Source organism: Cryptomeria japonica, chromosome 4, assembly GCF_030272615.1.
Source record: "Cryptomeria japonica chromosome 4, Sugi_1.0, whole genome shotgun sequence".
NCBI lineage: Eukaryota > Viridiplantae > Streptophyta > Pinopsida > Cupressales > Cupressaceae > Cryptomeria > Cryptomeria japonica.
In genome coordinates this window covers 600,710,588-600,782,676 of record NC_081408.1, presented here as the reverse complement: position 1 = coordinate 600,782,676, position 72,089 = coordinate 600,710,588, and the positions used below count along the sequence as shown (strand labels likewise).

The 72,089-nt window shown below is 36.5% G+C and overlaps 1 protein-coding gene across 1 annotated transcript; it reads right to left on the bottom strand.

Moving 5' to 3' along the window:
• Positions 1-51,686: 51,686 nt before the first annotated feature.
• On the bottom strand, positions 51,687-63,808 carry LOC131061135 (cysteine-rich receptor-like protein kinase 44). The gene is made up of 7 exons (XM_059219304.1): positions 63,076-63,808; positions 53,202-53,345; positions 52,994-53,112; positions 52,702-52,912; positions 52,371-52,605; positions 52,082-52,238; positions 51,687-51,992 (listed from the first exon to the last, which is right to left on the bottom strand). The coding sequence occupies exons 1-7, from the start codon at positions 63,806-63,808 to the stop codon at positions 51,687-51,689; spliced, it is 1,905 nt and encodes a 634-aa protein (XP_059075287.1).
• Between the last annotated feature and the right edge of the window lie 8,281 nt (positions 63,809-72,089).

The following is a 72,089-nucleotide window of genomic DNA, read 5'->3' as shown; positions in this document are numbered from 1 at the left end:
CTCACCTTCCCTCCTTATCTCCATATCTATCCTTCCCTCCCTCCATCTCTCCTCTTCTTATTGTTTCTCTCCACTCTCTCTATGTTCTCTTAATGAATATCTCTCCCTCCTAACCTCTCTTTCCATACTGATTTTTCTCCTTCCCTCCATCTTTACATATCTACATCTCCCTCTTTGTCTCTTAATCCCCCTGTATCTCCTTCACCTTTATCTTTCCACCCTAGTTCTCTCACCTCTATATCTCTATCCACTAATTATTTCATTTCCACCTCCTTACCCCTCTTTCTCCCTTTGTGCACTTATCTCTCTTATTTTATTCTCTCTCCCCCTCAACTATCTACTCTTCCCTCTCTAGGTCTCTCAGCCACTCCCTACCCACCTCTCCCTTTCTTCGTAGATCTCTCTTTCTCTTTATTGTTCCCTCTCCCCTCTTTTTTCTCCCTCCCCTGTATAGGATTTAGATAATAGGTTGTAAGATATAAGGTTTATGGTATGGGGTAAAAGATTCATGGAACATTGTTTAGGGTAGATAGGGTTGAGGGTAGTGGTCGTATTGATACTCAAGACACCATATGACCCCTTAAGACACCATATGACCCCTTAAGACACCATATGACCCCTTACGATACCATATGACCCCTTAGGACACCATATGACCCCTAACAACACCATATCATGTCCTAAGAGGTCATATGGTATCGTCAAGGGTCATTTGATGTCCTAAGGGGTTATATGGTGTCGTTAGGGGTCATATGGTGTCATACGGTATTCTATGACTCCTTAGGACACCATATGACACCTAAGGACACCATGTGGTATCCTAAGGGGTCATATGGTGTCCTAATAGGAAATATGGTCTTTTATGACCCCTTAGGACACCACATGACCCCTAATGACACTATATGGTGTCCTAAAGGGTCATATGGTGTTTTATGACCCCTTAGAACACCATATGACCCCTAACAAAATCATATGGTGTCCAAAGGGGTCATATGGTTTCCTAAGGGGTCATATGATGTTCTAAGGGATCATATGGTATTCTGTGACCCCTTAGGACATCATATGACCCCTAATGACACCATATGGTATCCTAAGGGGTCATATGGTGTCGTTAGAGGTTATATGGTGTCCTATGGGGTCATATGGTATTCTATAACCCTTTAGAACACCATATGATCCCTAACAACACCAAATGGTGTACTACAGGGTCAGATGGTGTCCTATGATCCCTAACATCACCATATGGTGTCCTAAGGGGTCATATGATTTCCTAAGGGTTCATATGGTGTCCTAATGGGTTATATGGTGTTCTATGACCCCTTAGGACACCATATGACCCCATACAATGCCATATAATCCCTAATGACACCATATGGTGTCCTAAGGGGTCATATGGTGTTCTATGACCCCTTAGGACACCATATGACCCCTCAGGACACCATATGACCCCTAAAAACATCATATGGTGTCCTAAGGGATCATATGGTGTTCTATGTCCTCTTAGAACACCATATGACCCCTCGTGACACCATATGGTGTCCTAAGGGGTCATAGAACACTATATAACATCTTAGGATACCATATGACACCTAACAACATCAGATGACCCCTTTGGACATCATATGGTGTTGTTAGGGGTCGTATGGTGTCCTAAGGGGTCATAGAACACCATATGACCCCTAACGACACCATATGATCCCTTAGGATACCATATGACTCCTAAAGTCACCTTATGGTGTCGTTAGGTATCATATGGTGTCATATTATGTCTTAATAGGTCATAGAATACCATATGACCCCTTAAGACACCATATGATCTCTAACGACACCATATGACCCCTTAGGACACCATATGACCTCTAACAACACCATATTGTGCCTTGAGGGGTCATATAGTGTCACAAATGCTCATTTCATGTACTAGGATGTTAAAGGGGTCATATGGTGTCCTAAGGGCTCATAGAACACCATATGACCCCTCAGGACACCATATGACCCCTTAGGATACCATATGGTGTCGTTAGGGGTCATATGGTGTCCTAAGGGGTCGTATGGTGTCCTAAGGGGTCATATGGTATTCTATGACCCATTAGGATACCATATGACCCCTTAGGACACCATATGACCCCTAACGACACCATATAGTGTCGTTAGGGGTCATATGGTGTCCTAAGGGGTCATATGGTGTCATAAGGGGCCATATGGTGTTCTATAACCCCTTAGGATACCATATGACCCCTAAGACCACCATATAGTGTCCTAAGGGGTCATATGGTGTCATTAGGTGTCATATGGTGTTGTTAGCGGCCATATTGTGTCCTAAGGGGTCGTATGGTGTCCTTAGGGGTCATATGGTGTTCTATGACCACTTAAGACACCATATGACCCCTTAGGACATGTCATATGGTGTCCTAAGGGGTCATATGGTATTCTATGACTCATTAGGACACCATATGACCCCTAAGGCATCGTTAGGGGTTATATGGTGTCTTAAGGGATTATATGGTGTCCTAAGAGGTTATATGGTGTTCTATGACCCCTTACAACACCATTTGACCCGTTAGTACACCATATGACCCCTAAGGACACTATATGGTGTTCTATAACCCCTTAGGACACCATATGAACCCAAATAACACCATATGGTGTCCTAAGGGGTCATTTGATGTTGTTAGGGGTCATATAGTGTTCTAAAGAGTCATATGGTGGTCTATGACCCCTTAGGACACAAAATAACCCCTTAGGACACCTTATGGTGTCGTGAGGGGTCATATAGTGTCGTATGGGGTCATATGGTGTCCTAAAGGGACATAAAACACAATATGACCCCTTAAGACACCATATGGTGTCCCAAGGGGTTAGAGAATGCCATATGACCCCTTAGGACACCATATGTTGTCATTAGGGGTCATATGGTGTCCTAAGGGGTCATCAAATACCATATGACCCCTTAGGACACCAAATGACTCCTTAGGAAATCATATGACTCCTTAGGAAATCATATGACCCCTTACGACACCATATGGTGATGTTAGGGGTCATATGGTGTCGTAAGGGGTCTTAGAATACCATATGACCCCTTAGGACACCATATGGAATGTCCTAAGGGGTCATATGGTGTCTCAAGGGGTCATAGAACACCATATGAACCCTAAGGGAACCATATGACCCCTTAGGACACCATATGGTGTTGTTAGGGGTCATATGGTGTCCTAAGGGGTCATAGAACACCATATGACCCCTTAGGACACAATATGACCCCTAACGACACCATATGACCCCTCAAGACACCATATGGTGGTCTTAGGGGTCATATGGTGTCCTAAGGGGTCATAGAACACCTTATGACCCCTTAGGACACCATATGACCCCTTAGGAAATCATATGATCCCTTAGGACACCATATGGTGATGTTAGGGGTTATATGGTGTCCTAAGGGGTCATAGAATACCAAATGACCCCTTAGGACACCATATGAACCCTTAGGATACCATATGACATGTCCTAAGGAGTCATATGGTGTCTCAAGGGGTCATAGAACACCATATGACCCCTACCATATGGTGGTCTTAGGGGTCATATGGTATCCCAAGGGGTCGCAGAACACCATACGACCCCTTATGACACCATATGACACCTAACGACACCATATGATGTCGTTAGGGGTCATATGGTGTCCTAAGGGGTCATATGGCATCCTAATGAGTCATAGAATACCATATGACCCCTTAGGACACCATATGACCCCTAAGACCACCATATGGTGTCTTGAGGGCTCATATGGTGTCATTGGGGGTCATATAGTGTTGCTAGGGGTCATATTGTGTCATAAGGGGTCATATGGTGTTATATGACCCCTTTGGACACCATATGACCCCTAACGACACCATATGGTGTCCTAAGGGGTCATATGGTGTCCTAAGGGGTCATATGGTGTCCTTAGGGGTCATATGGTATTCTATGACCCCTTGAGACACCATATGACTCCTTAGGACATGTCATATGGTGTCCTAAGGGGTCATATGGTATCTTATGACCCCTTAGGACACCATATGGTGACGTTAGAGATTATATCATGTTCTAAGGGGTCATATGGTATCCTAAGGGGTCATATGGTATTCTATGACCCCTTAGGACACCATATAATACATCACCATATGGTGTCCTAAGGGGTCATATGATTTCCTAAGGGGTCATATGGTGTCCTAAGGGGCCATAAGGTGTTCTATAACCCATTAGGACACCATATGACCCCTAAGAACACCATATGGTGTCCTGAGGGGTCATATGGTGTCGTTAGGGGTCATATTGTGTTCTAAGGGGTCATATGGTGTTCTATGACCCCTTAGGACACCATATGACCCCTAATGACACCATATGGTGCCCTAAGGGTTCATATGGTGCCCTTAGGGTTCATATGGTGTTCTATGACCCCTTGAGACACCATATGACCCCTTAGGACATGTCATATGGTTTCCTAAGGGGTCATATGGTGTCCTAAGGGGTCATATGGTATTCTATGACCCCTTACAACACCATATGACCCTTAACATCATCATATGGTGTCCTAAGGGGTCATATGATTTCCTAAGGGTTCATTTTGTGTCCTAAGGGGTCATATAATACCATATGACCCCTTAGGACACCATACGACCCCTTAGGACACCATACGACCTCTTAGGGTTGTGTCCTAAGGGGACATAAAACACCATATGACCCCTTAGCACACCATATGGTGTTTTAGGGGTCATATGATGTCTTGAGGGCTCATATGGTGTCTCAAGGGGTTATAGAACATCATATGACCCCTTAGGACACCATATGTTGTCATTAGGGGTCATATGGTGTCCTAAGGGCTCATAGAACACCATATGACCCCTTAGGACACTATATGGTGTTTTTAGGGATTATATAGTGTTGTTGGGGTCATATCATATCCTAAGGGGTCATAGAACACCATATGACCCCTTAGGACACTATTTGACCCCTAACGACACCATATTGTATCATAAGGGGTCATATGGTGTCCTGAGGGGTCATATGGTGCTCTATAACCCCCTAGGACACCATATGACCCCTTTTAACAACCTAGTACATGACATGACTACTTGTGACACCATATGACCCATAAAGACACAATATGGTGTCGTTAGGGGTCATATGTTGTCTTAAGGGGTCATATGGTGTTGTTAGGGATCGTATGGTGTCCTAAGGGGTCATATGATATTCTATGACCCCTTAGGACACCATATGACCCCTAATGACACCATATGGTATCGTTCGGGGTCATATGGTGTCCTAAGGGTGCATTTATTGTTTATGACTCCTAAGGACATCATATGACCCCTTAGGACACCATATCACCCCTTAGGACACCATATGACCCCTAACGACACCATATGGTGTCCTAAGGGATCATATGGTGTTCTATGACCCCCTAGGAGACCATATGACTCCTTTTAACATCCTAGTACATGACATGACCACTTGTGAAACCATATGACCCCTCAAGACACAATATGGTGTTGTTAGGGTTCATATGGTGCCCTAAGGGGTCATATGGTGTCATTAGAGATCATATGGTGTTCTAAGGGGTCATATGGTATTCTATGACTCATTAGGGCATCATATGACCCCTTAGGGACAACATATGACCCCTAACGACACTATATGACCCCTTAGGACACCATATGACCCCTATTGACACCATATGGTGATATAAGGGGTCATAGAACACCATATGACCCCTTAGGACACTATATGGTGTTGTTATGGGTCATATGGTGTCATTAGGGGTCATATGGTGTCATTAGGGGTCATATGATGTCCTTAGGGGCCATAAAACACCAAATGACCCCTTAGGAAACCATATGACCCCTTAGGACACCATATGTTGTTGTTAGGGCTAATATGGTCTTCTAAGAGATCATATGGTATCCTAAGGGGTCATAGAACACCATATGACCCCTTAGGACATTATATGACCCGTAACGACACCGTATGATCCCTTAGCACACCATATGAGTTGTAACAACACCATATGTTGTCCTAAGAGGTCATATGGTGTCCTAAGATAGATAGTAATGGTTTCCTAAGGGGTCATATGGCCCACCATGCTCATGCACACACCTAGATGGGTTATATAGAGATATAAGATACTTAGAGAGGGAGAGAGGCGTGAGAGACCTAGATGGGGTGAGAGAGAGAGAGAGAGGGTTGAGATAGATTGAGGGGTTAAGAGAGAGGTTGGTAATGAGATATGGATGGAGATGTAGAGAGGTGGAGAGGGAATGAGGGAGAAACCTAGAGAGGGGTAGAGAGGGTGTGATGGAAAGCTAATGATGTAGATGGTAAAGAGAGAATAAGAATTAGTAGGGAAGGGATAGAGATGGGGATAAGGAGGGAGAGAGAGATAGAGAGGGAGAGGGGAAGAAAAGAATGAAGATGCTTATAAATGGGAAGGAGGGATAAGAGGAGAGATGAAAGAATAAAGAGAGAGAAGAGTATGAGGGGATTGATGGAGAGGTAGACATGGAGGGACTACAAGACCTGGGGAAGGAGAAGATAGAGAGGTGGGGGGAAAGAGAGAAGAGGAGGAGAGAGTTAAAAAATAAATAGGGGTAAAGGGGGAGGGAGATAGAGGGGAAGAGAGAGGGAGAGAACTAGAGAGGGAACAAATAGATAGGTGAGAGAACTATATCGGGAAAGAGAGATGACAGACCTAGATGACAAGATAGAGGGAGAGAGAGAGAGGTGAGTAATGAGACATGATGCAGAGGTAGATAGGTGGAGAAGAAGGAAGTGATAAACCTAGAGAGGTGAGAGAGAGTTGATGACCCAGAATGTAGAGAGAGAGAATAAAAGAGGAAGAGAGAATAAAAAAGTGGGGGAGTGAGATATATATAGGGGTATGTATGGATGGGGAGGTAGAGAGGGAGAGGGTAAGAAATGAATGGAGAGACCTAGAAAAGGGAGGGAGGGAGAAGAGAAGAGATAGAAGAACAAAGAGAGGAGTAAGAGGGGATGGATGGAGAGGTAGACATGGAGGGAGGGAGAGACCTATAAAAGGAGGAGATAAAGAGGTTAGGGGAGGAAGAGAAAAGGAGGGAGTTAATAAAGGGATAAGGTTAAGGAGGAGGGATAGAGAGGTAGAGAGGGACAAAGAGAACTATAGAGGGGGCATATAGATAGGTGAGAGACCTAGATGGCCAGAGAGGAGTGAAATAGATAGAGGGGGATAAAGAGAGGTGGCTAACAAGACCTATATGCAGAGGTAGATAGGTGGAGAGGAAGGGAGGGAGAAACCTAGAGAGGGGAGAGAGGGTGGGATGGAGAGGTAATGACCTAGACAATGAAGATTGAGAATAAGAGAGGAAGAGAGAAGAAGAGAGAGTGGGAGAGGGAGACAGAGAGGGAGAAAGGAAGAAAGGAAGGTAGAGACCTGGAGAGAGGAGGCAGAGAGAATAGAAGAGATAGAAGAACAAAGAGATGAGTAAGAGGAGATGGATGGAGAGGTAGACATGGAGGAAGTGAGAGACCTAGAGAATGAGGAGATAGATAAGTTTGGAGAGAGAGAGAAGAGAGGGAGAGAGTGCATAAATAGATAGAGGTAAGGAGAAGGGAGAGAAAGGTAGAGAAGGAGGGAGAGAACTAGAGGGTGGACAATTAGATAAGTGAGAAACCTAGAGGGGGAAAGAAAGGTGGGTAATAATATAGGGAGGGAGAGGTAGTGAGGTGAATAGGGAGGGAAGGACAACCCTAGATATGGGGAGAGAGAGGATAAAAGGGATAGGTAGTGACCAAGAGAAAGGAGTGGGAGGGGAGACAAACAATAAGAGAGTGAGAGAGAAGAGAGGGAGAGAGTCAAGGCTAGAGAAGTGAGAGAGACAAGAGAGGGAAAGAGATAGGTCTAGAGTTTGGGGAAGATAAAGAGAGTGAGATACATAGCTAAAGAATGCTACTAGGAACATGCTGATTACTAAAATTTGACTGTCTGAAATTTTATATGATCCTCTAAAAATTAGAATCTACATTATAAGTCCTATAGAGATATACTTAAATGTTATAATTTATGTATATATTCTTCTTCGGGGGTGGATATAACTTGTGCCCAGATTGGAAAATCTATAGACTTACAAAACCTTCACATTAGACAATGTACAAAATTTGGCGCTCGCCAAATGCAAAAAATTGACTTTTCACATTTGGTGAGCGCCAAATGTGTAAATTCAAATTTTTGCATTTAGCGAGTGCCAAATGTGAAAATTCAAAATTTTGTATTTGGTGAGCGCCATAATTAGCACTCGCCAAATGGTTTGCTTGGGAGAATACCAACCCTTTGGGTTGGATTTGCCTTGGGCATCCAACCCGTAGGTTTGGACGACCTTTTCATGCCAATGATGCATTTTAATGAAAAGATAAAAAGTGGCACCTTTTTGGTACCACAACTTGGTGCACTTACCCTATATAAATGCATTTTAAGTTCATCAAATAAAATATATAGCATCCATATCTAGAAAATAATTTCCAATCTATATAATTTAAACCCCTAAAACAAAATGGAGACCATAGCTCTCACACCCCTTTTATGGGAGTTAAACCCCTAAAAAAAAATGGAGACCATAACTCTCACACCCCTTTTATGGGAGGTAAACCCCTAAAACTAAATAGAGGCCAAGTTCTAATACAAATTTGATGGGATAAACTCCCATTGAAACACCCAAACAACAAGATGCAAAGTTGTTACTCCATTTTCTAGTTAATTGGCAATACAAATAGAAATAAAACCCAAGCAATAAGATAGTTGGAGACAAGATTTTTTTTCTTCTATTAAACAATAAAACAAACATTTATAAAATGATTTTTAACTTGTATAACAATATAATTTAATACAAACAATTTATCAATAGTACCCAATCAGACCCAACCTAGAGCTACTCAAAACTGCCTATTCCTCTACTCATCTAGAGCTTACATGTTGACTTCTACATCTATTTGGTGTTACCTATTACTGCACTACTCACTCTTCATGAACACAATTTCTGCAACAACATTCCTCGGCTCTATTCAAAACTTCTAATCACAAAAAAAAATCCCAATTTTCTATTGCAAACAACAATTTTTCTATTTGTCTTTTCTTGAACTTCACAAAATTTGCCACTCAAATTTTAAATTTCAAACTTATATACCTCCATTTAATTAACTTCCAAAGTATTAAACAATTGTTTTTGTGCATCAAGGACAAGAGGTATCAAGACCCAAAATAAATCTACAATATGCAACTCCTAATATATAGATGGTTGATAGGAAGCTTAGGGATCCAATTAATTTTCCCAACATAATATAATCCTTTCTAGTGCTTTCACTATTTTTAATGCACATCTATTGATGTGAGCATTTGTAGGAACTACCTAAGAGATTCAATAAAAGGATAATAATTTATCCATCTTCCCTTTGCCTTGAAACCCTATGGAAACCCTTTGTCAAATATTCTCATGTAAAAGAAATTATTTTTTTAAGTTGAATGAAATTAGTAACTTACATAAGTTCTATTGTGGTCTTTTAGTAGTCTTCTAATATAATATTTGTTGTTGTTCAATGTAACAAAATATTTAGGTCAGAAAATATTTTCATAGAGGCGCCCTTTGTAATGGAAAGTAAAAATGGAGAGGGATAGTGTTTGGCATGGATAGAACCCCCACTCTTCCAATCATCACATTTTATAAACTCAACTGTATCACACTATTTTTGTAGATGATTATTCAACTATTAAGTTTGGAAGAAGTTTATCCATTGATATCCTTTGAAAAATACAAGATTGGAGTGCAACACATTTTCAACTGCTTCAAATTTAATATTTGGTAGCTTCAAAATCTATAATAGTAAATAGTGGAAAAAGGGGTAGGTACTATTTTTTATATAGTCTTCAATAATTAAATAATATTGACATCAATAATTATTATTTTTGGCATTTTAAAATGAAAAAGATATATTACTTGTATTCTTGTCATCCATACTACATCTAGTGAGCCCTCCAAAAAGTCACATGCAATATTAAATATAGATAAAATGTAATATAATTATATTGGATTTTAGTAGAATTTGAGGCTAGAGGATATTCTTCATCTCAAATAATCTTATCATTTAGAGTCTAGAGATGATGTTTTGCATGAAAAACATTTTTTCCTTTCTTTTTCTGATGCTAATAGAATTGTTGAAAAATGTATATAGTGTGAAGATAGGTAAGGGATTTTATTACCTCAATATGGATTTTTTCTCAGATAGTTTATGAGTTGTGATATGAGGAATTATACCCTTCTAAGGGTCATGAGACAACATGATGGAGTAATGGATTATTTTCCAATACATTTGGGTGACCTATGACTCAAGATTTTAAGGATGTGTGATGCAAAGAAAGGGTAGGAATTATTTTAAGCTCACAACAAACAAATTATAAGGGCATATGAGGCATCACACCACACACTTTCTTTATAAACCATCACTATTCCTTGTAGCCCTCCTAATAGGTTTGTTTGTCCATAATTTTTTAATAAGGAATGTTCATGAGAATAAAAAAATATATTTGGATACCCATTTGGCCCTTATAAAACATATCTCAAAATTAGATAGTGCTCCTTTGTATGGATAGGGTCAAAAAAACTGATTTTCCTTGTTCTAATTAGGCCTAATTTGGCTTGTAGGCTTGCATACAACTTAGGACTTGATCTCCAAAGGTTGTCAAAGGTGTTTAAGAAATTTTTTAGTCTTAGGAAGGTTCCATAAACTCCACACATCATCCCACTTCATTCCAATTAACACTTGATGAGACACAATGCAAATTTGGTCTTTCCACTAAGAGTTTTAGCTTGATACATAGAGATATCAAACCTAGGGCATCATTTTTACATAGGAAAACATCCTCCCATATTCATGAAAGTTTTACATATTAAAGAGAACATATTTACACACAATTCCACCTATTTATAGGATTTTTCACCCAGGGAATGGAGAGTTATGCATTTTCCTTTATCACTAGTTACCCTAGGTAGGGTTTTAACCCATTTTCACTAAAAATATAATATCTCACTCAAAAATTTACAAAAATAGATGAGAATAAGTGCATAAGAAAGTAGAGTCGCATATATTTAAATCCTATTTTTTTTAGATCAAGATATGGAATATACAATCCATACAATGTGCTGCAACAACCTGCAATTTCCAGAAAAAACAGTCTTATGGAACTACGTATGGTAAAATGGCCATAACTTTCTCAATGCTCAATGGAATTTGATGAAACAAAGACCAAATAAAATCAGGCTCAATTTAATTTTAATTACAACTAGTCTCATGTCATTTTATACAATGTATAATCTGTACCACGCAAATGAACATGACTATTACAGTGAAAAATGCAGTAATCTTCTCCAAAATGATTCAATTTCTTTTTCAAAAACATACATCAACCCCTTGGGTTGAGTTTTCAAGGCATATTTAATATTTTACAATCAGTTTTGAAATTCCAACCAACCTACAATTGATTTTTAATAATATCTTAAAAAGTTACATTATAATATTGAAAAGTTGTCATTATAACATTAACAACACTTGAACAACTTTGACATCTTTTTCCCTAAGGACACAAAAACTTCACAAATGAGCCCAAATTATTATTCATAGTCCAAAATGGTCTTATTATCATAAAACAACCCAAAACAAGACCAAAACTCAAAATTTGCCTCTTGTTAGCATCAGGTTCTGAGGATGCTCCTGCACCATACTCCCAAGGAAAATATAGTATCAATTCCATCTGAGATGGGATCTACAAATTGGGTAATGTCTTCCATCTTGGACTCCTTCAACATACAAATCTAATATGTTCTTCATTTCTGACTTTCCTTGGATCTTGAGAATTCAACTTGGGAGCTACACCCTTTCAATGGTTACAAGGTAGCTTGATGGATAACTACCTATATTTGTTTCTTCAAAAAACAAAATTGTGTAATCAACACTTTTTGTTATGTAATCTTAAGGGGGGTTCCCTTTACAAGGTGAAGTTTGCGTTGTTTGAAAGTACATTTACAAGAATAATGTATTAAAGGAGAGAATGTTAGCATGACATGTTATATTATTTTCTACTACTTATTTTATGGTCTTCTTAGTTTATGGTTATTCTTGTTATAGTTAGAATCAATTATACAGTTAGAGTTTTATCAACTATATATCTCGTTTATATAAGTATTTGCAATTCATCAAATACAATGTCAAAATTCTATTTTATCTTGATGTAAGATGGTATCTTATTTAATTTCTATAAGGATATAAATCATATGATGAAAGATCAACTTTAATACTACTTATGGGATTGTAGACTCTCTCTATAAGGCACTTTAATGACTTAAACTAGTGTTTCACTCTTGTTTTAATTTATACATGTCTAATAATCGCCAATTAATTTTTTATTCTTATTAATGTTTGTTTGGTAGTTCTCGATTCAATCTATATCTTGTAAATTGGCTTAAAGTTAATATAAGAAGATTTAGATGAGAACATAAATCACATCATCAAGACCACTATTTATACTACTTAAGGGGTCATAGATTCTCTCTAGAAAGCACCTTTAATGGTTTACTCGTGTTCTAATTTTTATGTCTAGTAATCATGAATTTATTTTTTATTATTATGATTTGTATGTGTAATACTTTCTTGATTCAATAGATATATGTTGTGAATTAGATTAGTTAATGTAATGGGCTTCATGGCATTTTTATTTTGAAATAAACAATATAAGGGTGAACTAAATGCAGACTATCTTTTTATTGCCACACATGTATACTTTCTATATAAGAATAAACTATTAGCAAATTTATTTTTTATTGACCTTATAGGATTATACTATTGATTGCTTCCTTTCATTTTCTCATTGGTTTATTCACACATTTGATGCTTCAAAAATAATACTATTGAGGTAATTCAAAGTTAATATGGTTCTCAAAGTAAATGTCTTTCACCTATATAAATATGTCCAAGGATTGAATGAGCACATTGATCATTAATATAAGATTTTAATCATTGTGATCTTAACTATTTATCTTGTTACGTGATCTTGAATTTTAAAATAACTTTATCAAGGGAATAATAAAGTCAATCTAGACAATTATGTGTATCTCAATAGTTTGTAAGCCACTTTTATGGACTAATGTGCATAAATTAAGATGGTTGAATCTAAGTTATTAGCAAGAAAGTTCTAATAATCATGGGTTATCAAGTCAAAATACACCTTCTTATTCTTCAAAATATTAATTTTTTTTTTTCAAAGGATAGTGATGTGAAGGAAAATGTTAATCAAGTGGAGTTGGCATGTCTATTTTTCTCCCTTAAACCAAACTACTCCTAGTAACTTCACTAAGTTACAAGAATCTTTAGATGATGTGCTACTTATCGTATTAACCTTCTTTTAATGCCTCCATTGGATCCTCATAAACCACTTCCTAGAGGTTATAAGGATAATTCTTTTGTAACTTTTATAGTGTTTAAGGCCACCATGCATAATCATGTATGAGTCAAACATAAAAAAATATCTTATTGACAAGAACATGGTTCATGTAGAAGACATCATTAATAACAAAAATCTTCTAGATTGTATCTTTTTATAGATGGTTGAGGATTTACACTTTTCCTATTTTTTTTATGATTCATTGAGGCATATGATAAAATTTTATGAATGATATGCATAAGGATAATGGTGCTATAGATGATTTTAATATTGATTCTTATAATACAATACATCCACAAGATTTTATGGATGAAATTGAAACTAATACTATACCTTCCTCTCCAACTTTATTAATTATTTCTCTTGATATAAAAATATCATAAAATAACCACTATAGATAATTGTATATATTTTTAAACAAATACATAATTATTGTTATTATTCTTGTTCATGCAACAAACCAATATATCATATATACGAAAGAGGTTATTTTTAATACACACTTAATTCTAAATTATTATGCTCAGTTGAGAGTCTCTCGCAACGAAAAATGGATCTTGGATTTTAAAACTAGACCTAAAGAAATACAAATATTACAACTCATGTTATTCCTTGTTTAGATAGATTTTCCATACCTCTTAGTAGAACATAGCTAGTCAGTGTATAAAATTTGTTCATGAAGGAATGATTATCAAGATTCCAAGAGATTCTTATGAACCACAACTTTGAAATCAATAGAAAAATCAGATTGTAGGCAGATGGTTCTTGCTCACCTAGTCATTCAAATGTTTGACTAGGCCTGCGCATGCATTATGTTTGAAATCAAACAACGATTTATAAATAGACAACATCATTTTTTATTGTGTTTATTAATTATTTAATAAAAAATATTGTTTTCTAATTTTTATTAATTAATAAATATGATCAAAAGTACATCCTAGATGCGACATATAAATCACAACCGACCATCAAATATCTATTGAATCTGAGATAAGATTGTGTGGCATTCCTAGAATTCTCCAAAAATAAAATAAAAAAATAAAAAAAAAATTAAATTAAATTAAATTAAATTAAAAAAATAACGTAGTTCTAAGAGATAAAATACTACATAACAAAATTGACAAGATTGGAATCTTTTTCATCGAAATCTATCTTACAAATATGTTAAAAGATAACAATTGAAGTAGACATAGATTAAGCGGCCAGAGATACTCACTTGATTTTGCCTGGGAAATTGCCTTAGCTGAAACTGAGTCAAAAAATGGGTACAACTCGTATCTCACTGTGCAGCTACTTGACATAACCTGAGCTCCTTGGTTTGAAGGCTCTAGACAAACACGATCTGCAATCCTCCATTGAAAAATCTCTCAAACACTCAACTAGGCCATACACCTTAAGAAAACTTGAGTATTTGGCAGATTCCATAGCGGACCCATTATTTTGGACAGCTTGAGCAGACAAATTGGAGAGAAGAATCGAGGTAGTGGACACAAAGCCCTGCGAATTACCTACGACCTTCTGCTCATTCCTCACCAGATAGAAGATGGTATTTAGTGTTGAAAAGAAACTAGAGTTATCATAGCGCAAAAAGCAATCACCCATCCACACTTCGCCACTAATCCCATTAGCACAACGGTCTACAATCATGTTATATGCTATACTTAAACACTCTGAGCAAGTCTCTCCTGACACACTCCCCATACATTGGAAAAGGCCGTACACTTTATCGGGAGATTGGGGATGGGAAGACTTGCAAAACCCTGAATTCAGAGGTGCGTTACGAGACAGATCATTGAGTACTAGATTCAAGTTTATGGAGTATGTACTCCCTTCTGTGTAATTTGATTCAGTATTGCAGGTAGAATATCGGTTTTCGCATATGACTGAAGGGAAAATCATTAGAAAGAGCAAGATAAGAGACATTGTTTTGGTACAAAAGTTGGGAAAAGAAGTCATGTTGAACCTTATGGAATAGGATAATGAAGAATTTCATCACAGACAATTTGTGGGATATTAGATTCTGTCGCTGTCTACTGAATTTAAAAGCGGGATGGAATTTAGATTTCGTGTTTTGATATACCATCCTCCACAAAAGTTCACACATTTGTGGACAAGATGATGACATAATTGAAGCTTGTCTGTAATGATAATTTTGCAGTTGATTTCGGGTTAAAAGATTTCATATTTGAATATAGCTGAAAACATGGCCACAAAGTAATTTCAAAGCAATGGGATTTATCCAGTCCAAGATAAGAGTGTCCCACACGTTATCCCGCACAATATTTTAACTCTCAGAGTGTCCCAGACGGCATTGAGCGCACACAATATTTTATGTTGTACCAGTCGTCACTCATTACCCACCATTCAATTTTCTGTCAAGAATTTATAGAATTACCCAAAGTCGCGATTAAAGAGTCCCACCAATTCAGACTTACTTACAGCCTTCGTCATGAAAGGGTTAGATTTTCTTACTCATGTGAATCGTGAAGGGAATGTATCTTATCGTATTTATTAATTAATTTAAAATAATATTTTATTCATCGACAAATTTACATGCATATGAATTTGAGAAATTCAACAAGTCTTAGAAAACTGGTAACTGTTTTCACAACAAATTATATCTTTTGACAACTCTACACTTCTTGATTGACTTCTACTCTAACAAAAAAACAAAATATAATTGTTTTTTAATTTCAGTTAATTAAAAAGTATGATCAAAAGTGTATTATGATTTCTAAATAGACATCGCCATTCAATTTTACAGTCTTGATATATGCTTAAAATGTTTTAATTGATTAAAGCGGGATAGGTCCAAATCTTTGTACTTGAGTGCTATAAAAAGCAACTACTTGGGGCACATGAGGTGTGCACACCCAACCAGAAACTAAAGCCAAAACACACAAAAAAATTGATAGACAACCAGAACATAAACACTACACAAAAAAAAAGTAGAAAAACCCAAAAAACCAACCACCCACCACAGACACAAAGGGATGGCCTACTGAGTGGGGGCATTATCATCTTGCTATTCATGGCATAACACTTCAACTTTATCACCAAATGACAGTTTTTTGTTTGAATCTTTCCCATAGGACAGAGCCACACAGTTCAGAGTAGCCTTGGCAGCAAAGGTGAGGGGGTCTGATGTCATAGAAGGAGACTCCAAATGTCTCTTCATTTTCACCTTCCTTCTTTCAATCTCCTCTTGAATGGATGTAGAGAGCCAAAAATCTAGTTCATCACCATTTCCTTCGTCAAAGTAGTCATCTCCTCAACTTTCCTCTATAGGGCCTCATGGTTTTCCTTCAACTCGTCCATGCATTTCCTCTCATCCTTCAGATTGATCTTAGCATTAATCTCTTTAATTTTCTCCTCCACAGACTCCCCATTGTCCAATTTCCCTACCATGTCATTAGCTGCCTTCTAAATCCTCTCATCTTTTTCTTCCATGACCCAGCTGTTTCCATGAACCTCTACCTCCACCAATGCTTCCAACTTTTTAATTTTATTCTTGGAAACCTGCAACTAGGAAAGTAGCCAATGAACAACCACATCATGTCTATTGATGGCCTTAACCAGCCCATTAACATTATCTGCCAAAGAAAGGGAATCTAGCTTGATGGTAGAAATACTATGGACTGGGGAAGAGGGGCCTAAAGGGGGGTGTGAAGGGGGATTTCTCCACAGAAATGGCTGGAGACTAATCTGAACTAATGGACAACAAAGAATAAGAATCCTGGAGTTCCGCTTCCTCCTCAGAGTCCACTAAATTAATTTCCTTAAAGGGAGGAGCAGGGGGATTCTTTTCTTGGCAATACAAAGAAGGTTTAACCAAGTAGGGATTTGTTTAGTCTTAGATGAGGAGGCAAAGATGGGGTCAATTTTAGTAACATGTTGTAGTAATTCCACCACCAAGTTAGAATCAAAAATGAGGCTAGAGGAGATCAAAGGGGTCCCACTAGATAGGGTCAAAGCCAGATGAAACTCATAAAGCCTCATAATTAAACCCTGGTGAAGAGGGAGAGTAATCTTAAAATGATGATACAACACATGTTCATGATTATAGGCCTAGGGCTAAATTCCATGTCTGTATGTCCTTATTTATTTATATGTAATTCAATTTCTAATAAAAACGTATAACATGAAAGGGGAATTTTTAATAAAGTTTCACAAATGTAGTATTGCATTTGCATAAAGATCTCATTTATAATAACTATATTTTCAAATGGAGTATGCTTTTGTTCCATAAAGGATCTTTTTTTTTTCATTTCTTCATGTTTAAAGGGTTCTAGAGTGAGGAATAAACTCAAAAAATGTTCCTTGTGGTAATGGGTCAATATAATGTTAGAGAGAAACTTTAAAATCGGGTTCTTTTTTATTTTGTAGTGAGATACTTAGATGTTGTAAGTGGTAATCTTAGAATTATTTAGGTGAAATTGTAAATTATTACAAGTCATGATTTCAAAATCATTGGAGCGGCTAGGGTTTTTTCCTTTTATCTACTTACTTTTTCTTTCCTCTATTGCTTTGTCTTGCATCATACCACATTATTGGGGAACCTTCAATTTTAGATGGCTTCATCCAACTTCAATCCAATAGTTTCTATTGGTGTTGACGGTTTGGCAACTGTGAACAATAGCTTCATTAAGAAAGTATCCCCAAAAATTTGCATTGAAGGTCTTTCACGAGGTAATCCTTTTGAGACCCCCTTGAATATGGTTTTACTCATTCCAAATTTGGATTCTCCGTGGCAATAGTTAGAGTAGCATACTTTATTGGATATTTTGTAGGGAGGCCCCCCCTAAAAGTATGCTACATGATTGGATTGTTAAGTCATGGGCCCTTCATGGGGTCCATCTTGATGGGTTTCAAAACCTGATAAAGTAGTTTTATTATTATTAGTTTTCCTCATGTTATCCAAGTTCAAGCTATTTTTTAGCATGACTTGTCACATTGTCTCTTTTAGTTTTTGAGTCTTGGATGAGAAGAAGCTATGTGCATGTCTAGCTTGAACTCCCTAGTCTCCCTTTGCCAAGTTGGAATTATCATCCTACTATTGCTTCTTCCCTATGGAAGGTTATTTGTGTCAAGAAAAACTATTTTTATCATTCTCGACCCCATATATGGGTCTATATTGAAGTGGATTATCTTGGGACCTCATGGAATCGATTGATGTTGAGATTGGCACCATTCGGCATACTTAGTGAGTTATCTATCTAAATTTATGGAACACTTATTTTCAATGCTAGTCATCATAGCATAAATTTAAGGATTTCCTATTGGATACAACTAGGGTTGAATCCCCCCCTTGTGGGGCCATGAATATTTTTGTGCTCCTCAGGCATCTAAACCAACGGAGAAATGAGCTACAATGATTTGCAAGGGGAAGAATGCCTCGTCTAATAGTTTGAAAAACAAACCACATGAGTCTACTACTATGTAGTTACAACAAGTTGGTTTAGACTCTTCTTCAAAGGAGAAGAAAATTGTTACTCGCATTGCCTCTAAGCCTCCTATTATTCCAAAATTTATGTGAACATGTCAGTTGGCTAGCTTACATCGCTCTCACAAATTTTCTAGGCTTGTGGAAGAGGGTGAGTATGTTTTAGAGAAGTAATGAATTGTAATGCTAGGTTTTCAAATGGCTTTATTATTCTTGCATAATGGTTACTCCTCTTTAGAGGAAAAGCATGATATGCAAGAATTTCAATCACTAATTTTCTCTCATGGAATGTGACTTGAGGTCTCACCAACCTCACCAATAAATATGCCATTTAGGATATTAGATAGAATTATCGTGAAATTGATGTGTTATCTTAATGAAGTTAAAATTATTGCATTCATGCTCTTTGTAGCATGTCATATTATCTAGCCAAATCACCTTATTTTTTCTTCCAAACACAAGGTTGGTCACGGAGGGGTCGTGACCTTTCTCGTGCCATGATGAAACTCTTGTGTTGTTGATCATGGATCTGATCCATGTCAGCGACTTCTTTGGTTCCTCATGCTAATCAATAATAATTATTTTGTGATCATTGATATTTATGCTTCTAATGATATTGTAGAGAGATTTATTCTCTAGTAGTGGATTTTGGAATCAATGCCCCTAGTGACTTGGGTGTTGTGTAGTGACTTTAATATTGTTGAGTTGGCTTCTAATAGAGATGGGTCCTTACCTTTCTAGTAGAAAGTTGTTGACTGGAAAGTGTAGTTCTACATGCTTAATAAATTTGATCTTTATTCATATTCTTATCACTCTTAGATTGTTTTGCATAAGTGGAGTAATTACAGGGTGGGAAATGATAGAGTTCTTAAATGGTCTGATCATGCCATGATAACAACATAATCTCTTTTCTCTCATTCCTCTCGTCAATATTTTTCAATGATGCCTCTTCCTGAGGTGACCTTTTCATACCTCTTTCCCATCATGTTCAACATAAATTGGGAAGTGGACATAGAACACCCTTCCAAAAAACTAATTCTTCTTAAGTAGTTCACTGCTAAATCACCAACCTACATTGGCCCACACTCAAAAGGTTTGAAAACTTGAGTGTCATCCTACTCAACAATCTGGGTGGATTTCTTGGTGGAATTGTGCTATTAAATGGATGTTTTTCTTTCTCTACATTTATGGTCATTAGTTGGCCATTTTTTGGCAATGTTCTTACAAGGCTACCACCTTAGTTTTTTGTCATGCCATGGAGGCACTCTCCATAGATCTCTTCTCTCTCATCTTACAAGTTTGTGTGGATCAAATTTGCAAGCAAAAATAAATTATTGACAGATATTCTACTAGAGGTGCTCAAATTAAGGCCAAAATGCATTGGCTTAAGTGGGTAGTCGTGCCTCTAAAGAATTTTTTTGACCCTTTGTACACGTGACTCATCACCAGGTATCAAAACAATCAAATAAGGTTTGGTGGTTCTCTTTGAGCTACCAGATATACTCGTAAGATTTTGTTCACCATTATACAAAGGTTTTCATTGCTCAGGACTCTTCTTCTAAATGTGATTGTGCTCTTTAGGATTACCTTTTGGTTGTCTTATGTAGGCTTTCTAAGGGTCAATGGTCCTGTTGCAAGCAACTACTCTCCATTAAAGATTTTGGGGCCATCAATTCTATGGTGGATAGCATATTACTAGGTTGTGATGAATTTTCTTGCAAATTTTAAAATGTTCTTTTGGCCTTTTGTGGGTTCCAACCTTCATAAGGTCTATCTTGAATCCTTCCACATTCAATCTTTAGGTAAATTGATTAAAAAAAAGGATCAAGTTCATAACTAAGCTAGGAGATCCTAAAGACATTTGCACTTGTAGTCAATCACGTTTCTTGATGTCTCGTAGAATATTATTACCAAGACTTTAGCTTTGAAGATTCACCACATTTGCTTCCTCAAGTTATTCACCTTGAACAAATTGGCTTTATCAAGTCTAAGTAAATATCTTGGACAATATCATTATGGTCTTGGAAGGTATGTAATGGGCTTATCATTCTAGATAGAAAGACATTTTTTAAAGATTGACGTTGCTAACAAGCCATTTTTTAAAGATTGGTGTTGCCAAATCTTACAACCATATTAGATGGCCCTTTATTATTGCCATGCTTGGTGCACTGGGTTTTAGCCCCAAATTTATTCAATCAATCAAGATGTTGTTTTCAAATTCCTCAGCGTGCTTCACCATTAACAATCTCTAATCTTAGGATTTTGGTCTTCATGAGTCCATTTGGCATAATTTCCTCCTTGATCCATCTTTATATGTAGGCAAACATTGTTGACAAAATTTCAAGTTTCTTAACTCATCCCTTGGTTGAAATGGTTCATTCTTGTACCATTGGTCAGTCTATGTTCTTGTCTTTTCTTTTCAAAGAAAAATTATGTTCACTAACCTCCCTTTTCACTAAAAGTGACTTTCTTTATTTTGCCAAATAAGTTTTACTTTTTTCTAACCTTTCAAATCTCTTTTTCCAAACTTATTTCCTTGCTAAAAATAGAAGTGTTAGTCCCTTTCTTTTGGAAACATGAAGGGTTTGTGAAATCTTAAGTTCAATTATCAAATAAATTATTGACTGGAAGAAAGAAAGATAAAGCTTAATAGTTTATTGGTTAGAGGTATATTACACTCACAAGATGATTTAAAGAACCTTTGTCAATAAAAACTCAATGTGATTTAAATTGAGGCTCATCAACTTTATATTATATATATAAATAAATAATTTTAGTCATCTATTTATTTTAAAATTAATAATAATTTTTAAAATTTAGTATAATTAATTTAATTAATAATTATTTATCTTATTAAAATTTAATTATTGTAGATTAAGTATATTTTGAGTTAAAATATATCTTTAATTAGTATCTTCTTTTGTTAAGAATATATTTTAATGTTATCTTGTTTTATTAGGATATTCTATTTTATTCTATGCATATTCCTTCTTTTAAGGATTAAGTTTTATTAAGTAAATTATTTATTTATTTATTCATGTCTTTTTATGGCATTAAAATTAGTAATTCAAAGATATTAGAATTAATCTAGTATATAATTTTTGTCTTATTAATATTAATTTATTGTACAATAATTATATTTAAGTAATTATTTATTTCTATTTATGTAATAAAATAAATTTCAACTTAAAACCTACATTAAAATTTTAGAGCAAGAGAGCAAGAGACTGAGAAATTGTTTTTTTAGTATTTGTTTCATGCCAATAATTTAAGGATATCATGTGTCGTTGGGGAGTTATGCTTAGGGTAGCATGTCATTTGATTACTCTCTCTCTCTCTCTCTCTCTCTCTCTCTACACACACACACACACTTCTCTAACCTCTCATTATTTCTCCCTTTCTCTACCCATCTTTATATATTTGTATATATCTTCATATCTCTCTTAATCACACATGCATTCCCTATTTCTCCATCCCTACCTCTATGTCTATATCTATCTAACTCCACAAACACACAAAAACTCCTTATTTTCTCCTCCCTATCTCTCTCCCTCTCTCTTCATCTCTCTCCCTCTCTCTAAAAATTTCTTGATTACTTGTCTTTGTCACCTTTTTCTATCTCCCTCTTTCCCCCTTCATCTCTATCTCCTTATATCTCCCCCCCTTCTATCTATATAGTATTATCTCCACATCTCTCTCTCTCTCTCTCTCTCTCTCTCTCTCTCTCTCTCTCTCTCTCTCTCTCTCTCTCTCTCTCTCTCTCTCTCTCACACACACACACACACACACACACACACTCTCTCTCTCTCACTCTCTCTCCCCCTTCTATGATATCTCTCTCTTTATTTATTTATCTCCATAATAAGAATTTAACACTTCCATTGAATATCAAGTACACTTCTCAATATTATGGACCCTTTATCTAAATAGAGTGGATGAGAGGGAGTGTTACCCATCAATCAATATATGCATGCAAGATCATACATGGTTGATTAAATTTTCTAAGCATGTCATATTTATTGTAAAATACTACTACATGTAAATCTAACTCTTCATGAGGTCTACTAACTCTACAATTCCAGTTAAGAGTCTTAATCCCTTTACTAAAAGGTAAGATCTAAACAAACAATATTTTTCTTACATACAAGATCACACATATATAATCACTAATCAATTCTAATTAGTACAAATACATCATTAGTTAAAATCGTTATAAATCATATCCAGATATGAGTAATAAGGGGAGAGAAAAATACCTTCTAACCACTATGTAATGGCACACAAATATCTTCCATCCAAGTTCTCATAATTTATACTAAGTCAAATTTATATGTAAAACACAAGCACATCATCTTACGAATCATAATTAAGGCAATATATTACTCAATGCAATAGGCTAGTCCTAATAAGATAGCACCAGATAAGGATGCATATACAATTTCATCTATAATAAGAGAAATCATATACCTAAACCACCTTAAGTGGTTTGAGTAAATACTAAAATCCTTAAGGCAAACCAAAAGGATATATCATCATATAACAAGTACTAACATCAAGGAGGTATGAGCAAGAAGTGAATTCACATGATATACTCAATTAAGATTTTCAAAGAGAATGAGTGAAAGGGAGAACCAAGAATAAACATCTAGAACCTCCAAGATCCTAATAATTTATCCCAAACACAAATCCAGAAGGACAAGAACAAGATAAAAATACTCTAATACACCACACAAGACTAGGGCACAACCTTAACCAAAGATCCCTGTGTTTGCAACATGGGATTTGATACTAGATATAACGCCCTGCCAAGGAACCCTAGAAGACCAAACTAATCTAACTTGAAAAGAGGAGAAATGTTTTTTTTATAATAAACCTTTAATGTGAATCCTAATGCAATGTTATGACAGAAACAACTTGAAAGCTACATTTGCACAAGTGGATGAATAACTCTAGACTATCCTCTAAGGTTCCTTAATGATGTTACTTTAACAAACCATAAAACATAAATAAAACTAAATATAATCATAGATAACATTTTAATCTATTCATTGAGCATTTATAAGATAAATAACACAATTAAAGATTCATACGCATATAACTTTACTGAATTGAGAAAACTATTTATAATCACTAAACTTCAGGACTAAGTTCATTTTAATACCCAATTACAAATATTCCTATAGTCCATAAAATGATAATTGATAACCATAGACTTAAATCAACATCACAATTACTAAAATGAATCCTACAAAGTCCTACCACATAAATTACATCACAATTTCATCATTATTACATCATGATTTCATCCTATTTTCATCATCCACCTAGAAGGCATGTCCATAATTCAATTACATTTGATACAAACAAAACAATAATATAAGAGAACGAAAGGATCTTCACTTAATCCACTAAGCTAACCACATCTAAGAGGAGCAACTACAAAATGAAGCAACACCAAACCATACAATGAACAGGTCCAAATACTCGATGGAAGAAGGCAACTTCCACCCGACCGTGTGGACCCCGAAGGACCACCCCTCTGTGCTAGGAGATAGACATGTGGACCAAAAGAAAGGAATAAATAGTACAAGGCCACTACTTACATCCACAAGATAGGAACCATAAACATGAAATACAAAGATTAACAATCACAAGGACAACTCCAAAGGATTTACGAGCAACAACACAAGGGCAACATGTACTAGTATCCACAAGGGAAGAGTGTCATCACATGGCCCCTCCTTGGGTACACATTAAGTATCGACAACCTTTCATGAGGACAAGGTGGTTGACTATGCTAGCTTCAAACATATTATGGACTCTACAAGCAATGCCAGCTCCAAACGTACTATGAACAAACAGTCAATGCCAACTCCAAACGTCACATAGATGGACAAGCAATGCCTACTCCAAACATCGCATAGACATAAAATCATATTCTCAGACCCTTCTAGAGTGTATACGAGAACTCTAGACATGGGCAAGGAAAACTTAATTATCTTGATTAATGTGCAATACTACCTGTTATGCCTAGCATATCTATTTCCCCATGTCTCCTTGAGTCAAAATTTGGGTCCCCTTTGTTTTCCCTTTTCTTTTCTTTGGTTTTTGACCTCAGAACTCCAGAGTCCCAAGGTCCCTTTTGGTTGTGACCTCGGAACTCCGGAATCCCAGAGTCTCGAGGTCCCTTTTGCTTTTGACCTCAGAACTCCAGAGTCCCAAAGTCCCGATGTCCCTTTTTTATATTGACCTCAGAACTCCGGAGTCTCGAGGTCCTTTTTGTTTTTTTACCTCGGAACTCCGGAGTCCTGAGGTCGCTTTTTCTTTTGACCTCAGAACCTGGGATTCTTGAAGTCCTGGGGTAAGGGGCCTCCTTTTCTGCTAGCTAACCCTGGACCCCCAAAGTCCCGGGGTAGGGTGTTCCTTTTTTTTGTCGAGCTCGGAACCTCGGGACCCCGGAGTCCAAAGGTCGTGTTTGATGCCTTCATACGGATAGACTTGGGAGGTGCTATAAATAGAGATTATGGACTTTTAAAAGTTCATTTGTGCATCCACAGCTCCTTCTCCCTAGCTCCAAGTCACGAACCTCCAGACCTCTGAGTTTTCCTTGGCATTTTCGGGCATCTTGTTTCACCAAGTTGGTGAATTTTTCTTGCCCTTGTTGTTAATTTTCAGTTTAGCTTTTCTCCTATTTTTGATTTTTGTCTTTTTTTGTTTTTCTTTCCACTTCTCTTGTTTTTGCGTGCCCTAGTTTCTTAAGCCTGGAACCCCGGACCCCCAATGTTCCGGGTAGTTGGTTTTTATGCCCCCGAAACCTCGGACCCCCGGAGTTCTAGGTAGCTCTCAACCCAGAACCCCGGAGTTCCAAGTGTCTTCCACTTAGGCATAAGCCCAAAACCCTGGACCCCTAGAGTTTTGGGATTCTTTTTGCACCCAACATAAGCCCAAAACCCCAGAGTTCCGGGCCTTCTTCACCTATGCCTATCTCGGGACCCCGAAGTCCTAAGGTAAATCAACCTTTATGTTTGTCAAAAACTGAGGATTTACATTCTGTTTGCAGGTTCAAGTGGTTAGATGGACTCATCCTCCAGAAAAAAAGGCAAAGAAATTGATAGACTCTCGTCCACCATGAAATACCATTATCAAGGATAGGTATATGTTTCAAAGCTAGAGGATCAAATCAGATGGGTCACGGATACTGAAATTGGCCTTATAGAAGTTGAAGATATCAAAGCTCAGTTGGACAAACCTAGTCTGGAGGCCCTCCATCAAAGAATCAAGAGGTTCGGCCTAGTTGAAGCCACTATTTTCCCACAGTCAGTACAGGCACCAGAATTCATAATGACCATTGCACCATTCTATAACTCAAAAACTAGAAACTGCATAGATGCACAAGAAAAGACAATCATAGACTTGTCTCTAGATATGCTTGGGTTCATCTTTGGAATCCCAACCAGGGAGGAAGTATTTATGTTGACTGAAGAAGAGGCCTTGAAGGCATGGAATGACAAGACATAAGCTAGTAAGAGGCACATGAATACAAACTAGTTAGAAGAAGAAAGAAAGACAGGACTCAAGGCAATGGAGATCCTAAGGGTGGACTTCAAAGAGCCTCAAAGAGATTTAATCATCATGCTCAACAAGGCCTTTGGCAAGACGGATTGCAAGCATTTTCATCCCTGGATGTTTCAATTCATGAGCACTATTTTAATGGGAAAACAATATTTTGATTGGCCGCAAATCCTCTCTAACAATATCTGCAAGCAGATGAAAGAAGTTTAGCATACTTAGAAGTTCTTTTTCACATCATATGTTATCTGGGTAGTTGTAGAGCTTGAAAGTTTCCAAGGCTATAGGCAAAAGGTCAATTGGGAGAGGGGGAAGGAAAAAAGAAGATATGGGAGTATTATTCCCAACTCACTTCAAGAGAGTGAATGATGCCTTCATCTTCCCAATAATAATTAAATTGATAGGAAATGCAAGATATCGGATTATCCCGGAGGCTATGGCTATCATCCGAGAGTGGGCATGTTGGTTCATCCAGAACCCACGCTCCACTTACACCAGGGTTAGTGGATTCACAAGGAACCCAATGTTGCTACCTCACTATTGTAATGATAAGATAATTTTGTTGGAATATGTAAGGCAACTTGTAGGCCTCCAGTCACTTCTTTCATCAAAGCATAAAATAGGTATTGATTTCTCAATATCTATTGGGTACTTTGCATGTTCTAAGATACAAGTAGCAAAGTTGGCAGAACAAGAGCTTCAAGATTTAAACTTGAAGGAATATGATCATGCTAGGGAATTTTATGATCCCTATGGGAAACTTAAGCAAGCTATGCCTAAGGCATATGAGGGGCACAGGCCCAGCTTGGAGGACTTTTGGGCCAACTTGCAAGATAGTTTTGAGGTTAGGGAGAAGAACTATAACAGGTTATTTGTCCCACAAGTGAGAGATTTTGGAATCGAGACTAACCTCCCTAAAGACCTTAGGGATGATGGTGACTTACTTGATCCAGCTTATAGAGAATCAGGGATAGATAAAAGGCCCCTCTCCCCAATAAAATAGTCTACTAGTGAAGATACAAATATGGAAAAGGTCTCCCAGGTGGTCATCAACAGGACTAAGCAATGGTTACGCCAGAGTGTAAGGCCCAGTGTCTCAAAGGCGAAACAAAAGGAATCCACCTCAGGGGTACCTCAGTCAAGGGGCCATAAGGAGAATGCTTGAAAAACAAGGTCAACCTCGAGGCAAAACACATCCAGTGATCTAGGTGAAGAAGAAAAACCTCAAGAAAGCACTGAGGACTAACTAAAGAAACTCCAAGAAAAGATGAGGGAGTCTGAACTATTAAAGAAGGCTGCAAACCTAGGAGTGACTGACGGATTAGGAGTGGTACCACTGGCCAAAGCTCTTCCACCAAGGATGACCATAGGGAGCACTGAAGGAGAGGGTACCCAAGAAAAAGAAGAAAATATATAAGCTACTAAGGAGATACCTTCTCAGCCACCTTCAACTGATGCCACAAATGCTCCAGGCACCAGTGCCCCTACACCACCACTAGTCAATATATCTGCAGGGTAGCCTGGAGTGCAAGGCTTCACATCTACCACTGAAGGAATGAAAGTTAGAAACATCAAGTCTGATTCTAAACAGGAGGAAGAGGATCTTGAGCAACAACAACTACTAGAAGGCGAACAAGAAGGGGATGAGGCAAAAGACGTATTGAATGAAAGATTGATTCTAATCCCTCAAGATCAAGAGGATCTTCTTAAGGATATAGCAGCCAGGTAAGGGGAAACAGAGGCAGGTGATGAAGAAATGGCATTTAACAAGGAGGTTAGTGGCAAACTAGGAGAGTTACACAAGAAACAAGCTGTCCAAACCAATTTAGCTCGTCAAGTTATACCACCTCAAGACCTCGGGCAGACCAAAGCAGAGGAGCAGGAAGACGTTCATGTTATGACTGCGGATATAGTATCACATCAAGATGACAAGGATGAGGATATACCGCAATGTCTGGAATTTTCCTTTGGGAAGAAAAAGAGAAAAATAGAGCTCCCCAAGGTCACTCTACAATAGGTAATCACCGAGGAGCCACCAAAGGCTAAGAAGTTGAAAACTGTCCATCACTTATCAAAAACTAGTTCTGGTGAAGTGATTGTAGATGTGGCAGTTCCATCTCAGGCTAAGGGATAAGCTTCTCCCAAATACCAAATATCATAGATAAATTTGGGCAAGCAAACCAAGTGGGGGGAGCTAGATACTTTGGAGTTAGCCATGAGCATCGTCAAAGCACAACTAGGAAAATATAAGCAGCTGCTAATTGAAATGAGCAAACCCCTGGACTCAAACAGAATTGATGACTTACCCTCTACCTCATTGCTACCAAAAGAAGAAGTAAAAGCATTAGTGGAGGTAAGGTGGGTGGTAGCTCCAACCAAGTCATGGACCCAAGTAAATACGGCCAAAATAAGATTATTTTTGCAAAAATACTATGGGGATGTATAGTAAGGCGGTATAGGTAGGTGGAGCTTTGGCTTCCTCTTCCACACAATGGGAACAGAAGTTGAACATTTTCACTAAACAATTCCAAGTTTTGAAAAAGGTATTGCGGCTAGGTGAAGAGACAGTGGTAAAGGAGGACCTCTTAGGGGGTGACAATTATAAAAACTTGCAGTCTTATGAATACATCCTAGAGCTGAAGATTGAAATGTTTCAGCAATATATCAAGGATATGATCGAGATTCGAGACCCTCTCCTTAGGGAAATTTCATCATACGAGAATTTTGTAAAGAATATGCTAGGACCTTTTGGCCTCAGATTAGTTGATACAGGAATAATGGACAAGAAGCAAGTTTTGAATCAGTGGGATGCATATGAGGCACAACAAATAGGACCCGCGGCCCAGTTTGATGTCATACTTATGGACAGATACACACATCTGATTACTCAGTGTCAAGAGGTGGCACAAACAGTGAAAGAGTTGGAGGAAGGGGGAACGCATGCGAATGAATTTTTGAAGAAGTATAAGTTCAGAGTTAAGCATGTAGCAGATCCTCCGGTTCAAGTAGTTGCATGTATAATTAATAATTATAGAGCTTTTATCAAGAAATAAAAGATAAGCACACAATTGCTAAAGATAGCAAAGCTTTTTTTTCCTTAATTTTTAACTGCGGCTCCTACTCGAGTTCCAATTTTGAGAGAAATTCTACATGATTACGAAAATGTGGCTCACCTAGCAGGGTTTTCGTAGTGTTGTGTAATGTCCCTACTAGTTAGAGATCACTGTCCTGCAAAATAGATTGTTAGAATACAACAGATATATATATAACTAATCTAATTTGCAATCTAACTTTAAAATACTTAATTAACATAATCACAATTCTCATCTAATAAAAATAGGATACGAATGCCATATGGAAGTATGTACTTAGGCGGCCGTGAAGCTCGCCTTCTTGGAACCCATCTTGGTTCCAAGCCCTCCAGAAACTCAAAGGTGAATTCGACTCCTGTCTTGAATGTAATTTCTTACGTCCAAGCCATCCAGGAAATCGAAGGTTAATTCAATTCCTATCTTGGGTGTAATTTCTTACACCCAAGCCATCCAAGGAAGACCCTATGTCCATTCCTTGCCTTGGGTGATGCATCTCATCATCCAAGTCCTCAAGGGGGACCGGCCCAATCCATCTCTTCTTCGTTGAACTTAGTCAACCAAGCCATACATATGCATATAGATGTTCAGTATATATACTGCCCTAGGAATTATCATAATCCCTCCCTTAGACTAAGAGAGTTTCCTCCCTATAGCCTCCAACATGTGATTACATTTATAATACATTTTTGCATTTTATTACTATTTTCCTATTCCATAATCCATATGTACATATTCCTGATTTAACATGTGTTCACTACATATATTCATAAAAATGTTCATTAACCAATATTCACATTTATTTCTTAACATATATTCCTACTATTCCCAATATGTATTTACTACTTAGGTTTATACACATTCCTTAACATCTAAGAACCTTCCATTAACATATGTATTCAGAATGTTCATCATTTATATTTATTAATATATATATATATATTAAACTATTCATTATGTTCATATATATATAGATATATTATTACCTATATTTATACATACATTCTGTGACCTCTTATCTGTTTGCCCCGCAGTCTAGTCTCCAATCTGCAGTGCCGCAGTCTCCTTTCTGCCCTATCTCCTTACCTTCCTAAACAATTAATCTTGTTTTGATTCATTTACAAATCATTTACATATTTATTAATTACTAGTTATATGAATTATTACTAATCTCTAAAAGTACTGTATTAATAGTAATTATGATATTAATATTTATTATTATCAATATCCATATTTACAATATTTATATTATTCCTTATTCTGATTTGAATATATATATATATATATATATATATAAACAAATGAATTACGAATTAAATAATATTACTAATTATTTATGGATTTGCTAGTATCCTTTTATATAATCTACTAATACTACTACCATTTGAAACAATCCTAATTGGTAATATGTTTAGGGGCTGGTATTGGCAGACAGATCTGATGCATGTTAGATCTGGTCTGCCACTGTCATGATACTTATATCTTTATTAAATATATTGCACTCTATGTTAATATTTTCCTTAATATGAAATTTTGCATAGAAACATTATCAAACTTCATAAAGTAGAAATACATATTAAGCACATCCCACGAATGCCAACAAGAACAAGATGTTACTGCTTGTAACTTAATAACAGTTCTGATCTGAACTAATCGATCCTGCTGGATATTAATCTCTCCTTGAATCTACCTACTCCCCATTTCCATGATGATCCGGATTAAATGATTTCAATCTGCATTATATACTTTATTCTGTCCTTCCGTTGAGAGTTGTGACTCTTCATTACGAGACCATGTCTTTCCATTATGAATTAATCGCATGTGTTTAGCTTTCTTTATTGGATCGGGATATTAATCATGAGTTTAATATTAAATATTTCATCTCTCATTGATGACTATAATTCTTAAATCGTAGGAGATTATTATTGTGAATTGAGGGGATTAATATATGTATTGTTTGGATAAAAAACCAGTGGAATGGTTAGTTGCTGATCGAATGCCTTAATCTGATAATTGTTTGATTATACACTCGACCTCATCCTTGTTATGGAATATCAAATGATTACTTGATCATAAGCATATGGCGGTAATATAGATCCACTTGCTGACTCTCAATCAAATCCCTTGACCATCTTCACACAATGATAACAATCGTCGGTCTATTTTACTCGTTATCTTTCCTTCGTTTCTTGCATTCAATAACCGCTTTACCAATAGTTGATATGGTATTACTTCTATTATTCCCGCACGGTGATGACAATATTATGTTAAGAATTGATACTTGTTATCATAGCTGTTTAATTCCGCTCCTCTCTTTATTCATCGACATCTTTGTAATTCATAATTATATTATGTTTATAATATAATATTAATTTATTTTTGTTTGAATATTTAAGTAATAAATATCAATCAAATAATATTATTTAATAAATAAATAAATTTTTGTCTTCGGACATGTACTGTTGCGGTTAAAACACTTTGTTGGTGAAGCGGCCACCATGGTTCAAATCCCTGCTAGGCCTTTGTGCTTGCAAGGCTTGTGCTCACGGATTTGAACAAGTGAAGTGTGGGGATGAGGTCCCCCATTTGTGGCCTCACTAGTTCATAGCTCCAGGTCAAAAACGTTTACCCCTTATTTTAAAAGTAAATAAATAAATAAATTTCAAATAATCAATCATTGCTAATTATTAAATTAATTAATAATTATAATTTATTCATTTAAGATATATATATATCGATCCAGGAGGGGACATGACATGCTCATGCGGTCCCCATTTCGTAGTTGTTAAGTGGAGTGTCAAGGCAGAAACTTGCAAGTTAACTACGACTCCTAGGGTCAGTTCTTAATTTAGAATAGAGTTATTTCCTAGATAGTAGGGTAAAGAACTATAAATTGAGAAGTTGGATTCATTTGTAAGGGTCCCAAATTGATGATTTGTGGCCTACTTAGAGATTTTAGAATATTTTGCAGATTGATTAAGAAATTTGAGTTATTTTTGTTATACATTCATGGAGATTAATATGAAAAGCAACTTGTAGATTGTCTGATCTATGTTTATATTCTACCAAATTGTTTTGTGTAACTTGGTAACGTCTATTGTTTGGAGTTAGCAACGTGGTTTAATCTTTTTGTCTATCACTTTATGAATCACATTGTGCACATCATTGGTGTATGAGAATCATTATGATAGGCCATATTGTTGATGATTTTATTTCCATAGACTTGTGAAATTGATGATTTTGCAGGTTTTTTGGAGGTTCGTTATTGAATGCTAATTTGGATAATATTTAACGATTGCTTGGATTGCAGGGAACTAATTGAGTAGTTCATTAAGTTGTCATTATATTGGTCTTTATTTTTATTTTCTTGTTTCCCTTTACGCTTCACATTTTATTTCCCAGAGAATCTTAAACCATAAAAATACAAAAAGAGAGGAAGTGCAGTTATCCGTAACCAGCGAGATTTAGTTCTAACCAACAGACCCCTTTACAGGTATAACCACATCAACCATTGGGTTGCCCATCACCATTGAGACCCAACTATAGAGACCTTGGAGTAGTGAGTTCTTCCAAACTCGTTACTTTTTAGGAGAGGTGGTGAGTGTTTGCATAAACTACCTGACTGTTGGTGAGTGTGTCAAAACACCCATCAACAGATTTTAGTGCTAGAAGGAGGGCCAAAACTAATCCCCTCATTGGTGAACCACGTATGGTACTCCCCAAAGATGGATTGATTCCCTTTACCCAACCTAACCTCAACAACGAGCAGGATGACATTCTTACCCAACTATACAACTTTGCTTGGGACAGTACAAGAAATTACAATGATTGGTTACAAGCACGACAAGTCTTAGACAATGAAAGACAAAAGGCTATACGTATAGAAGGAGAGGCACAAAGACAATTCAATCCTCAAATGAACCCACGAGAAAATCCACAACCACGTCCTCAACTAGAAAATTGAGGTACTAAGCTGGATTGTATATCATCTTTCTCTCCTGAGAGATTCCATCGAGTCCTTAGGAGTGGTTCTTCACCATCCGACTTAGTAGAATTAGGGCCTGCCACTAGGAGGAAGAAGAACAAAGCTAAGAAACAACCCTCAACAGCCTCGCCAATACAGTCATCCATACCCAACGTAGGAGATCAACTTATTCCTAGTCCTCAGCCTATCGTTGTACCTTTTGTGACTTAACATCCACCGTCACCACCTTCAATGGCCTACTTCAACCAAGACAACACACCACTAGGAACCATACCAGGGGGCATACATGACCTACCTAGGAACCCAGATAAATTTTGCAGCAACTTTTACTATTTAGGGGGACGAATGGCTGATGAACATATTGAAGCATTCAAAGATGCGGTTGTTCGTAATCATATTGAACACCAAGATTTAGTATGTAGACTCTTCCCATATTCACTTGGGGAGAATGAATACAATTGGTACCTAACCTTACCTACAAACTCCATCACTTGTTGGGACCTCTTGAAGAAGGCCTTCATTGATCAATTTCGAGTGTACGTAGACCCTGGGACACTATACCACTAGTTCACTTCTCTTAAGAAATTGCCAAATGAGCCATTAATGACTTTTAATACTAGCTTCCAAAAGCCATTCAAGAGGCTACAAGCCCCTTACCAGGTAGTACCTAACATAGCCATCGACTCATATCTAAGAGCTATTGACCCTTGGACTGCTATGTTTATTAAGAAGAGTGTTCCTCAAGATCAAAGGGACGCCTTGGCGAAAGTCTTCACATTAGCAATTAGCATGAATCATGAGTTGAATCAAACCCTAGGAAGGATCGCATATAATTTACCCATAGGGGTGAATCAAGGAAACTACAATCAACTCCCAGGTGTACCCTCGTCTCTACTGGTAGGTGCCCCAACGATGAACCCCGTGCCAATATATGCACCTCAACCTCAAGTGAATCAACAGTTTGCCGCTCAAGCATCGACTTGGCAAAATGGTACCAATACCACCCCCACTCAAACACAATATGTTGGTCAAGCGCAAGTTGGAAATCAACAATTTGACAACATTAATCTAGAAAACCAACCTCCAACTACGGCACCTGAGAATCAAGGATCCCATATATCCACTGAACTAGAAGCCTTAAAGAAAATGATCTCATGGATTACTTCAGACTTGAGCCAGCTAAAGATGAATCCTCCAGGAGGGTATAATCAATCCCAACCATATAATAATCAGCGGAACTACAATAAAATAGAACCAAAATCAAAGGTACAACAAAAAACATTATAATAGGCAGTGGAATACGGGTCTGAATAACAGTGGGGTGAACTATGATCACCCGGACACACGAGATAACCCAAACCACACACAAAGTATTAACCTTGCTGATACGAATTTGCTAACAAATTGGTGTAGGTTGCTTGACATAGCTGCGCATTCTGAGGTTAATTGTGCTCAGTTCGAGAAAATCATAAGAATTGCTCAAGCTGACTCTCAGCCCAAAGATTGTTCCAATGATGAACCTGATAAGGTTAATACCGCCATGCTGGTCGATACTTTCCTATGTAGAGAATTTCAGGCTGAAGCTAAAGGTGAACCATGTGTCTACGATGCTCAGGCCTTTCAGACCAGGAACAATTACAATCTTAGGAGTCAAGGCAAGGCTCCATTAACGGAGCCACCTCCCCCGACGGGTGGGTTTGTACCTCCTAATGCTAATGCAAGCAATAATCCTCGTCCTCCTCAGGCTTTCCCAGGAACACGCCCTAGATAAGCTCAAGGGCAAGATTATGTTCTGAAAGGATCATTTGACATTACTAAGGAGATGGAAAGGACTCCCACCACTATATCCTTAATGGAAGTATTGAGATATTGCCCTGAACAGAAGAGGGTTGTCCTTAGGAAATTGGAATTATTAGAATCATAGAGCAATGAGGTTAAGATGGCAGATTTTAATGAAGTCAATGCCAACATCAGTAGTGATGCAATAGAAAATCCACCATTTTTACTGAGTTTGAAGATATGTGGAAAGAATTTATATAATTGTTTGGTAGATTCAAGAGCTTCAGGAAACATAATGCCCTACTCTATATGTCAGCAGCTCGGACTTCAACCAATACGTGCAAATAGTAAGGTGGTGCAATTGGACAAAACAAAGGTTAACGTCATTGAAGAATTGAAAGATGTATACATCCAGTTAGGTGCTAATCCCCGAATATCTCGTTATATTGACATTCAAGTGGTGGATATTCCAGAAGTATATGGGATGCTCCTTAGTAGGGATTGGTCCAAGACATTGGGAGGATATTTCTCAACTTGTTTTACGTACTTATGGCTTCCATGGAAGGGGGTAAGAAACCAAATCCGAATTGATAGTGAGCCTAAATTGAAGAAATTAGTCACTGACTATGGTGCTCTCAACGAAGTGGTGTTTGTTGAAGTAAGCCCAAGATTTTACAGGGTCAATGAGATTCTTACTTTCTCTGCACCAGCTCTTCAACTATTTCAAGCAGACAAGACTGCATATAGAAGGCGGGTCAAAGAGTTTGCTACAAAAGTACAACAAGGAATGTGTTTATTGGGAGACACTATGAAGATACAAGAGTAGTTGCTTCTGAAATAGTGTCGGATACATCATGAGGATCACTCAGAGGTTTCATGTATCCCATGTCAGAATGAGATTACGAAGTTGATGAGTCTGGTTCCATACGAAGAAGATGATCATACCATCAATATGGAGGAGATTCAAGGTCTAACATGTGAAGGATTAGAGCCCCAAATAATTGACCTTGTAGACAAGACTACCTTACCTAAAGAATATAGCCAAGAGATTCTTGCAGTCGAGATTGTTAAAAACAAAGAGGAAGATATTCCTCTTGAGCCAAAGAAAGAAGAAACATAATATAAACTTCAACCTCAATCGGAACAAGTTCTTCCTAACACTACTAAAGTGTTTATGCAACCAGAAATTGAACAACCTCAATTATCACAAGGTCTCGAGCTTGAGAAGCAGCAATCCCCTTCGGATGCTAACCTGATCATTGACCCAAAGGTGAAAAATGTGAAGAGACTAAAAGATGAAATATGGTTTTTAAAGTTTGATGGGTCAGGATCCAATCAAGGTAGTGGAGCTGGGGTAGAGTTAACCAACCCAAAAGGGAAAACCCTTTTAGCTTCTTACCGACTCCAATTCCCCTGTACTAATAACATGATGGAGTACGAGGCCTTAGAGGATTACTTTTTGCTCATAAGAAGGGGGCAAAGTGTTTAAAAGTGCAAGGAGATTCTGAGTTAGTGGTTAAACAAGTGCAAAGCCAATATGCGTGCCACGATAAAAGGTTAGCAGCGTATCGAAATAAAGTGTGGGATCTGATTGAGGATTTTGATGCTTTCGATATTCAACTGGTATCTAGGAAAATCAACGGAATACCTGATGTGTTGGCCGTAGCCACTAGTAAATTAGAACCAGTAAGCCAATCCCCTTTAAAGAAGTTCTTGGTGGAATTAATCTCTATACCTATTGTACCTAATAATATCAAACATTTCCAAGTCTTTCAGGATGATTCCCACATTCTAGCCTTTCTTGCCAATTCAAGGGCTTTTGAAGATCAAATTATTGATGAGGAAGACAAATCGGATGATCTTAACATCGAAGGTAATGTTGATATTTTGGATTTACCAACTAACATTATTCCTAAAGGGATGGTCACCCTGGAGAGACATTTTGATTCAGACCCTAGAGTAAAAGAGATACTAACAACAGATTTAGATGCCGGAAAATATGAGCCCCATAATATTGGTCCGGAAGGACAAGAGAGGATTGTCTATATTGGGAAGATTTGCACTCAAAATGAAAGAGAAAAATTGTTACAGATCTTGTAAGAGTTCATCGATGTAATAGCATGGGGGTATGAAGATTTGAAGAAATTCGATACAACGATTATCACCCATGCGATACCCCTAAAACCTAACATAAAGTGGTTCCGAAAAAAACAGCGTCCAGTCAATGCACTAATAGAACCCTTGATTTTCAAGGAAGTACAAAAGTTACTTTCTGCTAAGATTATTTTTCCGATACGACATTCTACTTGGGTTGCTCATTTGGTACCAGTGCGGAAAAAGAATGGAGAAATATGGCTTTGCGTGGACTTTCGCAATCTCAACAAAGCCTTCGAGAAAGATAATTACCCGCTCCCTTCTTTGGATGAAGTATTACAAATAGTAAATGGTTCGCAAATGATGTCATTTTTAGATGGTTATTTAGGATACAACCAGGTATTGGTGAACTATGAGGATCATATGAAGACAGCGTTTACGATGAAGTGGGGAACATATGCATACAAAAGAATGCCATTCGGGTTGATTAATGTTGGGGCAACCTTCCAACAAGCGATGGATACAACCTTCAGGGAACTGATTGGAAAATGCATTATTATCTATATGGACGATTTGACGATATTCTCCAAGGTCAAGGAAGATCACCCAGACCACCTCCAAAAGGTATTGGAGAGATGTCGGAGATATGGTATTTCCCTTAACCCCAAGAAATGTGTGTTTGGAGTGGCTGAAGGAAAGCTACTCGGCCACATAATCTCTAAGAGGGGAATATCTATAGACCCAGATCGGGTAGAAGCATTATTGAAGTTACAAATGCCCGACAGTAAAAAGGAGATGAGATCTTTCTTTGGGAAGATCAATTTTGTTAGAAAGTTTATTATTGGGTTTGCATAAATAGTTAAGCAATTGAATGAAATGATGAAGGATGCTAAGGTTGAATGGACAACTGAAGCAAAAGAGGCTTTCACCCAGATCAAGGAATCCATCGCCGAAGCTCCTGTACTAACTAGCCCTGATTACACACTGTCATTTTACATATATTCTTTTGCTTCGCTACACTCAGGAGCAGTTGTTTTGACGTAGAGGCAAGCAAGAGATGAGAAACCTATTGCATTTATGAGCTCTCCTTTCAAAAGTGTTGAGGTTAGATATTCTTCTCTTGAAAAACAAGCCTTTGAATTGGTAAGAGCAGTCAAAAATTTTAGGCATTACATCCTAAGGAGTAAAATTTATGTGATTGTCCCTGACCAAGAAGTGAAGTCACTACTCATGCAGTCCAAACTGGGAGAACGTTGAGGGAAATGGATGGAAATATTGCAAGAATTTGACTTAGAGATGCATCCAATGAAGTTGGTCTAAGGCCAAGGATTGTCTTAGGCCATGGTGACCGACATCCCTCAAATCCAGTGCCAACAGTATACGTTGAAGTCATTCACTCAGGACCCTTGGTACATGGATTTGGTATTTATATTGTTGAATAATAGGTGTCCTAAGGGATTGACAACCACGCAAAGACAAGCATTAAGGCTCAAAAGTGCCAATTATATGATCAAGGATTTGGCACTCTATAGAAAACATTATGAGGGTATCTACCTTTGGTGCCTTGATCATCAAGAAGCCCATAATATGATTGAGGAATTTCACGGGAAATATGGTACAGGTCATGGGTCAGTAGATGCCACTGCACATCAAATCTTGAAGGCTGGATATTATTGGCCTAGCATATTTAAGGATACTCGTGAGCATGTTCGTCACTGCCACACATGCCAAACTGCATCCTCCAGAGAAAGAAATCCCGCTATGCCTCTCCAGCCAGTGTTCGAGGTAAGACCTTTTTCTCAATGGGCACTGGATCTCATAGGCGTTATTAATGCTAACTCATCTGTAGGACATAAGTTTATTCTTATAGCAACGGATTATTGCACCCGATGGACAGAAGCCATTGCATGTCGAAATTCTATTGCTGAGGTGGTCTTGAAATTTATTGAAGAGCGTATCGTCACCAGGTTTGGTATACCATTCACTCTGGTATATGATAATGGTCCTGATTTTACTTCTTCATAGTTGATGCAATGGTCATACGATTATAAAATGATATTAAAATTTTCATCCAACTATTACTTGCAAGGTAATGGAGTAGTTGAATCCACGAACAAGAACATCCTAGATGTCATCAAAAAGCTACTTGAGAAAAACCCCAGGGATTGGCATAATCAATTGAGATACGCCTTATGGGATGATCGAACCAGAGTAAAAGCTGCCTTGGGAACATCTCCATATTACCTTTTCTATGGCCAAACCCCTATTTTCCCAATCAACTTGCAAATACCAATCCTCCAATTAATGAAAGAACTTGACATTGAGGATCAGATAGAGGTTTACCTCTTAAATTTATTAAGACTTGATGAAAAAAGGATTAATATGTTACAACACTTTGCCAAGCACCAAGCCGTTGTTAAGCGATGGTTTGATAAAAGGGCCAAGGTGAAAGGTTTTCGAATCTTTGACCTAGTCCTATTATGGGACAAGGCCAGGGAGAAGAAAGGTGATCATCACAAGTTTGAAAGGTTTTGGTGAGGTCCTTACCAAATAGCTGAAATTTTAGGCGAGAACACCTTTAGGTTAAGCTCTTTGACTGGAGAACTGGTACCATTTCCCGTCAATGGTCAGTTCCTCAAGCACTACTTCGACTAAATCCTCAATGAAGCTTGACTTGTTGTATATAGTAGTTAGTTGTTTTCTTTTTGTTGTGCTTCGTGTTTTTTGGGCCTTGTGTGTTTCTCCTTTTTTCTTTTTTTTCGTTTTGTTTGTTGAGTCGGGGTATACATATTTTATTCTCAAAGATTCTAAAAGGAAGGTATCCTTTACATAACATCTTGCCAAATTCTGAGAGACTTCGACTCTCTGCTATTTATGACTTCATTGTCATTTGGTTAAGTTTGAAACTTTTGTCTATACTTGTTCAAAGTGGTATATAATCGTTTAAATATGATGTGAGTTTTGACTTTCAATTGGAAAAGGCTAGCCTGATAAACGCAACACTAACATCACATTAAGGTACACCAAAAAAAATTTGTGAGATATCAGATAAACTGGTTTTCAAGTGAAAAATCTGAAGTCAAGGCATTTCATGTTATCCACCGTGGCTCCCAACCTAGTTATCAAACTTCAATGTTTGAAAGTTGCTTAAAAGGTTATTGAAGAAAGAAGTCGTTCTCTATATCCTATAATGTTTAAAAAAAAGAAGAAGAAGAAATGATCATCTTAAGCAACTCAAATGGGTGTTTCAAGTAATCTTCACTGGGGCTATGGACGCCTGGCTGGCAGTGGAGCATTGTTTGACGGGAACCAAAGGTATCTTTGTCAAGGCTATAAATGCCTGACTGGAAGCAGAGCTATGCCCAAGATGACCTTGCACGAAACACGGTTAATGACTTCACCTATGTAGCTTGCGACTAGTTTCCTCTAATTATCTGCATTATTGAAATGATGGAGTAACAAATTATACACACACTTAAGAGTTAATCACGTCTATTTCTCTTCTTTGTTGTTTGTTCATCGCTTCACTCATCTTTTACTCTTATGCATCCTTTTGAATGATAATAGCCTTAGGTGTCAGGTAACCAGAGATTATGAAGTTCTAAATTTCCTATAGTCATTTTTCTTAGATAGTCGCCATTTGTTATGCCTACCATATCTATTTCCCCATTGGTATCCTTGAGTCAAAATTTGGGTCCCCTTTGTTTTCCCTTTTCTTTTCTTTGGTTTTTGATGTCGAAACACCAGAGTCCCGAGGTCTCTTTTGCTTTTGACCTCGGAACTCCAGAGTCCCGAGGTCCCTTTTTGCTTTTGACCTCGGAACTCGAGAGTCCCAGAGTCCCGAGGTCACTTTTGCTTTTGACCTCAGAACCCCGGACCCCCAGAGTCCTAGGGTAAGGGGCCTCCTTGTCTGCTACCTAACCCCAGACCCTCAGAGTTCTGGGGTAGGGTGTTCCTTTTTTTTGTCGAGCTCAAAACCTCAGGACCCCGAAGTCCCGAGGTCATGTTTAATGCATTCGTACGGATGGACTTGGGGGTGCTATAAATAGAGATTATGGACTTTTAAAAGTTCATTTGTGCATCCATAGCTCCTCCTCCCTAGCTTCAAGTCGCGAACCTTCGAACCTCCAAGTTTTCCTTGGCATTTTCGAGCATCTTGTTTCACCAGGTTGGTGAATTTTTCTTGCCCTTGTTGTTGGTTTTTAGTTTAGTTTTTCTCCTCATTTTGATTTTTGTCTTTGTTTATTTTTCTTTCTGCTTCGCTTGTTTTTGTGTGCCCTAGTTTCTTAAGCCCAAAACCCCAAACCCCTAGAGTTTTGGGTAGTTGGTTTTTATGCCCCCGGAACCTTGAACCCTCAGAGTTTCGGGTAGTTGTTCAACCTAACCCAGGAACCCCAGATCCTCGGAGTTCCGAGTAGCTCTTAACCCCGAACCCCCAGAGTTCCAGGTAGCTCTCAACCCGAAACCCCAGAACCCTGGAGTTCCGAGTGTCTTCCACTTAGGCATAAGCCCGGAACCTTGAACCCCCAGAGTTCCAGGATTCCCTTTGCACCCAACATAAGCCCGAAACCCCGAAGTTCTGAGCCTTCTTCACCTATGCCTATCCCGGGACCCCGAAGTCCCGAGGTAAATCAACCTTTATGCTTGTCAAAAACTGAAGATTTGCATTTTGTTTGTAGGTTCGAGTGGTTAGATGGACTCATCCTCCAGCAAAAGAGGCAAAGAAATTGATAGACTCCCAACCACCGTGAAATACCATTATCAAGGACAGGTATATGTTTCAAAGCTAGAGGATCAAATCAGATGGGTCACGAATACTGAAATTGGCCATATAGAAGTTGAAGATATCAAGGCTCAGTTAGACAAACCTAGTCTAGAGGCCCTCCATCGAAGAATCAAGAGGTTCGGCCTAGTTGAAGCCATTGTTTTCCCATAGTTAGTACAGGCACCAAAATTCATAATGACCATTGCACCATTCTATAACCCAGAAAATAGAAAGTGCACAGATGCACAAGGAAAGACAGTCATAGACTTGTCTCCAAATATGCTTGGGTTCATCTTTCGAATCCCAACCAGAGAGGAAGTATTTCTATTGACCGAAGAAGAGGCCTTGAAGGCATGGAATGACAAGACATCAGCTAGTAAGAGGCACATGAATACAAACTGGTTAGAAGAAGAAAGAAAGACAGGACTCAAGGAAATGAAGATCCTAAGGGCGGACTTCAAAGATCCTCAAAGAGATTTAATCATCATGCTCAGCAGGGCCTTTGGTAAGCCGGATTGCAAGCATTTTCATCCCTGGATGTTCCAATTCATGAGCACTATTTTAATGAGAAAAAAATATTTTGATTGCCCGTAGATCCTCTCTGACTATATCTGTAAGCAGATGAAAGAAGTTCAGTATACTCAGAAGTACTTTTTCATGTCATATGTCATCTGGTAAGCTGCTAGAGCTGGAAATTTTCCAGGGCTATAAGCAAAAGGTCAATTGGGAGAGGAGGAAGGATAGAAGAAGATATGGGAGTATTATTCCCAAATCACTCTAGCTAATGCAAAGACTCATTTAAAGAGAGTGAGTGATGCCTTCATCTTCCCAATAATAATTAAATTGACAGGAGATGCAGGATATCGGATTAGCTCGAAGGATATGGCTATCATCCAAGAGTGGGCATGTTGGTTCATCCAAAACCCACGCTCCACTTACATCAGAGTTAGTCGATTCATAGGGAACCCAATGTTGTTGCCTCGATATTGTAATGATGGGATAATTCTACTTGAATATGTAAGGCAACTTATAGGCCTCTAGTCACTTATGTCATCAAAGCATAAAACAAGTATTGATTTCTCAGTATCTATTGGGTACTTTTCCTGTTCTAAGATACAAGTAGCAAAGTTGGCAAAACAAGAGCTTCAAGATTTAAACTTGAAGGAATATGATCATGCTAGGGAATTTTATGATCCCTACAGGAAACTTAAGCAAGCTATGCCTAAGGCATATGAGGGGCACAGGCCCAGCTTGGAGGACTTTTGGGCCAACTTGCAAGATAGTTTTGAGGTTAAGGAGAAGAACTATAATAGGTTATATGTCCCACAGGTGAGAGATTTTGGAATCAAGACTAACCTCCCTAAAGACCTTAGGGATGATGGTGACTTGATCCAGCTTATAGAGAATCAGGGATAGATAAAAGGCCCCTCACCCCAATAAAATGGTCTGCTAGTGAAGATACAAATATGGAAAAGGTCTCCCAAGTGTTCATCAACAGGACTAAGCAATGGTTACACCAGAGGGTAAGGCCCAGCATCTCAAAGGTGAAACAAAAGGAATCCACCTCAGGGGTACCTCAATCAAGGGGCCATAAGGAATACGCTCGAAAGACAAGGTCAGCCTCAAGGCAAAACACATCCACTGATCCAGGTGAAGAAGACAAACCTCAAGAAAGCATTGAGGAATTACTGAAGAAACTCCAAGAGAAGATGAGGGAGTCTGAATTATTAAAGAAGGCTACAGACCTAGGAGTGACTGACGGAATAGGAGCGGTACCACTGAAAAAATTTCTCCCACAAAGGACGACCATAGGGAGCACTGAAGGAGAGGGTACCCAAGAACAAGAAGAAAATATAGAAGCTACTGAGGAGATACCTGCTCAGCCACCTTCAACTGATGCCACAAATCCTCCAAGCACTAGTGCCCCTACACCACCAATAGTCAATATACCCGCAGGGCAGCCTAGAGTGCAAGGCTTCACGTCTACCACCAAAGGAATGAAAGTTAGAAACATCGAGACTTATTCTGATAAGGAGGAAGAGGATCTTGAGAAATAATGGCCGCTACAAGGAGAACAAGAAGGGGATGAGGCAAAAGACATATTGAATGGAAGATTGATTCTAACCCCTCAAGATCAAGAGGACCTTCTTAAGGATATAGATGTTGGGCAAGGGGAAATAGAGGCAGGTGATGAAGAAATGGCATTTAACAAGGAGGTCAGTGGAAAAATAGGAGAGTTACAAAAGAAACAAGCTCTCCAAACCAATTTAGCTCGTCAAGCTATACCACCTCAATACCCCGGGCAGGTCGAAGCAGAGGACCAGTTAGAGGTTCATGTTATAACTGCGGATATAGTATCACATCAAGATGACAAGGATGAGGATATACTGCAATGGCTGGAATTTACCTTTGGGAAGAAAAAGAGAAAAGCAGAGCTCCCTAAGGTCACTCTACAATAGGTAATCACCGAGGAGCCACTAAAGGCTAAGAAGTTGAAAACTGTCCATCACCTATCAAAAACTAGTTCCGATGAAGTGATTGCAGATGTGGCAGATCCATCTTAGGCCGAGGGACAAGCTTCTCCCAAATACCAAATATCACAGATAAATTTGGGCAAGCAAACCAAGTGGGGGGAGCTAGATACTTTGGAGTTAGCCACGAGCATCGTCAGAGGACATGTGGAGAAGGAGCATACTTCCAATGTGGAACTCAAAACACAACTAGGATAATATAAGCAACTGCTAATTGAAATGAGAAAACCCCTGGACTCATGCAGAACTGATGACTTACCCTCTACCTCATTGCTGCCAGAAGAAGAAGTAAAAGTGTTAATGGAGGTAAGGGGGGTGGTAGCTGCAACCAAGTCATTGGCCCAAGTAAATACGGCCAAAATAAGATTATTTTTGCAAAATACTATGGGGATGTATAGTAAGGCGGTATAGGTAGGCGGAGCTTTGGCTTCCTCTTCCACACAATGGGAACGGAAGTCGAACATTTTCACTAAACAATTCCAAGTTTTGAAAAAGGAATTGCGGCTAGGTGAAGAGACGATTGTAAAGGAGGACCTCTTAGGGGGTGACAGTTATAAAAACTTGCAGTCTTATGTATACATCCTAGAGCTGAAGATTGAAATGTTTCAGCAATATGTGAAGGATATGACCAAGATTCGAGATTCTTTCCTTAGGGAAATTTTTTCATACAAGAATTTTGGAAAGAATATACTAGGACCTTTTGGCCTTAGATTAGCTGATACAGGAATAATGGACCAGCAGCAAGTTTTGAATCAGTGGGATGCATATGAGGCACAACACCTAGGACCCGCGACCTAGTTTAATGTCACACTTATGGACAGATACACGTATCTGATTACTCAGTGTCAAGAGGTGGCACACACAGTGAAAGAGTTGGAGGAAGGGGGAACGCATGCGGATGAAGTTTTGAAGAAGTATAAGTTCAGAGTTAAGCATGTAGCAGATCCTCTAGCTTAAGTAGTTGCATGTATAACTAATAATTATAGAGCTTTTATCAAGAAATAAAAGATAAGCACACAATTGCTAAAGATAGCAAAGCTTTTTTTTCCTTAATTTTTAACTGTGGCTCCTACTCGAGTTCCAATTTTGAGGGAAATTCTGCATGATTATGAAAATGTGGCTCACCTAGCAGGGTTTTCGTAGTGCTCATGCGGTCCCCATTTCGTAGTTGTTAAGTGGAGTGTCAAGGCAGAAACTTGCAAGTTAACTGCGACTCCTAGGGGCAGTTCTTAATTTAGAATAGAGTTATTTCCTAGATAGTAGGGTAAAGAACTTCTATAAATTTAGAAGTTGGATTCATTTGTAAGGGTCCCAAATTGATGATTTGTGGCCTACTTAGAGATTTTAGAATATTTTGCAGATTGACTAAGAAGTTTAAGTTATTTTTATTGTACATTCATGGAGATTAATATGAAAAGCAGCTTGTAGATTGTCTGATCTACGTTTATATTCTACCAAATTGTTCTGTGTAATCTGGTAACGTCTATTGTTTGGAGTTACCAACGTGGTTTAATCTTTTTGTCTATCACTTTATGAATCATATTGCTTACGTTAGTGGTGTATGAGAATCATTGTGATACGCCATATTGTTGATGATTTTATTTCCATAGACTTGTGAAATTGATGATTTTGTAGGTTTTTTGGAGGTCCATTGTTGAATGCTAATTTGGATAATATTTGATAATTGCTTGGATTGCAGGGAACTAATTGAGTAGTTCATTAAGTTGTCATTATATTGGTCTTTATTGTTATTTTCTTATTTCCCTTTACGCTTCGCATTTTATTTCCCAGAGAATCTTAAACCATAAAATAACAAAAAGAGAGGAAGTGCAGTTATCCGTAACCAGCGAGACTTAATTCTAACCAGCAAGCCCCTTTACAGGTATAACCACATCAACCATTGGGTTGCCCATCACCGTCGAGACCCGACTATAGAGACCTTGGAGCAGTGAGTTCTTCCTAACTTGTTACTTTTTCAGGAGAGGTGGTGAGTGTTTGCATAAACTACCTGACTGTTGGTGAGTGTGTCAAAACACCCGTCAACACTACCAAAACCCCTATATTCATCAATTTGAGTTATCTTTTATTATCTCAACTCTCCCAATGGGTTACCCTGGTGATCACTTAGGATCCCGACCCCCATGGAGAGTCACTCTCCCTTATGAAACCATACCTACCCAAAATCAATCCAAGTATAATATTAAACACGGATCATCATTAAATGAACTTCATAATATGATTTCAATGAGTCTCATAGCAGAAATTTATGACATTATTACATCCATAAGCATCAAGTACAATATCTTCCATCAAAGAACACAACAGGGCTCAACCTCTTGAAGGAAGCAATAACATAATACCAAAACACCAATAAGGCACCAAAGACATCGATAAATAAAGCTCGTACAGAAATCTGAACATAATATTACTAATAACTGGAACTAAGCTCATAACTCAACCTCTAGAACCCCCAAAAGACATCTGGGTCAAAATAACATGAAAGGTGTGAACCCTAACACCTGTTGGTTTTAAACATTATTGATCAAGGGTTTGGTTTTAATAAAGAATTAATTTACATAACACTTATATGTATGTTGTTGACTTGAGGAAGTAGTTTAAATAATAAGAAAACAATTTGATTAATATTAATTATTTTCAAAATATAATTATATCCTAGAATTATATTCTATTACTCCATTGTTAATCGACTTATTTATGTTAACCCAACTATATTGCTAGTATCTCAAGTAACCATAACATATAAAATAAACAGTATTAATCATTTAGCAATAACTAGGTGTTACTAATTAACTTTCGTTCCAAATAGATTAATCAAAACAACTCTACAAATGACTTATGTATAAATATTATTTTTTCACATTTTATTATATTTTCACTATATATATATATATATATATATATATATATATATATATATATATATATATATCATAAAAAACTTAACCCAAGACACTCAATAAATATATTGATAAATAAATAATTAAATTGTTTTATATTAACCCTCTCTCAAAATTATAATAAAACACTAAACAAAACATTTCATAAATAAAAGAATAGATTGTATTTCATTAAAGTAAATCATTAAAACACTACCAACAAATTAAAATAAACCATTTATAGAGTGCATTAATGGATGTCCAGATCAAACATATGACTACAAAAATCTCTTAACCCTAGCATTAATCTCCTAAAGTACCAGAAAAGAACCATGAGTCGGGATCAATTTGGGCAATCCATAAATTATAATCTAATAGTTATTTGAATAAGAAAGAAATACCTTACAATATACACCTACGTACATAAAAACCCTAAATTCTGATAGAAACAATCAAAAACATAATAAACTGACAATCAAAAACATAATAAACTGTATTAAATATGGACAGGGAACCCTAACTCAAATACCAGCAATCAAAACATTACAATATATTAATCTTCTAAACCACTTAAAGCCTACGATTAAATAAAACTAAACAAAATATTACACAGGAAATATGAATGTACAAGAATCCTAAAATCCAAACCACATAAATATTATCGATATGCTATCACAATAGTTCAAAATCAAGGAATACATATAAAACTTTACAATAATAAATCCGAAGAAAACCCTAAAATCAAATTCAGCCCAAAACATTGGAATAATACAAAATTTGACTCTTATACTCAAATTCTATTGGCTTGCAAATTCTACTCTGCCTGAGCAAATGCTCAATGGCTGGCAATGTTTGCAGAGGGCCATAGTTGGCGAGGGAGGCGATTTACATTGGTTGTGGGAAGAAAGCCCACCACATGGGTAGAGGACTCCCCACGATGGGAAGATTCATCCTCACAGTGGGTAGAGGGCTCCCCCACGGTGGGAGAGAGTCCTCCCCACCCATGGGCAGAGGGTTCCCCATGGTGGGAGAGAGTCCTCCCCATGAGTGGGTAGAGGGCTCCCCCAATGATGAAAGAAAGTTCTCTCCACTATGTGAGTTGAGGCTCCTCCACAACATGGGAGTGAGTCGTCCTCACCATGTGGGAAAGGATCTCACGTCTTCCCCCCTCAATAATACAATGCAGAATAAAATTAAACAAAAAAATAAATCCACAGAGCACAAATAATCAGAAAATATCTACAGATCAAAGAAGACAATTCTACAATTGATCAAATCAGACAATTCTACTATTGATCAAATCAACATCGGTAATGATGTAATAAAGGTACAGGGGTCGAAGAGCGTCAAACAAAATTATATATACCCATTCATATGAAGATTATAGACATAGTATAATACAAATATATGAAAAGCAAATAGCACGAAAAACATCAATCAACGCGTACATAGGAAAGAAAAATACAAAATGCAAGAAAACCACATTCATCAATTATTGCACATGAAAGCCAAACCGACCTGACAACGCAAAATCCAAGCCCGAATGAGAGCAATCCACCAAACCCATGTCAAAACTCTCCTGCACCAGCCTTCCTCTGATCTTCTTTCCCAAATTTTCTTTTTCCAATTTTCCAACTCCAGCCCAGAACCCCTCCTCCCAAAAAATTTCGAGAATTAAAAATTTCATCAACTGTTCCGGAACCAACACCCCGTGAACGGTAACAAATTATTAATTATTTAACTTCTAATTATAGTTTAATATTTTTAATTATTTATATTTTATTTATTTAATAATTTAGATTAATTTACCCTTTTAAATTATAGTTTAGTTTATAAATTATTTATACTATCGTTTTAATTTAATTGATTAAAGTAGAAATAACAATTTGTTGTTCAATTTGTTAAATGTGATTATTATTAAATATATATAGATAGATATAAAAATTAAATTATCGCTAATTAAAATACATCTCCATGATAAATGTTTATAATTAAAAATTATCAAAGGACATGACAAATTAAATCCTTACTCAAACACAAAAACATACTCAACATAATCAAGATTATCTGATTTTGCCTATGTGGCATTCCGATCAAGTAAACACAAGACATGAACATTGCTCTAATACCGAGCAAGGGCTAAGGCTTTGGATATAAGGGCCAATATGCTATCTCCCACAACCTCCATCGGGATTATGTAGGCATGCGATGTCTCATGCTCGCAATCCTGCATCATATTCACACACAGTGGTGAAGAGGAATCGTGACATCCTATGTCTCTCCTACGAGAATAATAGGACATCATCCCCTCGCACCGCAATCAGAAGATCAAACACATCAAATAATATTCAAGTCATAATACATCTCGTACGCTAAATAAATACGTTAGTACTCATAAACCAAATATATCAGCTAATCATCACATGATCATAAAAACATAATCAACATCCTTTGCATCATAAACACAAATCATAACATAAACATCAATTTTAACTTCAAAGCAAAGCCTCATAAATAATTTACCCATCCCACTACAAAAGATGGATCGGGGAGGGTTACCTCCTCAATGGTATAATCACCCTTATTGTGCATTACCATTTAATTCAAGCTATCTCACCCACGTTAAAAGGAGGAGAAAACCATTAATGGTCGCCTTTCTGCCTTACTAGGTCGTTGGTGGAAAATGCCATGACCTAGCTAAATTTACTTTATTTTATTTTTATTTTTTTAATTGTTTTTAGACTAATTCTTAATTATCAACTCTATATAAACGATCATAATTGTCAATTTTATACTTTGGTATTGTTAGATAAGTTTAAAATTAATTAAATTGAAATCGTACCGGCAGTCAAAGATTATAACTTATAAGTAGATTCATTAATAAGCTGAGAAAGGAGGAGTATGGTTGCAAAGGAGATGGTGGCCATGGAAGAATGCTGCATTTGAGCAACTTTCCTCTAGTGGGTGTCATCATAATTGCAGTGGCTACTGTTTCTTTCGATTCTATAAAAAACGTAAGCGTTTATGTTTTGGGGGGTTTAATGGATCCAAGTGTTTGCAGTATCTGTCGATTAACATTAAAATTTGAATCATCTCAGTTTTATGTTCATAACCACAATATGAAAAGTCGCTGGCATCACCCATCTTTAATAGATATGTCACCCATTATCAGCATAAAAGAAGATTAGGCCTAATTCACCACCTTTATTCATCTCCGGGGCCGGTAATATATGTAGAGATAAAAGATGTATGAGAAGAATCCGGCTACAACTGAAGTGGGCTTGTATCACTTCAAACAATATTTGTTTGTTTAGAAAACTGTTAGGAAGTTTATCCAGTTTTTAAATGACTACCATTTTCATTTGATTTTTATAATATTTCAAGGTGCTCTACATACATACATGCGTAATTCTGCCTCATTGAACAGTTAAAAATGAATGGGATCTCATGTTGTCTGAGCCCATTCTTCTATATTTACTTGATGCTCTGTGTTCATGAAAAAAGCATTATCTTTCTGAATTAGCTTATATGAAAAAGATCTGGATCACCTATACCCATTTTTCGGAGTGCACAAAGGTGAGAGTATTGGGCTTTAATTATTTACCAAGCTATGTGGGTTCCTTTAAGTTTACAAATTATATTTAATCCCTAGTTATCAAGCCCATCTTTCTCCTGTGGCACAACACCTAATGGATAATTTCTCCACAAAAATGTCTGGGTAAGCATTTGAGCGGTCAGGTTTACTGGTTCAAAATAATAAAATTTATATCGCAGGACTGTAAACCCCTGAAGGTACACACTACGCAGAGATAAAATTATTAATCATTCTATCATTGGCAGGGCTAGGCTGATTTCTCCCTGCATTTAATATCTATACAAATTAGACAGCTAATAAATATCACTCAAAATAATTAGTTAATATTTTTCTCCTACTTCTAAAAACTACATACAATTAATGGATGAAATTATTATTTTATTTTGTTCTATACCAGCGTTCAATTGATAGAGACTAATGAGTCTTTCTCATAAGAAATTCTTATAATCAGAATCTAGGTTTTAATTCACTTATTGAGATTTCATTCCCAGAAGAAGTTATAGGGATGAAGCTAATACTCGGACTCTGACTGGCCATGCTTACAAACGCAGGTCTCGTTGGATCTGGTAACGGTACAGACTTGCTGGATATCATTGTATAAACACTAGATATCATTGGACGGTTGTCGGGATTAGCCTGTGTACACAGAAGTCCAATGTGAATGCATCTTATCACTTGCTCTTCTGAGCAATTTCCCACCAACATAATATCCACAACTTTTAGAGCATGCCCTCCTTTGAATAGTCTCCATGCCTGCATCACACATCACCTTTCATAAAGATTGAGGAATTCATTTCCTTACCCATTCTAATGGTTGCTAATTGAGGAATTCAATTTCTTACCCATTCTAATAGTCCCAGGCTCTGATTTTCTTTTGAAATACCTATCTCTGTATTTTTTCTTCCACTTACAATCTCTAGCAGTAAAACTCCAAAACTATAAACGTCGGCTTTTACAGACAGCTGCCCTCCCATTGCGTATTCTGGAGCCATGTAGCCACTGCATGCATCAAAACGATTCTGTTTTAAATGTTTATGTTAATGATGTGGCGCTTTTATTTACTTAAAATAAAGCTCATATGTTTACAGTTTACTTGACTAACAAAAAGAAAAGGTAGAGAAAAGTTCTTACTAGGTTCCTGCAACTCTTGACTGGATTTCGGTTTCATTGTCAGAGAAAAGTCTGGCTAAGCCAAAGTCAGCTATCTTAGGATTGAGATTCTCATCAAGCAAAATGTTGCCTGCTTTGATGTCTCTGTGAATTATTCGAAGCTGCGAATCTTCATGAAGGTACAGAAGGCCGCGAGCGATTCCAATAATGATATTGAACCGCTTTTGCCAATCGAGCGTTCTGCGCTTAAATGGGTCTGTTTTCGTTTCCATTTTAAAAGAAAAATGCTTTAGTCAGAGCAACTTTGAGTAATTTTAGCACTTGTGATTTTGGTAAAAAAGAAATGACTAACCGAAGAGGAAGGTGTCAAGGCTTTTGTTGGGCATATACTCATAGACAAGCATCCTTTCAGTTTCCTCGCTGCAACATCCAAGCAAATTCACAAGGTTTCTGTGCTGGATATTTGCCACCAGTTCCACTTCATTCATAAATTCTTTTCTCCCCTGCGCAGATCTTGCGGACAGCTTTTTCACTGCTATCTCCTTGCCATCTCTTGTTGTTCCCTTAGAATTCAAACAAGCACACATCTGTTTAAGGAAAATATTAAAAGAAATATGATTGGTATCCAAGAGAGTATAGTATACCTTATAAACTGGGCCAAAGCCTCCCTCTCCAAGCTTGTTGCACTGACTAAAATGCTTTGTTGCTTCGATCAAAGTTTCTAAGCTGAAGGCAATTTGCTCTTTCGTAAATAGCCTCGTCTCTGAGCATTTTCATTAATCAGAGTTATGCTAAACTAGTTATTATATAGAGAAAATTACAGGAAAATAATAAGAAAATCTATAGTAGTACCTCCACTCTGCTTCTCAATGGTTGCTACCTTCCTCGAAACTGTAGTTATAGCTTTTCTTAGCATTAGGAAACAACAGCCAACCAAAACTACCATCAAGCTTATAGTAATCCCTAATATCATCAGTAGCCTTCGTGATGACTTCTCTGCAAACCATAAAAATTTAAAAAATTAATCTTCGGGTTGGATATATGCATACAAGGGCTTTTAGTAGAAGATGCATATGAAACATTTTAGGCCTACAAAAATACTAGGTCTTTAGTAGAAAATGCATATGAATTGTGAAACAACTAGAATATTTTTATATTGCAATAAATAAACAAAGAAATAATGTCTTGGGCCATTTTTTAATATAGAGTGCTTTAGATGTGAGCATTTTTTCTTCACATTTAAATGCAATCTATTTTTCAAGGCATATAAAAAGTCAAATTATTTTGATTAAAATCTAAAAAGATAATTTGTGGATTTTCAAACATAAGATACTAAAAAGGTAGTTGAAAGTTTATATTTGAGTTAAAGATATTATAAATCAGTTGGATAGCAGCAAAGAAACCATTGTAGATCAATTAATAAATGAAAAGTTATTTAGATCTTTGTAAATCAAATATAAACATTTAACTTAAATGAAATTGAAGTTGGATTAGATCATTCTTATATCTTAAAATATACTAGACAAAAGTGAGAAAAAATTAAAGAGAGTTTTTGCGACAAAGACCAAAATTAGATAAGGAATCAACAAGACTTTTTATCCTCAAGAAGGATGAGGAGAAACATCAAATACTTCAAATGGGAGAGGAAGAGGTGATGGTAGTTAGGTCTTGGGCATTGTTTTTTATTAAAATAGATGGAGAAGGCCCCAACCTATTACAGATTAGAAAGTAACAAAGAAACAATAGAATTAATTGGAATTAGAGTCAATTAAGATACGTCCTATTTTGAATCAGAACTTTAAGAATGCTTATCTAACATCCTAACCAGAGAAAGTGAAAACCTACTAGTAGTATTGTTTCTTACGATGAACAATTGTCAAGGTAGATCCTGTTGGCATAAACCTCGCGATATTACATTATGTGATGTGGTTCGGTTGCAATGGTTTGGTTATAGAACTGTTTTCTCTTTGTATATCCAATATTATTGTCTAAGTTTTTTCACCATTTGCTCTCATTTGGTGTTAGAGCCTCTAGAGTCTTTGTCTTTGTGATAGCTTTGCTGTGGAGGAGAAAGTAGAAGTATGGCATGAAGTCAGTGTTTGAGGGTTGCTTTGTGCATAGCATAGACTAGCGTGAGAATAAGTTTGTTCATTTTGGTGAATGGTGCAATAGTCATGGCGAGGTGTTTAGGATGATAGGCATTAAACTCTAGCATGAAGATAGTGCATAGGTCTGTTGGGAGTTTCTCATGCACTGCAAATGGATTGTTGATTTTGTAGAAGCTGCATGGTCATAGATTTTTTGATGTAGCTTATATTGCTATAGTGGTGAAGCCGCATTATTTGTAACCTGTCTAGGATTTGAACTGAGTCACGATCCGAAGTATTAGAGGAGTAATGATCTGTATGACCGGCTTCTATTGCTGCTTTTGGTAGAAGTATATTCTAGAAGTATATTCTCTAGACTTAAAGAAATTTGTTGGTTGACATGAAGAAGATAAAAGTGCTGCCATATTGAGGCTGAAGAAATTTGATGTGCTCACCCACGTGAAGGTTTGGCTTCTTCATTTGCTGCGTTGCAGAGGAGATAGAGAGGCTACTGGGCGTGACTTCAAGAGAGAACAGAGACTTCTACATACCATACAAACAAGCCAGTGATCGCTGCATCTTCAGTGAAAACAGATATATGATTCAAGTCCAAGAGCTAAAATAGAATCTTCCGATCCTATTTCAAAAAACATGTAAGTCTGATGTTTTATTAGTACCTCAAGAAGTGATTCTACTTATGGTACCATCTTAGAATAGAAAGCGTTTTATCTTGTTATTTATGAAGAAGTGTGAAAAAATATTGATGTAAAAAGAGAAGGTTGATATTAATTTGTTAAAATGGAAGTTCTATTAGACAAATATTTTGCATTTAATTTTCATATTTGGAGGATGAAAATTCAAATGGAATTGATGAATAAGAATTTATGGGGTATAGTAATTGGAAATGAGAAACCATCTACAGATGCAACCAAGCTATTAGACTCGAAAAATAGAGATGATAACACGAAGGCTATTATTGTTCTTTCTCTTTCTAACACTAAATTGCATCACATAGATTTAGATAAATCTTCAAATTAAATCTGGGATAATTTGAATAAATTATTTGGAGCCAAAGCAGTCAATGCAAAATTCTCTCTAAAACTTCAATTTTTTAGGTTCAAGATGGAAGATGCGATCACAATGTCAAACCATATAAGTAATTTGAGATCTCTTATTAGACAGCTTGTAAAGGTTAAGGTTCTTGTATACAATGATGATATTGCAAAGGCCATATTGTTAAACAACTTTCCTTCAAAATACAATAATGTTGTTTTCACACTTAGTCAAATACCTTCACAAACTCTAGAAGGTATGATTTCAGCTCTCCTTGCAGAAGATAAGAGAACAAAAGAAGAATTGGAAGATGATCCTCAAGAGAAAGAACTATAGTCAAGAAGCAACTACAAAAGATCAAATTCTCAGGAAAAAGTACATTACTCGAGAAGTCATTATAGAACTCAGGCTAGTGGTGTGCTTAAGGGAAAAGTAAAAGAACAATTATATGAAGGCAATGTTGCTTGCATTGAAGATGAAGATTCCACATATGATGAATGTATTATTAATGACTCTTCTCCTAGTGTCAACCGCACATAATTAGGCTGGTATCAATGGTGCATTAGTACTATAAATTTTAAAATCTTGGAGGCTGGTGGCACCGAAGAATGGACAATTTTCATCATCTGAAGTTAGCTTCTTTCTTTGAGATGGTGTTCTACATGAGAACCAATTTTGGCACTTTTTATTTCTTTTTTTTCTTTCTTTGTTGATGCTGCTAGATTTGAAGAATACATGTGTCATGAAGATTATATTATGAAGAAAGTTTTGAGATTTGGTGTTGAGCTCAATATCAATTGTTGTCGAGTGATCTTTAGAGTATATGATTGATAATTATACCCTTTCGTGGTCATTAGACAATGATAGAGATCTTTTGTATCTCTTAGGGATCCTTGTTGAATAATTCAATACTGTGATTTCAGAGTTTGGGACTAAGAGAGTAAGAACACAACTAGAAACTACACCTTTTCAAGGGTCAAGAGATAACTTGATGGAGCCCCACTTGGTTAAGAATTTTCTTCTTCAAGAGAAGATCTTTCAAAAATATGTATTCATATAATGTAATCAGTATTTTTTGTTGTGTAAGCCTTAAGGGGGGTGCCTAGGGCAAGTTTTAGGAACAATGTAATAAAGGGGGGAATGATGGTGTAAACCTCATGATATTACATTGTGTGATGTGGTTTGGTTATAGAATCATTTCCTCATAACTATTTTCTCTTTGTATAAAATCATCGCACATCATCCACTATTATTTAAGTGTTTTCACCATTTTCTCTCTGATCCATCATCACAATAAGAATAACATTGACCCATAGAAAAAAAGGTGTGCCAACAGAAAAATAGTTAGAGAGAACATTATTAGGGTCAATAAATTTACTAGAAGAAATAATAGATGAATATTTAACACCACTATGAACCTTAGAAACTTCATTTGAAGTAGAATTAGTTTGGCAAACCTCAGCTAGAGGGAAAAAAAAAAGAAACCAAAAACCCAACATCTATCATTTTATTGTCAAAAGAAGATTTAGACTGGAAAACAACACCAACACGTAAATCTGTAGCAACATGAAGAGGATCATAAATAAATGGAGAATGAGACAACCCTTGACTCTCAAGCATAGCATCTAAACCAGGAGGAAAAGAAATAGGAATGGGTAGTTTTGAGTCCTCTAAAACAAAATGACCATCAAAAGTAGCATCTAGAAAACAACAAAGTGTTCACGAATGAAATTCCTCCACTAGCTTGAGGAAGATTTCTTGTGAGCACCACGAAAAATAAAAGACCAAATTCCCAGTAGCAAAACAATGCCTGCAACAAAAGGGGATCTCCTTGTAGTCTACTAGTTGACACCAAGATCTATCATTAATAGAATTTCCTCACTAGGTAGAGCTTTAGAAAAATCAACATCCACTAAAATTCGAGCAAAAAAAGTATGACCAAAGTCTTTGGTCATAGAGTCCACCTTCAAGAATCCACCTAAATTATTATCAATAGGCTCATAGGCTTCATCACACCAATGAAAGGGAAGATAACACAATCTTATGCACACAGGAAAAATATAAGTAGAATCTTTCAAAGGATTGAAAGAAGAAATCATAGATTAAGCCTCCAAGTTCCATCATCAAGTAGAGCTCGTCGATCATCCCTAGAATTGAAGCAAACCACAAAAAAAACTTTGGCTAAAGAAAGCTCCATTTTACCCTCGACCAAAGGAGACCAAACCTGAAGAATCTAGAGGTGTAAATCGGGGGGAAAAAAGACCAAAAATGAAAAAACCAATAGATTAAGCCCTTCCTAGCAAAATAATCCTCACATTCAATCACTTCTTTCCCCAAAATAATCACATGAGTAGTAGAAGCATATGGAACTACCATCTTGACAAAACCCTTCATTTTCACAAAAGCACCAGAAGTAGTAGAAGCCTTGGCTACATTAGCAGTCAACGATTAATCTGTATAAGATACTATTTGCTTGGGTCTAGAGGAAAACAAGGGGAGGAGTGACCCCAATACTACCAAAAATATTCGCATGGGTGTTATTATACAAATAAGAGGTATATTTGCGACATTATTGTAAAAAATTAGCCATTTTGTGAAAATAAGGTAGCCACAAGCACAATCACAAGTGAAATAAGAAAGTGAATTTCAATCATAATGAAGAAAAGAATTTAAATGCTGGTATTTTCTCTTTTAATATAAAATAATATTAGGTTTAATGACTTTGTTCATTCAAATTGAATGATAGACAATGAATATTTGTATGTGCAATTCAATAAAGAAATAAAGAGTCAAGTGAACCATGGAGATTGTATAGTAGTGGAGTTTGGTAGAAGAAGTGCACTAGATATTCACATCAACCAAGGTGAGGAAAAAACTAGATATGATTTTTTACCAAGAGATAATGAAACAATAATTTGAACAACTTAGACCTAACTAATGAGAATTGCTTAAAATTTATTATAAACTATATAACGCATGTAGAACTTAGAATACAATATGCAAAAACTACAACACATTTAAATCAAAAGAGACTAGAAGAATTGCTACTGCTATTCATATGTGAGAATATGGATAAATGAATAAATATAGTAGTTATAAAGAAGATTGAAAATTATAATTCTTATGTTAGAAAAGGAGAAGATACCTCTTTTTCTTTTCCTAATTAGTGTGGAGGAGAAGATTAAATGCATAGAGTACAATAATGTGGTAAATTTAGGTTGGAGTTTAAAAACACTTAATTGGAGTGTAGGATTAACAATTCAAATAAATTGAAGGCCCTACTATAATGGCTCATTGATAGAGATAAGGTGTATAATGCCAATACTTATAAATGGTATTCAATAACTAATAAATTAATATCAATGTTGAAACATGTCATGTACATATGGTTGTATGGTATACATAGCTAGGATGTTACTGAGTATCAAACTCATTTAGTACAAGATAAATATGGTGAGGAATATGTATGTTATCAAAACTTAAATGATATAGAGTTGATTCCTATGGCATAAGGTCTGCTAGGTGTCACACATATTATAGAAATGTAAAATGTGGGTATCAACATGTTATCTATTATATGCATATGACCCAATGTAAAGTTAGAAAGGTAGAGAATATGATTGCAACACACACAAAAAATACACAAATCCTTATTTCTTGATGAACCAACTCCTACCAAGGGGTCATTTATATCATGCATAAATTATAATGGCTCATAATTCTTGACTTATAATTACATGGATTCCCTTGTAGACTATATTAGCATTTAAAGATAGAACCAAGAGTGTCTAACTTTAACTAAAAGGACACATGCGATTATTGGCCTAATGGGAATTATATAAATTTTACTAAGGAATAGGTGTGAACTATAGATCTATATATTGTTACAAGCTAGGGTTGTCGTTGCACCGAAAGATCGACCTGTCAATGCCCGATACAACCACTAGACTTATAGAATCCACAAGAGGTTGTTAAACCATGTCACGAATCCCTGTGAGGGACACTGGCTCACTACCAACAATCCCCCTCCCAGCATCACTTGTCGTGGCTTGCGTGATTTGAACCTGTGACCAAGCTCTGATACCACTTGTTACAAGCTAGGGTTGTTGTTGCACCAAAAGATAGACCTGTCAATGCCCGATACAACCACTAGACTTATAGAATCCACGGGAGGCTATTAAACCATGTCGTGAATCCCCACAAGGGACATTGGCCCACTGCCAACATATATGTATGTATGTATCTATAACTCATAATATATGAATTTATGAATATTTTACTTATTTTCATTTCTTAAATATTACTAAAAGAATATTTATTTATTCAATTTATGTATTTTGAATTAGATTAAAGTTAACATAAGGGGGAATCTGATTCAAATTCTATGACAATAAAAATCTTATTGAATCAAGAATACCATTTATACTACTTAGGGGATCATAGACTCTCTCTACAAGACACTTCAAAAGTTTATTAATGTTTTTCTCTTGTTCCAATTAGTATTTCTTGTACCCATCAATATTTTTTTTGAGTCTTCTTAATAATTCATGCATAAATTATTATGGCTCACAATGCTTGACTTAGTTAAGATTACATGGATTCCCTTATAGACTATATTAGTATAGGAAGGTAGAATTAAGAGTGCCTAACTTGAAATCTAGACAAGCACACATGCGATTAATGACCTATTGTGAATGTATATTCTATTAGGCAATAATTGTGAATTATACATATATATATATATATATATTTGTATGTATGTATAATTCACAATCTAGGAATTTAAGATTTTTAATTTTTTCATATTTCTTCTCTATAACTAAATGAGTAGTTCTTAATTCAATCTATATACTATAAATTAGATTAGTTAATATATGTTACGTTATTTTTTTCTTCTTGATTTTAAGTTATGCATGTCACAATTATAGTCAATTATACAATTACAATTATATTAACTATATTTTTCTTGTATAAATGCATTTTTAGTTCATCGAATAAAATATCTAGCATTTTATTTTATCATTCTTGTATTAGAGCCTATTGATTGAGTTACTCAATGGGGAAGTAGCATTGTGAACAAGAGATAGATAGGATGAGTTTATGTGCCTTCCCTCTTCCTTGTTTCACTACAAACCAGGCAAAGGAAAAGCTAACTAAAAGGGAGTAATGAAAATACATATTGATTGATCTCGTGAAGAAAGATAAATCATTGTATAAAGAATTAGATCCAAATGTAGAAATTAGCTTTCAATTTGTAGGATTTAAACCCTCAAAACTAAACAGAGACCAAAGATTTGATACCACTTTGATGGGAGTTCAAACCTAAAACTAAATAGAGACCAAGCTTTGATACAAATTTGATGGGATAAAATCTCACTGAAGCACTCAAATAACAAGATGCAAATTTTTTGCTTTGTTTTCCAATCAACTAGCGATACAAATAGAAATAAACCCCAAACAAGGAGATAGATGGATACAAGCAATATTTCTTTTCCATTGAATCATAAAACAAACATTTACAAATTGATTTTTAACTCAGATTACAATATTTAATGCAAACAATTACCTATAGCAATCAATAGTTGCACCCAATCACATCTAATCTGGAGCTACTCAATACACCATGTTCCTCTACTTGTCTAGAGCTTACACATCGACTTCTACCTCTATCTAAAGCTACCTCTTACTGCACTACTCACTCTTCACAAACACAATTGTTGGAACAACATTCCTTTGCTCTTCTTAGAATTCTTATTCACAAAAATAGTTTAGAGATTGTTTTGTGAATATTTGTTATTCACAAAAAATGTCTATTAGAGACAATATTTGTTGTGTGCAATAGACAATTTAGAGATTGTTTTTGTGAATAATAATTCTAAGTAGAGCAGAGGAATGTTGTTCCAACAATTGTGTTTGTGAAGAGTGAGTAGTGCAGTAAGAGGCAGCTTTAGATAGAAGTAGAAGTCGATGTGTAATCTCTAGACAAGTAGAGGAATAGGGTGTATTGAATAGCTCTAGATTAGATGTGATTGGGTGCGACTACTGATTGCTATAGATAATTGTTTACATTAAATATTGTAATCTAAGTTAAAAATCAATTTGTAAATGTTTGTTTTATGATTAAATGGACATGAAGAGACAATATTTGTTGTGTACAATAGACAGTTTAGAGATTGTTTTTGTGAATAACAATTCTAAGTAGAGCAGAGGAATGTTGTTCCAACAATTGTGTTTGTGAAGAGTGAGTAGTGCAGTAAGAGGTAGCTTTGGATAGAGGTAGAAGTCGATGTGTAAGCTCTAGACAAGTAATCTATGTCCATTAAATTAATTGTCAAAACATTAAACTATTGTTGTTGTGTGTCAAGAGAAAGAGAGATCAAGAGAAAAAATAAATCTTCAACAAGCTACCCCTAACAAGTAGGTGGTTGACAAGAAGCTCGGGGATCCAAGTAATTTGTCCAACACAATCTAATCCTTTCTGGTGCTTTCACTATTTTTTAATGTGCCTCCATTGATGTGGGCATTGTAGGAACTACCTAAGACATTCAATAAAAGGATAATTATTCAGGCACATGATAAAAATTTTGTGGATGATGTGTATAAGTATAATGGTGTTATAGATGGTTTTAATTTTGATTCTATAAAACAATACATCCACATGATTTTATGAATGAAATTGACATTAATACTACACCTTCCCCTCCCGCTTTATCAATTATTTTTCTTGATGTAAAAATACCATAAAATAACCACTATGGATAATTGTATTTTCTTTGAAGAAATACATAATTATTGTTATTATTCTTGTTCATACAACAAACCAATATAGCATATATATGAAAGGGGTTATTTTTAATACACAATTCCAAATTATTATTCTCATTTGAGAGTCCCTCGTGACAACAAAATGAATTTTTATTTATACTTTGGATTATATTATCATACTACTTAAAGTTGGACCTAAAGAAATACAAATATTACAGCTCATGTTATTCCTTCTTTAGATAGATTTTCCACACTACTTGGTAGACCATAGCTAGTCAATGCATAAAAATTATTCATGAAGGAATGGTTATCAAGATCCCAAGAGATTCATATGAACCACAACAAAATCAATAGAATAATCAGATTGTAGGCCGGCAGTCTACTTTGCTTCTCGCTCACCTAGTCACTCAAACATGGATCTACAAGTTGACTAGGCTTGTACATGCACTATGATTGAAGTCAAACAACTACTTTTAAATGGGCAACGTCTATGCAGCATCCAAGATGCACCTTTAACCATGATTATTAATTAATTATTAATAAAAACTCATTGTATTCTAATTTTCAATTAATTAATAAACACAATAAAAAAATACATCTAAATGCTACATTGACCATCAAGACCACCCCATCAAATATAGGTGATGGATACATCTCTACGGAAGATTGTGTGATGTTCCTCGAGTTCTCCAAAAATTATATAGTTCTAAGAGATGAAATATTATATAACAAAATTGAAATGATCAGAATCTTTTTCATCGAAATCTATCTTCCAAATATGTTAAAAGAGAATAATTGATTAAGCGGCCAGAGATACTAACTTGATTTTGCGTGGGAAATTGCCTTAGCTGAAGCTGAGTCAAAAAATGGATACAACTCGTATCTCACTGTGCAGCTACCTGACATAACCTGAGCTCCTTGGTTTGAAGTACAGCACTGTACAAGCTCTTGCCTTGCTCTAGACAAACACGAACTGCAATCCTCCATTGACAAATCTCTCAAACACTCAACCAGACCATACACCTTAAGCAAACTTGAGTAATTAGCAGATCCCATAGCTGATCCATTATTTTGGAGAGCTTGAGCAGACAAATTGGAGAGAAGACTCGGGGTAGTGGACACAAAACCCTGCAAATTACCTATGACGACCTGCTCATTCCTCACCAGAAAGAAGGTGGTATCTAGAGTTGAAAAGAAACTAGAGTTATCATAGCGCAAAAAGCAATCACCCATCCATACTTCCCCACCTATCCCATTGCCACAACGGTCTGTAATCATGTTATATGCTACACTTAAACACTCTGAGCATGTCTCTCCTGCTACACTCCCAATACATTGGAGCAAGCCGTACACTTTATTGGGAAATTGGCCATGGGAAGACATGCTAAACCCTGAATTTAGAGGCGCGTTACGAGACAGATCATTGAGTACTAGATTCAAGTTTGTGGAGTATGTACTCTCTTCTGTGTAATTTGAATCAGTATTGCAGGTAGAATATCTGTTTTCGCATATGACTGAAGGGAAAATCATTAGAAAGACCAAAATAAGAGACATTGTTTTAGTCGAAATGTTGGGAAAAGAAGTGTTGAACCTTATGGAATAGGTGAAGAATTTCATCACGGATAATTTGTGGGATGTTGGATTCTGTCTTTGTCCATTGAATTTAAAAGTGGTATGTGATTTAGACTTCGTGTTTTAATATACCATCCTCCACAAAAGTTCACGCATCTATGGACAAGATGATGACATAATTGAAGCTTGTCTGTAATGATAATTTTGCAGTTGATTTCGTGTTAAAAGATTTAATGTTTGAATATGGCTGAAAACATGGCGACAAAATAATTTCAAAGCAATGGGATTCATCCAGTCCAAGACAAGAGTATCCCACACGTTATCTCGCACAATAGTTTAACTCTCAGAGTGTCCCAGACGGCATCCGCACAGTATTTTATATTGTACCAGTCGTTACTCATTACCTACCATTCGATTTTCTGTGAAGAATTTTTATCCCGGTCAAGAATTTATAGAATTGACCAAAGTTGCGATTCAAGAGTCCCTGCAAATTCAGACTTACTGACAGCCTTCGTTATGAAAGGGTTACATTTCCTTACTCACGTGAATCATAAAGGGATACACTCAATCTTGTACATAACTGTTAAAAAGCAACTATTTGAGGTACATGAGGGCTCGCCCAACCAAAAACTTAAGTCAAAAATACGAAAAAAAACTAGCAGACAACCAGAATAGAACCACTACAAAAAAAAACAGCAAAAAAATCAGACAATCAACCAACCACTCACCATAGTCACAAAGGGATGGCCTCCTAAGTGAGGAAATTATCATCTTACCATTCATGACATAACACTTTAACTTTATCAGCAAATGACACTTTTTTGTTTATCTTTTCTAAAGGATGGAGTCATAGAGTCCGGAGTAGCCTTGACAATGGAGGTGAGGGGGTCCAACACCATAGAAGGAGACTCTAGATGTCTCTTCATTTTCGCCTTCCTTCTTTCAATCTCCTTCTGAATGACATGGAAAGAGGCAAATTTCTTCATCGCCATTTTCTTGCTCAAAATAGTTATCTGGACTCAACTTTCCTTTTCAAGGCCTTGTGATTTTCCTTCAACTCATCCATGTCTTTCCTCTCATCCTTCAGATTGATCTTAGCATTGATCTCTTTAAGTTTCTCCTCCATTGATTCCTAATTTCCAGTTTCCTTGCCATGTCATTGGCTACCTTCCAAACCCTCTCATCTTTTCTTCCATGGCCCAACTATCTCCACGAGCCTCCACCTCCACCATCGCTTCCAAGCCATTAATTTTCTTCTTGGCAACCTTCAACTACAAAAGGAGCCAGCGAACAACCACATCTTGTATGTTGACAGCCTCAGCCAACCCATTAACTTTATCTACCAAAGCAAGGGAATCTAGCTTGAGGGTAGAAACACCATGTATCAAGGAAGAGGAGCCCAAAGGGGGTGTGAAGAGGGCTTTTCTCCACAGAAACAGTCAAAGACCAATTTGAACTTGTGGACAAGGAAGAATTAGAATCCTTGGATTCCTCTTCCTCCTCATAGTCCACTAAATCAATTTCCTTTGAGGGGGGAGCAAAGGGATATTTTTGTTTGGTCACACGAAGAGGGTTGAATCGAGTAGGGATTTGTTTAGTCTTAGATGAGGATGCCAAAATGGGGTTAATGTTAGTAGCTGAGGTTCCAATAAGTTTTGCTGCTAGGTTAGAATCGAAGATGGGGCCAGAGGAGATCAAAGGGGTCCCATTAGATGGAGTCAAAGCCAAATAAAAATTATAAAGCCTCATAATTAAACCTTGGTGACGAGGGAGAGTATTCTTATTTAAATCTTGATAAAACACATGTTCATGATTATAGGCCTAGGGCTAAATTCCATGTCTATATGACCCTATTTATTTATATGTAATTCAATTTCTGAAAAAAAATGTATAACATGAAAGGAGATATTTTCTATAGTTTCACAAATCTGGTATTGCATTTATGATATATGTATTTTAAATGAAGTATGTTTTTGTTCTATAAAGGATCTTTTTTTTCATTTCTTTAAATTTGAAGGGTTCTGGAGATGAGGACTAAACTCAGAAAATGTTGGTTGTGGTAATGGGTCAATATAATGTTAAGAGAGAAACTTTCAAATTGGGTGCTTTTTTATTTTGTAGTGAAATTATTAGATGTTGTAAGTGGTAATTTTTGAAATATTTGGGTGAAATTGTCAATTATTACAAGTCGTGCTTTCAAAATCATTAGACTGACTGGGTTTTCTTCCTTTTATATGCTTACTTTGGCTTTCCTCTATTGCTTTGTCTTTCCTCATACTTTATTATTGGGGAACCTTCAATTTTTAAACATGGCTTCATCCTGCAACTTCAACCGAGTAGTTTTTGTTGGTGTTGATGGTTTAACAACATGTGAACAATAGCCTCGTCAAGCAAGCATCCCTAGAAATTTGTGTTGAAAGTCTTTCATGAGGTAAGCCTTCTAAGACCCCCTTAAATATGGTTTTACTCATTTTGAATTTTGATTCCGCATGTCAATAGTTAGAGTAGAATACTCTTATTGGATATGTTGTTGGGACTATCCCCCCTAAAAGCATGTTGCGAGACTAGATCACCAAGTCATGGGCCCCTTATGGGGTTTGTCTTGATGAAGTTCAAAACCTAATAAAGTGGTTTCATTAGTTTTTGTTTTCCTCATGTTAGCCATGTTCAAGCTATTTTTCAGCATGACCCATGGTATGTTAGGTTGTCTCTTTTAGTTTTTTGAGCCTTGAATGGGAAGAAGCTTTGTGTGCCTGTCTACCTTGAATTCCCTAGTCTCCTTTTGCCATGTTGGAATTGTCTCTTTTTAGAAATGGAGGAAGAGAAAAGAAAAAAGAAGAAAAAAAGAAACAACATTTAATGTTTCAAGACATGATAATCTAGAATGCAGTGGAGATGTAGATGAAGCTAAAGCCATGTGTAACAATGGATATAAATATTTAAAACACTCTTACAATACTTACTTTTTTCTTTGGACCCTATTTTTTCTTCTTTTCTTTGACAATTATATATCTATGATTTTACAACATCAATCCGTAAGATTTCTTCCATAGCAAGTGGCCTATTTCAATATGCATCGATGAAAGAAATTATATGTTATTCATTATTATTTTCATCATTTTGTTCTACATATTTGAAAACTTCAATTGATACATTTTCATTAATAAAACGTCTACTACTTTCTACCAATGCTAATAGTGTGTGACTTATCTCTTGTGCTCCAATATCCCTCTCTATAATTGTTTCAATTAAAATCTTCATAGAAGCTTTTCAAACTAAATCATATGGATTTTAAATATTTGCAAGTCATAATAGTATTTTTTGGTAGGTTTCAGAGCTTCTTTATGTTTCGGTTGCATAATTTACAATATATTTAATTACAATATGTTTTGAAAAAAATAGGCTGCCAATCTATATTTTCTCTCCAAAGTTGCAATATATGCCAATTGTGTGTGTTAAGTCTATCATCATTTCATGTAGGATCAAATTTTTTCCACCTTGCATATCTTCATATAATTTGGAGCCTTCTAAATTTATTGGCTATGGAACATTATACCTATAGATTCTACAAGTAACATAGAGTTACATTATGTACATCATTGGAATAATAATAAACATTGATTAAATTATTTATCAAAATGTGTACCTATAAACCATTTTCCCTCTTTTTTTCCAAAGACATGCTCCTTCTCTACACATTGTATGTCTTTCTACTATGTTGAGAATCTCGACGTAGTCATTGTCAAAATTTGTTTTTGTGATTTGTGTTGTACTTTTTAGACATGGATGTGAAGAAAAATAGTGGAATCATTGCAAAATAAATTTAAATGGATTAATTTTCAGTATTTGAAAAAAAATTGACAAAAATGCAATTCTATACATAAATGTTAATAAAGAGTTATTTACATACATGTATGTTTCTTTGATGTCTATGTTCTCCAGAATTTTGTGGATAAACAATGAACTTGAAATATCTTTCTGCTCTTTTTCATTGTTCGTCATTTGACCAATCAATATAATACATGTCTAGTGCTCCTTGTATCCATAAGAATCCATGTATATGTGTTGACACTCTATGTTGCCACTCGTATCTACAACAGTAGTATGAAACATTCATTCCTTTTTCAAAAAATTATTTTCTAAAATTAGAGTGTCATAAATGCATATATTGTGCAACTATATGACGGTAGTCAATGACATTTTATTTTTTCTAAGCTTGAGCTTCTCAGGGAGTTGTTAGCGATCTTCCAAACATTAGTGAAGGTAAGTATGGCCAATACAAATTGGATGCACATATTGTAAAGAATATGATCAGTATTCCAATTTGGTGAAGCATGTCTATTAGATATGCATTATAGCTCCAAATTATATCAATCTATAAGATAGATGTGATTGTGGCATATTCTCCATATTCACAAGGCTCCATTATAGTGATTGGCATTTCATGGAAACCTCTTTTGACAAAAACTGCAATTGATGTATGTGCACGATGTCTCATAATAATATCTATCATGTAATATCGAAACCATGATTTTTCTCCAAATTGACTTTTTATTTAATGTAATAGGTGCTTAACCTATTCATGAAGATATACTTGCTTCATTTGAGGTTCTAACCAATCAAATTTACCATCAATAAATAATGTCAAGAATGTCTTATCAATTAGTCTCAATATAGCATATTTATTAATTGGAGGTGTGTCGATTGTTTGCTAGTGATCAAGAAATGTTATTAGTTTTGTATTTGGGTTATTAAGTAATGCATGAATCAATACCATTTATTTTTGTGCATCAAGTGGCCTTAAAGCCATTGATGTAGTGTGACAAATGATATTATCTTTTTCAGTTTTCATTAATGGTCTTGTTGACGGGTGTTTTGACAGACTTAGTCGGGTCACGACGGTTTTGGGTCACTCAGTAGTTGATGTGATCGTACCTATCAAGGGGCCTGTTAGTTGAAACAATTTCAAATTACCTTTTTTCGTAGTTTTTTTATTTACACTCTCAAAATAAACATCAAAAGATATATTAGGGGAATAAGGAAATAACAATTAAATCGATACAATAACAACTAAATGATCCACAAGGTTAGAATTTCGTAATCCAAATATTATCAATATCACTAAATCAACATTCAAATAATGAGCTCCAGAAAGTATATAAAGTTAGACAACTTCACACACCAACGGAAATGAATATCACCCAACCAATAATTTTCCTATCAATTTAATCCTCATATACCATTTACATGTGCAATATGATTCATAAAACAATAAAGCATCCAAAAGAACTAGTTGCTTATTCAAATGATAGAAGTTACCAGATCATGAAGAACACAACCATATAGAACACACAAGCAGATCAGACAATCCACAAACTTCTTTTTGTATTAAACTTCAAATAGTATCAAAAAATCTTCTGAACTTATGAAAATCTGCATAAAATCTCTAAAGTGGACCTCAAATCATCAATTCGCAGACTCTCAAAATGGCCCAAATCCTACAATTTATAGAGTTTTTCCCCACATCCTAGGAAGTCATCATGACTAAATTAAGGATTAAAAAATGAAAGGAGTCACAGTTGACATGCAAGTCTTTGCCTTTGAACTCTACTTAAGTACTACTAAAGTGGTACTCAAGGTTCACTTCCAAAATGATGTTGTGGAAGCAGGTATTTTGTAACATACATAAATCTTGCCCAAAAAGGAAGTGTGAGATACAATGTTAGTTGAAGGCCTAGTTGTAGTGGTGGTGATGGTAATCTAGCCTGCAAAACTAGCATTACAAAATGATGGGAGCCACAATCGACATGCAAGTCACTGTCTGTGGACTCCACTTAACTGTTACGAAACTAGCGCTCACTTTTCACTTCTGTAACGGTGCTCCAGAGGTGGACATTTCATAACATGAAAAAATAATGCCCAAAAAGAAATATGACATCCAGTATCAGTTGAAGCTATAGTGGTTGTGGTGGTGGCATTGCTTCAACATGCAATTTGCTTTTTTTAACTGTATGTTTGTCCTTTATTCCTCTTGTAGTTCTGGTAGTTGTTGATGAAACATTCTATGGAAGCAGTTGGTGGGTCAGCAATAAACTCCATTCTGAATTTTTAAACTTTGAGCACCTTCTTTATACTCTCTATTCTTCTTTTGAGATGAGGTAGAAGGTTCGATAAGTCTAATTCAATTGTTACGAAACTAGTACTCACTATTCACTTCCATAACAGTGCTCCAGAGATAGGTATTTCATAACATGCAACACAAGATACCTAATCAGCTTCATCATATTAGCAAAATCATAAGTGACTCCAAAATTCTAGGATTCTAAGGTTTCAGGGTCTATTTATTGATATTTTGAGATTTCGGGGTTCTGGGGTCCATTATTGAGGATTTCGGGATTTTAGGATTTCGAGGTCCATTATTGAGGATTTCGAGATTTCGAGGTTCCGAGGTCCATTATTGACGATTTCAAGATTTTGAGGTTCCGAGGTTCCAAAACCAAGAAGCAAGGCCAACAACCTATGGATCGATAAAAATCAATTTGTATTGAAAGAATGAAATCTAACTCTAAATCCTAAACTAGGAAAATAAGAAATGCGAAAAAATGAGAAAACGAGCACAAGGAAATGAAAGACCAACCTGGAAGAGGGAGGACGAAAGAAACACGAACAAGCAATGACAAACCAAGGAGAAGACACACAATGAAGACTTTGGGGTTCCGAGGTTCCACTTAACTATTACAAAACTACTACTCACCGCTCACTTCCGTAACAGTGCCCCATAGGCATGTTAGTCCCAACCGGTGCTGAGAGGAGAGGGGTGAATCAACAATTCTATCAATTTTTCATAATTAAAATTTTTAACTCTTATCTGCACTTATTTAATATTCATCAATATACTTAATCACTACAAAAGAATATGCATGCATGAAAAGATAATAGTGACACGAAGCTTTATCTCATGGAAACCCAAATGGGAGAAAACCACGGTGTGAGTAGGAACTCACAAAATTTGTACTCTTCTGGAGTACGCCTAGTGAGGAACCATCCCTATTAGGAGATTACAAAAACACTATTAGGTGCCACCCAGTTAAGGGATTTTGTTTAAGGCTTGTTAGTGCCTTTACCCTGTTTAAGGTAGTTTGATTAAAGGACTTAAGAACATAAATTAGGATGTCACCCAGTTGAGGCATTTTACAAAGGGACCTGTTAAAGTCCACCCAGTTAAGGGGTTTAAGTTGCAATGGTTAGAAAGAAACAAAAGTATGATCTATTGAATTAGCTACTGATAGCTTCATCAGATCACAATGAGAATCACTTTCTATCCACATCAGTTGTATCTTCTCTGCACAACACCAGTTTTCTTCTTATACCTTCGGCTATGCACTCTATCGGTCCTCTAACCTTCAACTCTGCACTCTGTCAGTCCCTTGTCCCTTGGCTCTGCACTCTGTTGGTCCTCCATCCCTCGGCTCTACACTCTATCGGTCTACCTTATACACTTTCTGCTATGCTTAATCCTTTTAGTACTTCCTCTCACTCTACTCTTCACTTTGGATCACCTTCTACAAGATCTTATTTTTGCAAATTTTATGATCAAGAATTTTTGAATGAACTCAAAAATACTTTATACATTTTTTGACATCACCTTCAGGTGTTTTCCTCAAACAAAGCAATCACATATTTCAGAAGATTTCAAATTCAAAATATCCCACTCTTTCTCTGTCTGCCCTGCAACAATTTCACAAACTATTCAATGAATTATACCACCGCATCCCCCAAAAATAGTAACTTTTGAGTTGAGTTCAGTCATTTATGTGTGAACCAGAAAATCTGCGAGTAATCATGGCTTGACTACATGATAACTGAAGTTGACCTCACCAACTTGTAATTTGGTGTAGACACAAGCTCACCAACTCACCTTTTGCCACCACAACTAAGTAACTAATCACTGCTCTGAGATTTATGGTGATCACCTATCTTCCTTCAGTCATACCGGTGTATCGGTATACCACTGCACTTCTATACTACCGGTTCATCCTTTGATTATCAATTTATTGTTCTAGCATCAAATTTCTTTCCCTATTTGCCAATGAGGTTCTGGTTTGCACACAACCTCAAGTCTTCTTGTCTGAGTCATCTTTTGTGACTTCATCATCGTAGAAATGACCGATCTTCGTGAATGACAGATCGGTTGGCTTAATCTATCTTCCCTTGAGCTGATTGAACTTTTGGTCATCTGTTTCTAATATTGTTTCCATGTGTT

Bases quoted from the DNA above. Each gene is read 5' to 3' on its own strand.
- LOC131061135 (XM_059219304.1), bottom strand. From the start codon at position 63,808: ATGTCTCTTATTTTGGTCTTTCTAATGATTTTCCCTTCAGTCATATGC. The intron at 52,239-52,370 runs GTAAGAACTTTT...TGATGCATGCAG, and splicing joins TCAAGAGTTGCAGGAACCTA to TGGCTACATGGCTCCAGAAT. The intron at 51,993-52,081 runs GTAAGAAATTGA...TGTGTGATGCAG, and splicing joins GCCTGGGACTATTAGAATGG to GCATGGAGACTATTCAAAGG.